A 72,089-nucleotide genomic window follows, 5' to 3' on the forward strand; every position below is an offset into this window, starting at 1 on the left:
TACATTCTGGTCCTACTAGAAACTCATAGGACTTAGGAGTATGTTGCTGATTGCACAAGCAATGGCCGATTTCTCAGAATGCTGACAAAGTAAAGCCTTCTTTGACTGGGTGGGGGGGGGGGGGGGGGGGGGGGGGGGGGGGGGCATGTTTTGTGAAACCCAATGCACATTTGAGGAGTACCCTTGTAGAGACAATTTTAGTTCAGGATCTTGTACTTTTACATAGATTTGTCTGCTCTCCAGATTCTTGATATCCCCGACAACAAACTCATGAACTTTCCCACTTGCATCAGCTCACCAGCTTCGTCCTGGCTGCTTCCTAGCACCATTCCTGACTCTCATGTATTCAATGTCTTGTGCCGCCTCCTGCATGCCAGCAGCTGCATAAATGTTGCTCATTAAGACATAAGCTGCAGCATCACATTTATCTAATTTCACTGCACGCTCAAAGGCCATCCTTCCAAGCTCCACGTTTCCCGTCTAAGAGAGCAGACCAAATTGAAGGATCATCAGAGATTGGCATCGCCTTGATTACTCTCAGAGCTTTGTCAAAATGCCTTGCACGCCCGAAAAGGTCAACCATGCAAGTGTAGTGCTCTGTGTCCGGTACAATGCCATATCTTTCCCTCATGCTATCAAACAACATTTGGCCCTCATCCACCAGACCTGAGTGACTACATGCATTAAGCACACAAAGAAACGTCACTGCGTCTGGAGGGGTCCCCTCTTGTTGCATCCGGTGAAAACAGACCAGAGCTTCCTTGCTACAGCCACTTTGGGCATATCCTGCTATCATTGCGGTCCAAGAGACGACATCCCGGGCTGGGAGCTCATCCAAAACCTTTTGTGCTTTCGGGAGGGCCCCAAATTTGGCGTACATATCGACCAATGCGTTTCCAAGCACAACATATTTCTCCAACAGCCTCTGACTAGCAACCTCATCGTGAATTCTCTCGCCCATGGCAACGTCTTGCACAATGCCACACGCCTTCAAGACGCATGCGTAGGTGACTGAATTTGGAAAGAGACCATTTTCGCTTCGCAACTGGTGAAAACAGTCCAGAGCTTCCTTGCCACAGCCACTTTGGGCATAACCAGCTATCAATGCGGTCCAAGAGATGACATCCCGGGCCGGAAGATCATCCATAACTTTTCGAGCTTTCGTGAGGGCCCCACATTTGGCATACATATCAACCAAAGCGTTTCCAAGCACGACATCTTTCTCCAACAGCCCCTGAGTAACACCCATGGCAACATCTTGAACAATGCCACACGCCTTCAGGGTGCTGCGTAGGTGACTGAATTTGGAGAGAGACCCTTTTCACTTCGCAACTGGTGAAAACAGTTCAGAGCTTCCTTGCCACCGCCACTTTGGGCATAGCCTGCTATCAACGCCGTCCAAGAGACAACATTCCGGGCCGGGAGCTCATCCATAACTTTTCGAGCTTTTGTGACGGCCCCACACTTGACATACATATCGAGCAAGGCACCTCCAAGCACGACATCTTTCTCCAACAGCCTCTGCCTAGCAACCTCTGTGAATTCTCTCACCCATGGCGACATCTTGCACAATGCCACAGGCCTTCAAGGTGCATGCATAGGTGACTGAATTCGGAGAGAGGCCCTTTTCACTTTGCATCCGGTGAAAACAGTCCAGAGCTTCCTTGCCACAGCCACTTTGAGCATATCCTGCTATCAACGTGGTCCAAGAGACGACATTCCGAGCAGGGAGCTCGTCCAGAACTTTTCGAGCTTTCGCGAGGGCCCCACATTTGGCATACATATCGACCAAAGCACCTCCAAGCTCGACATGTTTCTCCAACAGGCCCTGACTAGCAACCTCTTCGTGAATTCTCTCACCCATGGCAATGTCTTGCACAATGCCACAGGCCTTCAAGGTGCATGCATAGGTAAATTCATTTGGAGAGAGGCCCTTTTCGCTACGCATCTGATTAAAACAGTCCAGAGCTTCCTTGCCACGGCCATGATGGGCATAACCTGAAATCAATGCATTCCAAGAGACGACATCCTGGCCAGGGAGCTCATCCAGAACTTTTTGAGCTTTCGTGAGGGCACCACATTTGGCATACACGCTGATCAATGTGTTTCCTAAGCATGCGACTTTGCCAAGTAACCCACTATTGTGAATCGCAGCGTGTAACCTAAAGAGTTGGTACAAGTCCTTCTTCTGAGCACAGGATTTCAGTGCGGTCATAAAAGAAAAACTCGTTGCTTTTGAGTCGTGTTTTTCCTGTCCATGCTTGCCTTGTGTAGCGGATATTGCTGCTTCCACAGATGTGTAAGTGGCATTGCAGCTGTGCTGTGGCCACAAAACCAGCGAAGCTTACAGGATATCCATGTGTGTGTGTGTGTGTGTGTGTGTGTGAGAGAGAGAGAGAGAGACTCTCTTACCTTAGATGCGACCCGCATGGCCCTCGACTTGACAAAGCTTGCTTGGCACCATGCGATTGGAGGAGAGAAACCTGACAGGGTAGAAGTCTCACTCGGGGGGGGGGGGGGAGGGGGGCGGGTCGGAAGATGGAATGGAGGAGGTAGAAGAAAAGATGTGCTGACATGGACTACCTTTTCCCCACTTCCTCCGCCCTATGTGAACACACTTGTCCAAATGGAGCTTTTTAACTGGAGCATGTGCCCCTAGCTTTCTTCCGCGGCCTCAATGTGAACCCAGCCTAAGTAAGATCATCCAAAACTAAAGCTGGACTGTTGGGTTGGGAGGCGGGGAGAGGCAACCGGAGATTGTTAAAAATAAACCTAGACAACTAGATATGGGGGGTGGCGGGGGGCAGTACAGTGCCATGTCACCAAAAATGTTTGGGAGGGTTGCTAGTTTTGAATTTGGAGTTTTTGGAGCGCATTTTGTAGGGCAACAAGGGGAGGCGAAAGCTGAGGGGGAGCAACCACAAGGGATATGGAGAGCTAAGAGATGTTGGACCTCAATGTACCTTGGTAGGAGGATATGCATGCCATAGACCTCAATTTAAGGCACGAAGGATTTATGCAGGGTAGCGGGAGGATCAACTTAAATGTAGCTTGGGAGGGGGAAGGAGAGGGAGTGATGTGGGGCGGAATGGAGTCTTTCAAAGTAGGAAAGCAATATCTTGTACCTGATTTGAACGAGGTGCTGGCAGAAGCACCTTTTCGTCAACCAACTCAAGTATCAATGACTTTGTAGCAGCATTTGATTTTAATCATGCATGGCCAATTGAAGAACAAGAATCAAGATTTCATTCTAGTGGTGATAACCACGCTATTGCATATGTTTGCAAAGGAAAGTTAGAGGCAAAGGAGGGACGGATTGACAAGAAAACATGGTTGGAAAACCAGGGAAGAAGGGCAATGATAACAAGTGTCGCACACGGGGTGCACCATAGGTGGCATAGGATGACATGGTCAAGAGGGTCAAAATAGAAAATCAAACTCAATTTATTTATAGAAAAGCGGTCAATCGGGAAGGTAACCAGGTCATCGTGTTGTAATGGCTTACATCAAAATGAATATTCGAAGTAGTGGGCCTCGAGCTCAATTCCAAGTGATTTTGGTTAAGGTTGTAAACGTGGAGCAAAGCATGGGAGGGAATCTATAGAGATTTCTCCTAATGACATTGATGGAAGTAGTTAACTTTGATGCCAAGATGTTTATTTCACTTATTTCAGAATCTATGGGATGAAATCCTCAATGCTCCCTCTAGATCCAGCCTTGCATGCTTCTCACCATTTCTTTAGTTTGTCTCAGGAGAGCTATGACCTAATGTTGTTAGATATTGAGAGATTTGTAAGCCAACTTCGGCTATGCTTCGCAATGTGGGCATGCCTACTGCTGTGAAAAGATGGAACACAATGAAGGACAATGTGGTCATCCAAGGATCCCCATGTCATGGATCAACTAGTCTTTTTTTGAGGGGTATACCTCCCAAAGACAATGCATCAAATGGAAGAATGTCACATCCACCCACAAGGGGCACGCTTGGGCATGTCGGAGACTATGAATCGCATGAAATTTGCATGGTGCACAGACATCAAAAGGCATGGAATACCTACTTCATTCATTAGAGATGTGATTAGAAATGCCAAGTTTGCAAGAAGGATCTTGTCCTCCTATCTCAATTGACATCATTGCGGAAAGTTGGAGGAAAGGCCAACGTCGATGAGAAAATCTCAAGCGAAAAAATTATAACAGATAGACTCCATGTGAATGGTGATCACTTGGGAATATTATTATCAAACATAGAGCAAGACTTGTTAAGATAAGATCATCCAAGGTACAGTAGAAGAGATTCATGTTTGTCATCATGGTGGTTCAAGAATCCATCGTGGAGAAAACAAGCGTAGAGAAAGAAAAACAAAGAAGTGTGGTTGCCCTTTCAAGGTACAATTGCAATTCACCGAAGGAGTTGATAAAGTCACAATTGCGCTCTATGTTATGAATGAGGGTCATGTTTCTGGATCTCGAGCTGACTTATATCATCTATGTGTTCATCCACGGTGCTTCAGTGTTGCATGGAGGATTATTTTGATGTTGGTACATGTCGCCATGTTGCCAAAATTGCAATTTCAAAAGAAATCTTTCACATCAAGCAAGCATCACTTTTGGGCCGTACAACTTGTCGATTCTTCATTATCTCAAAGGAGGCCCACAAGTGGCATATAGCATGCGACATGAAGGAAGTAAGATAAATCGCTTTTCCTATCGACCCTTAAATTCATTAACCGTTCTATTTTCCTACGGGACAAGCATCTGATAATGATTGTTCTCAAATGTATATGGAGGCTTTGATGTTACAATCCAAAGGGAAGGTGGGGGGTCTTACCATCATTTATAAAAAAATTGTTTTTCTTTTATCCTTATGTAGATGCTTATTACTTTTGAAAGGTTATATATGTCGAGGCATACAATCTAAATGCACTTTTGGACATCAATAAGGCATTTTCTGTCATCATTCAAGATGCTTGGATACTTGAGATGTGTATTCGCTTCTCATGACATAATGTGTGGGTTGTGGATGGTGCATTCAAGAAAAATGTTTATGGATTTCCATTATATGCAGTTGTATTGCCAAATCAAAATGGAATCGAGCTGCCTATTAGGTTGATGATGTGCACAAGCAACCCAAGGACATGTCAAGAGATTACTGCCCTTGAATTGGCCATCCAGAAAATATTCTCCAAGATGGGCAACATTCGACCTAATGTAATTGTGATAGCAAAATTCCCTCAAGAACTTAATGCCATCCTAAGAGCCATTGAAGATGATCCTACTTGTTGGGCTCAAGACAATGAGGGCCATTGAGTCCAAGTTGCATGCCATGTCTTGCTATGTTGTTTTCATGCAAAAAAGGCATGGGTGGAGAACCTTTTGCCGCAAGTTCCAAAAGGCTTGCAAGATCATGTTTATTTTTCAATGTGTACTTGATGCACTAAAAGTCCGAGGACGACTTTGAAGTGTGCTTCCAATGCCTCTTGTTGGACTACTCCGATCATCCTAATACTCAACTTTATGTATCCAACGGATGGTGCTCAAAGTCATGTATATGGCATGCTCATTAGCCAAAGTTTTGAAATATTTTCCCCAATGGAAATGTGGACACTACAAATCTGGTCAAGAGGCTGTGGCAATATGTCAAGTTGTCAACTGTTGGGGACTTGCTAAACACCTTGTGTGTGCCACAGTGCTACAAGCACACAACCTGTGCACATAGGCAAGTTATACGACTTCACATTGGCATGTCACTCATCTCCTTTGCTACTATTGTTGACAGAATCTGTGTGCGCGTTGAGAGGAAGAAGCCTCCAGTTGCTAACCGCCCTCCTCATTGCTGCCATACTCCCGTTGATCGATCACCTATGCCCTCTCTCTCTCTCTCTCTCTCTCTCTCTCTCTCTCACACACACACACACACACACACACACACACACACACACACACACACACACAGAGAAGAAGAAGAAGATAAGGCAAGTGAGCCATAGGGCTACAAGCACACAAACTTTTGCATACATGAAAGCTCTACATGCAAGTGAGCCATAGGGCTACAAGCACACAAACTTGTGCATACATGCAAGCTCTACGACTGCACATTGGCATGTCACTCACCTCTTGCGCTGCTATCATTGAGGGAATCCGTGTGTGCGCCGAGAGAGGAAGAAGCAGTTGTGCTGCTGACTGGCCGCCTCGTTGCCTCTGTACTCCTGTTGCTCAATTGCCTACGCCCCACCCGTCCTCTCTCTCTCTCTCTCTCTCTCTCTCTCTCTCTCTCTCTCTCTCTCTCTCTCTCTCTCACACACACACACACACACACACACACACACACACACACACACACACACACATGTAGACACAAGAAAAAGATAAGGCAAGAGCTAGCTTCATACGTTCCAAATGAATCAAAAGACTAGTTGTATAACCTTATCTATGGTTGGGTCCGTTCCTTTCACATACGGGCACCCACATTCAACCAATTGGCACTAAACGTGTTTGGTGTGTAGTCTAGTGCACCTCTCATCGGTGATCATCAGCCCTAGACGTAGCAGGTCAAGGTAGCTGAGGCGTGGACAGGTGGCTGACAACAAATAGCAGGACATGGAATAAGTCGATAAGAATTTAGTTATTTCAATAAAATCTTTATCCCCAAAGTGGAATGTAAATAGCCTCATTTTATGAGTTGTTCCTTTTTGGAGATAATATAAATACATGCCTAGAGGAAGCCAGCTCACTCTAGGCATAGGGGGATGATTGCACCCAATAATCTCTCTCTCTCTCTCTCTCTCTCTCTCTCTCTCTCTCTCTCTCTCTCTCTCTCTCTCTCTCTCTCTCTCTCTACGTGTGTGTGTGTGCGCGCGCGCGCGCGTGCATGGCATCCTCGATTTAGAGGGGCATGCATGCAAGTATGAAGTGTGTCTCTGTTACCATATACATGTGGTAGTGATGTGTGTGAACACACTAGGACCGCCGGGGCATTTTTTCCCTCTTTAGGAGGTTTTTTCAGGCGAGCATTGTATATATGCCCATCACTCTAGGGCTATCTATCTTTCCATTGCACACTAAGTAACACACTCGCTATTGTGTGCCTTGATCTTCCTTCATCTTCTCCAAGCTGTGTGCGTTTCTCTACAACCCTAATTCCAACAATTGGTATCAGAGCAGGTTACGTCCTCCCGGGCTTAGTCGCCAGCTACTCCAGCATACGCCTGCTCATTTTCTCCGATTACAATGAGGTTTGGCAAGCGTTTGCATGTCGACAAATATTTCGGCTAAGCTTGTAGAGCTTAGTCTGCTCAGATTTCTGATTCGGACTCATTCCGGCCTTCGTTTCCACTACAGGTAGGTCTGCACAGGCAATTTTGTCATTTTGTGCAGAATTTCTGTCAGTGCCGTTTTCTGCATAACAGGTGCCTTACAGTCTTCTATGGTTTGTGCTATATAGCACGTGTTGTTCTCGCTCCGTTTCTCCTATTTCTGGACAGTTTTCACATCAGGTGCAGCATTTACCATGGCTGACAACAACACATATGTCTTCAAGATGTTTGCTGTTGAGGACAGGTTGGATGGGGACAATTACCCTATGTGGGCTTATATGATGCAACACTTTCTTGTGTCAAAGGGCATCTAGAATATTGTGCAGGGCATTGATGTACGACCCGGTTCTGAGGATGTAGGCGATGTTGAGGATGTTGCAGGTCTTGCTGCTATTAGAGTTGTTTTGCCTACGGCAGAACAAGCTTGTTGGGGTGTAAAGGATGCGCAAGCTCATGCATTGATTGCGTTGTCTGTGAAGCGCACCATTGTTCCTCACATCCGTTCAGCAAAATATACAAAACAGGCTTGGGATATTTTGGCTGGTCTTTATGCAAGTCGCATTGAGGCTAAAATTGCTTTGCTGCGTAAAGAGTTGGAGTCAAAGATTGTGCATGAGGAAGATGATATGAACACTTTCCTTGCTAGTGATAAGGATATCAATGAGAAACTTATTTCTGCAGGTGAAGTCATTTTAGACAGTCCATTATGCAGACTGTTCTTGATGCCTTACCAGATTCTTACCAGAGTTTTGCTAATACTTGGAGACTTATGACACAAGGAAATCTTCAAGTTGTCAAGTTTGATGCATTATGCACATTGCTGTTGCAAGAGTCACTTTCTAGAAAAAACAGGACTAGGCAGCGTGCAGTTGAACAGGCTTTTATTGCTTCTCAGAGAAAGGGTGGTAACAACAATACAGCCACTTCTTATGGTTCTGCTACGAGTGGAAAAAATTATGTTCCTAATGCTTCTGCTGGCAGTAATTTGTCTGGAAATTCTGATGATAAGGGCAAAAAGAAAATGTGTTGCCATTATTGTAAAGCCAATGATCACTTGATCAAGTCGTGTCCTAAGTTGAAGGCCAAAGAGGCTAAGAAGAAAGAGGGTGGTTCCACTGCAAATGCTGGTTCCACTATAAATGCAGCCATTGTTGAGTCTTCTGTGATGAAAGGAGACTGTGTTGCTGATGTTGATGCAGAATAGGCTTTTAGCGTAGAGTGCACTTACAATCTTGCTGTCCATGATGCATGCTTGTCAGTTGCTGTATATTCACATGTGTGGTATTTCAACAGTGGTGCTACAAAGCACATTACCTCACATCATGAATTGTTCCCTCTCTCGAGTCCTCATGGGAATTCAATCACTTGTGCCAACAATGCCTCTTATCCGATTTAGGGAGTTGGAAAAATTGTGCTTACTACTGCAAATGGAAGTTCCTTCACACTTGTTGATGCACTTTATGTACCTGGGATTAAGAAGAATCTCTTGTCTGTATCCGCACTTGCTAGACTTGGACTTGTAGTCAAATTTGTGGATGACAGATGTACAATTCATGATCTTAGTTTTGGTGATGAAATTGTTGCATCTGGCCTTTTGTGCTGTGGGCTGTATAAGCTCACTTTGTATGACAAGTATGGACAAAATTTTGCAAATGCAGTTGCAGATTCAAGGGCTATTTCAGATGCAAAACTTTAGCATGCACGTTTTGGTCATCTGAATTTTGCCAGTTTACTGCGTTTGCAGAAATATGATATGGTTGCTTCTTTGCCGCCTCTTGAAGCACCTATCAAACATGTTTGTGAATGCTGTATTTTGGGTAAGATGCAGCGTTCTAAGTTTCCAAAGGATGGTTCAGTTCGGGCCACATGCAGGTTGCAGCTTGTGCATAGTGATGTTTGTGGGCCCATGCAAACTCCGTCCTTGGGCAATTACCTTTACTTTGTGACTTTCATTGATGATTACTCCAGGCATGCATGTGTATTTCCACTTAAAGCGAAGTTCAAAGTTTTTATGTGCTTCAAACAATTTATGGCTATGGCTGAAAATGTCTTGAAATGTACTATGGGCACCCTACGTTCCGATCGAGGGGGGGAGTATATGTCTCATGAATTCAATGCATTTCTGGCTAGTCGTGGGATAAAGAATCAATGTACAGTGCCTTATACACCTCAGCAAAACGGTGTTGCTGAGAGGAAAAACAGGTCACTTTCAGAAATGGCATGGTGTATGGTCAAAAGTCAAGCTTTGCTGCTTTCTATTTGGCTTGAGGCCATCATGTGTGCCACTTATGTACTAAACAGGTATCCTATGAAAGCTTTGTAGCCTATTACTCCATATGAAGCATGGCATGATAGAAAGCCTTCTAGTGAGCACATGCGTGTTTTTGGCTGTTTGGCATATGCTTTGTTGCCACAAACACATTGCAGAAAATTGGATGATAAGGCTATCAAATGTATTTTTGTTGGTTATAGTGCTGAAAGCAAAGGTTACATGTTGTATCATCCGCAAACAAAACGTATTCAGGTTTCACGGAATGTAGTGTTTGTGGAAGATTTTGTTCAGCCCTTGCTGTCATGTACTAGAGCCCTTGCTGTCATGTACTAGAGACAGTAATGTAAGCTCACAAGACATCTATAACACTTTGTTGCCTCTTTTCAGTGGTGGAAATACGAATGTAAGTTCCAATGAGGCAAATGTATAGCCTATTGGGGTTTCTGAAAATGTTATAGATCAGCCTATTACAGATGCAGATGTACATGATGTACTTGATGAGGAAAGGGCTGAAAATGAGCAGGCTAGAGGTATGCCAAAATGGTTGGTGCACACTTTGCGTGACAGTAAATTGGATTCACCTTTGTCTAGTCCTACTTGTTCAGGCTCTTGCCATGCATCTTATGCATCAGATTGTTATGCTTTGGCTGTGTCTAGCTTACATGATGTTGAAGAGCCTCTGTCTTTTGATGAAGCACAGAATTCAAAAAATTGGATGGTTGCCATGCAATCAGAATATGATGCACTTATAGAAAATGGCACATGGACTTTATGTAATTTGCCTCCTGGAAAAAAGGCCGTTGGTACAAAGTGGGTTTACAAGTTGAAACGTAAGCCGAATGGTGAGATCGATCGCCATAAGGCTCGACTTGTTGCAAAGGGTTATGCACAGCAAAAAGACATAGATTATGAAGAGACTTTTGCTCCCACTTGTCGTATGAATATTGTGCGTTTTCTATGTGCATTGGCAGCTCATTTTGGTTGGGATGTACATCAATCAGACATTGTTACTGCTTTATTGAATGGTGACATATTTGAGGAAGTTTATGTAACGCAACCTCGCGGTTTTGTCATAAAAGGACAAGAGGACAAAGTGTGCAGATGTAAGAAGGCTTTGTATGGGTTGAAGCAATCTCCTCCTGCTTGGTATGAGAAAGCTGACACTCATTTGGTCAAACGGGGCTTTCAACACAAAGCACATTGTATGTAAAGCGTGAGGGTGATGTACTTCTCATTGTGGTTCTTTATGTCGATGATTTGTTGATCACTGGACCAAATGAGAGACATATTGCTGAATTTAAGGCTGATTTGAATGCTACTTTCAAGATGAAATATTTGGGGCTATTGCATCATTACTTGGGTATACAGTTTAATCGGTGTGATGGTGGTATTGCCTTGTGTCAGAAAAGTTACATAGAGACATTGCTATGTAAGTTTGGACTTGAGGATTGCAAACCTATTGCCACTCCCATGGAAACAGGTTTGAAGTTGAGTCTACATGATGCTGACAATCCTACTGATGTCACTCTTTATCAAACTACTGTTGGTTGCCTCATTTATGTATGCAACACGAGGCCAAATATTTAGTTTGCAGTCTCACAAGTCAGCAAATTTATGCATAGCCTAGGGTCTAAGCATTGGCAGGCTGTCAAAAGGATTTTCTACTAACTTAGTGGCACTTTATATCTTGTCTTGTTTTATCCCAAGGGGGGATCATTGCCGCCAGACTTACATGCTTTTTCGGACTCAGATTGGGCTGGTTGTTTTGACACACGAGTGTCCACAATTGGTTTTTGTTTCATGCTTGGTAGTGAGGGCGAGCTTTTTGAAATGGGGCCTCTAAACCCAAACCAATGGGCCTACCCTCACAAAATGTTCGTAAAGAGGTACGCACACTACTTGGGGCACCACCTTCTTTTGGGAGTGGAGAAGGAAACCAATCAAAATAACACTTGCACTTACCCACTCAAGCAACACACTTTGAAAACCCCCTTACTCTACATACACTTTGGACACTTGAACACCATCAACGATTATGCAACCCAATGCCGTGCATCAAAATGAAATATGCAATTTGTGGAATAGCATTCACCTTCTCCCCATAAGAAAACCCATAATACATCCAAACTTTTCCTCTCTCAAGCACTCATCAAAAAATCATGCGCACAAGACTTGCCTCTCAAACACACAAGAGAATCACTTACATAAAACTAACACACTTTGCATAGAGAGCTCATCTCCATCTATGCAATGCCGTGACACAAATAAAATCACCATGAGAGGTAGCCACATGCATATGTAATGAAGCAAAAGAGAGTTGGAGTGAGAAATTTCTTTAGAACAATTGAATAAGTGTGGAGAAACAAACCAATGGTAAATTGAGAATAGAACACTTGATTTCTCGCACACCTTTTAAGGGGAGGACAAACGCTGGCTAACCATCACGAATTGCGACACTTGAAAGTTTTGAAGATGATTTCATGATCATTAACATAACCATGAGAGAGATCATGATGTATTTACAAGTTATTGAGGTGCTACAAATGATTTATTGGGTTGATGGAGTAAGAGATTGTAGAATGGAAAGAGTGGAGAATAGAGTTGCACTTCCTCCAAAGAGGAGGGTTAGGAGGGAGGATGTGAAAGAGGGAGAGTTGGGGTTTTCTCTACTATTGATCAAGAAACAACATGAAGTTGAAAATATAGGTGTGTGTCCTTGAGTCTCTCCAAGGGGGACTATTTTTAGTTGTGTAGGAGTGGGATTATGCTACACTTAATTAGAGTAAGTGATTAGACCTAATTAAATGTCCTTTGACCACTCATTGAATATTGGACATAAAAGGGACTATTTATTCACCAAAAATATCATTTTAGACTGTGAAGGCTCCATAGGGGTGCATAATGTAGGTGGGCCCCACCATGAGGCCCTACGGGTGGCTCCTGCGGGGTATCTCAACTTGTTTGTCTTGGCATTTAGAAAGCATCTTTAGGTTGGTCCCATCGCATGCAAGTGACCTTGAACACTCCTTGCTCTTCTAGAAGATGAGTAGGGGAAAAATAAGATCTCACCCTCTTGATTTACTTGATTTACAGTTCCCTTTTGCTGCGAATCTGACAGATTTACACTATTTTGACCATAACTTTTTACCTGTAGCTCGGAATGACATGCTTCAAAAGGAAAAATTGACCTTCTCAACATGTTTGATATGAATTTGGACTATTCTTCACGCCCATGCACCAAGAAATTCGGTTTGGAAGGTCCACACTAGGCTAGGGAACCTTTTGCTTCCAAGTCTTCTTGTATGGGCCCTTTGCTTGTATGCATCCAAGGGGAATCATGCTTTTTCAAAAGGCTATGATGCTTAAACAAATAGAGGAGGGCCCAATATTATTTGCTTGTGAAAAGAATATACAATTGGAGTCTTTTTGAAAGGAGAGAAACTATATGTATATTCTTAAGAGATATTGGGCCACCTATGTAGGGGGCATAGAAGACTTGTAGAGAGGGACCATAATCTTTGGTAAAGACAAGTGGAGAGTTGATTTCCATGGGAATTTATCTATATGCGGTGGAAGATGGATATATTATTTTTCTACTACTAATTCACAAGAGGTAAGAAAGTTTGGGGGTATATAGTTGAATATTGTATGCTTATTCTATTTACAAAGCAACAAAGAAAAGGGTGGTAATATAAATATATGACTAAGGTGACATTTTTGGGAAGAGTATAATGTACGTGTCGCCACAAAGGTTAAACGAAGAGGGGGAATTTACTCTAGATAACTTAATAGCGTAGAAAAATATATACACATATGAGGAAGAGGACGTTGAGTAGGCTGACAAATGTTGCAAAAAGATGGTTACCATTTTATGCCACTCATATTAGCCCTCCCCCAAGCCTAGAGATATTCATATCTTTAGGAGGACGGTGTTGCTTCTTTTTCTTCTTCTTTTTTCTCTTTTTTTTGTCATTTTTTCTTTTCCACTTTTTTTTTTTCAATAGGAGGAGTGTCATGCACTCTTTTACTCCATTAGACCTGCTTTTCATTACCTCAATCCCATAAATCGGAGATGGGAGGGTTGCCTTGGGTATGTTCAGATTCCAAGGCTGGTTCTTCATTGCACATCAAAGCTTTAAAAATAGGTGGAGCATTTGCCAAGCCGAAGGGAGCCATGTCAATTTGGAGCTTAGACGATGTAGGTAGATGACTGCCTATCAACGGACTGATACGTTGAAAGTAGGGTTTTAATCTCCATCCATTGACTCTGGTCTTGTGGAGTTTTCCTGATAAATCTGCTAATCTGTAACTACCATTCCCAAACTTTGTTTTTATCATGAAAGGTCCCTCCCATCTTTGCAAAAACTTTTTGTCGAGTCGAGTATCAAGTCGGTTATCATAGCGAAGAACCAACATACCTTCCTTCAATCCTTTCCCCTTGAGCTTCTTGTTGATTTTATACCTTTGGCTTGTCGCTTTGGTGATGTAGTGATCAATGGACTCTTCTCTATCTAGCTCAAGTCGTTGGAGATCTAAGATCCTTTCATGTAGAACCTCTTTTGGTTTTTTTGCCACTCTTGCAAGAACGCGCAAGCTTGAGAGCTCTACCTCAATGGGGAGAAGTGCCTCCTGTCCATAAACTAGATGAAAAGGGGTGAATTGGGTAGATACCTTGAAAGATGTCCTATACGCCCAAAGAGCAGCCGTCAAATGGCGATCCCAATCATTAGGCTGGTCCACAACCTGCTTAGAAATGATCTTACATATCATTCCATTCACTTTTTCCACCAATCCATTGCATTGAGGATAGTAGGGTGTGGAATGCAGGTGTTTCACTTTTAACCTCCTCAAGAGATCATTCAGAAGGTCGGCCCTAAAACCCGGGCCTCGATCTGATAAGATTTCTAGGGGTGTTCCAAACCTACTACAAATATGATCAAAAATAAACTTTGATACCTCTTCAGCTGTGATTCGGGTTGTGCTTGTTGCTTCCGCCCATCGTGTCATGTAGTCAACACCCATGATGATGAAAACCTTCCCTATAGAAGTACGAGGTAGGGGACCTATTGCATCCACACCCCACTTTTCAAAAGGGCCATAAGATATTATTGGGACTCGAGGCTCATATGTTAGTCGTCTATCCCCAGCAATTTGGCATGGCTTACATGCCTTACACCAATATTGGACATCACGATGTAAGCTCGGCCAAATAAACACTGCTTGTAAAATCTTCCTACTTGTAATATCTTGAGAAAAGTGACCACCACAGACATCATCATGACATGAAAGAAGAATTTTCTCTATCTCTTGCACACCTGGTACTCTCCTCAAGACCAAATATTTCCCTTTGTGATATAAATCATCCCCGATCATTGGTAAGGTGTGGCCTTCTTAACTAGTCTATGTCTTTACACCTTGTCTAAGTGTTTGGGACACTCACCTGCTTGTAGAAAGAAGATAATGTCTTTTAGCTCCTCTTGACCTTGATATTTGGGTTCATATAGTTTCACACCTCCTACCGCCATTTGAAGCTTTTCATTTGCGAGTAAGTCTGCTTCCTTGTTATGAGTTCTCACAATGTGTTGTACCTGTGTTGCTTTAAAACCCTTCATCAAAGCTCTTACACTACTAAGCCACTCAAACAATGTACGATTCTTGCACCTCCAAGTCCCTTGGATTTGCCTGACCACTAGCAAAGAATCACCTTTTATAATAAGTCTTTGTATGTCTAATTCTTTGCATTCTTCTAACCCAAGGGTTAGAGCAGCATACTCAGCCTCATTGTTAGAGTGAACACTGGGTAGAGTGATACCTTTTCTACCCATTACATCCTTTTGTGGGTTCAAAATGATGATTCCCCCTGCTGCTTTGTCTTGTTGGCGTTGATAAGCTCCGTCAAAGCATGAAGTATGGGCATTATCAATCTCCTTTACTTTGAACTGTTTTGATCCTTCCTCTCTTTGTAGTCGTGATCCTTCCCTTTCTCTCACTTTGTAGGTGAGAATGTCTGCAAGCCCTGCTCTTGTGCTATCTTCTACAAGGAAAGTGTATTCAAATTCTTGGAGTTCAAGCACCCACTTTTCTATTCTAGATGAGAGGCTCATGTGTTGTACTACATATGGTAGATTGTGCTCTAAGGTGAGAAAAACAAATGGCATAGGGAGAAGATACGGTCGAAACTTCCTTACCGCAAACAAGATTGCAAAGACCACTTTCTCCATTTTAGTGTATCCCTTCTCGGCCAGAGTCATCACCTTGCTTGCAAAATAGATCGACCTCATGTATGATGTTTTAGGATCTTTTTGCATCAAAACAACACCAATTGCTTCAAAACCTACACTTGGAGTGACATAGTAGGTCTCCTTTGGATCTAGTGGCATTAGGATTAGGAGAGAGCTAAGAATGCCCTTCACTTCCTGAAAACATTTTGCATGTTCCCTCCCCCATTCAAATGTAGATTGGCTTGCCAACCTATGCAAAGGGGCGATGGCTTCTGCTAGGAGATGGATGAAGCGAGACATGTACCTCACTTTGTGGTTGAAGGTCATTAACTCCTTAGTTGTTGTTGGTGGAGATAATGACAAAAGGATCTCTACTTTAGAGGGATCCACTTGAATTCCTTGTGAAGAAACCACATGGCCTAGCAAAACCACCTGAAATTCACCGATATGACACTTCTCTGGGTTGAGTTGTCCCCCAAATTGATGGAGCCTCTTAAGCCCCTCTTCAACCTTTTGGCAATGAAGTGATCTACAACTATAAATAAAGAAATCATCCATAAAGACTCTTATGGATTTTCCAAAGAATGGCTGAAATACAAATATTGTGAATCTCATGAAGGTGCTAGGAGCATTGGTGAGCCCAAAAGGCATTACTCTGAATGCAAAACATCCCCAAGGTGTGATGAAGGTGGTTTTTGGTTGGTCCTCTTCTGCTATTCTAATTTGAAAATATCATGAATACCCATCACACACAGTGTAGCATTCGTGACCTGCTACTTCATTCAAAATTTCATCTTGGAAAGGGAGAGGGAAGTGGTCCCTCTTTGTCACAGCGTTGAGGGGTTTGTAATCCATGCAGACCCTCCACTTACCATTCTTCTTGGGAGTGACTACAATAGGTGATACCCATTCGGAGTTGGATACTGGATAGATGAAGCCAGCCTTCAAGAGTCGATTCACTTCTTGTAGGAGAGCCTTTTGTTGCACAGATCCTAGTCGCCTTAACTTTTGAGCCACGGGTTTGGTCCCTGGTTTCAATTCAATTCGATGCTCTATTACATCTACACCTCTTATTTGTGAGTAGTCAGTGATAAACAAATTGGGATACCTCCTTAACATATTGATGTAGGACCTCTTCTCCTCACAAGTAAGATCTTTTGCAAGCATCTTCTTAAATCCTTCTTCAAGGTGGCGGCATCTTTCATCCCCTCATGTGTGATTGTCTGTTGGCTTTTCTTCTACTGGAACATCTTGAGTGTTGGCGTTGAATACAATTCCCATTACCTCCAAAGAAGACTCCTCTTCACTGGTTGATGCACTGGTTGATGCTTCCTCATCACTTGAGTAAGGACTCTCCTCCTCGCTCTCTTCATCTACCGTGGTTTCATAGTTGATATCTAGTTGCTTTCCTTCTCGCCAATCATACACCACCGGTTGACCCTTCTTAAGAATCAAACGACCACTTCCCCATTTTTGATCTGCATTCACAGCAATGAGCCAAGGCCTCCCTAGGATGATGGGATAGCCCTCCCCCTTAGCTGGCATGGCATACATATCCACTCGTGCATCTATGTTACATACAGAGACTTTTACATTTTCAATGATCCCCAAACACTTCACACTTGAGTTGTTGGCTAGCCTAGCTTGACAATTAGAGGACTTTGTAATTTCAAGCCCTAACCTGTTCATTGATTTTTTCGTGATCACACACATTTGAGCTCCACCATCAACATATACATTAGACACCTTTTTACCCCTTATGTAAGCATCCACAATGGGTTCCACATCTTTTTGTAGCTTTGAGGCCACAACCTTAATGGAAAGATTTGCTTTCTTTTTTGGAATTCTTGTACTTACCAACTTTGGCCATTGCCTTTTGGCTGATAGGTGTAGAAGTTGAGGCCATGAAATGTTTGGCTTTTGGGTTTGTAAATCCTCCAGGATGTTGTAGAGCTCTAGCTCCTTTCCCAATGGGAAGTCGTTGATAACAATTTCCCTTCGCCTTGATCTTTTCTTCCTGCTACTTTCAGCTTCTTCCATCTTTGACTTCTTCTTCTTGTCCCTTCTGGCTGAATTTGTTCCTTCACTTCTCATGCCTTCATCCTTATCATGTGCTCTTGTGCGTTTTTCTGCCGGCATAACATCAAAGTTTAGAGTATGCTAATCTATTACCTCTTCTAGCTTGATGATGTTGACTCCTCTTTCTTCCTCCTCATGTTGGACGGGAGGTATATTTGCTGGTGGTGGTGGTCGACGAAGGATTTGTGGGCCTTGAGCTTGTTCTTGCTGCACAGTGAGAGGAGGCGGTCTGGGGGGATATATGTCTCCCGGAAGTCGCCTTGGATGTGGACAATTGTACATGCCATGGCCCATTTCATTGCAATTCCAACATCGCAACTCTTGAGCTTGTCTTCGTTGATTGCGATTCCCTTCTCTTGGTTGTCGTTGTTGAGGTAGGCCTTGTACTAGATTCAGAGTGAGGTTCTCAAGCTGTTGAGTTAGCCTTTGTAAAACCTCTTGTTGAGAGTTATCTCCTATTTGTGAAGATTGTGCAAGAGGGGCCCTAATTGGTGCTTCCATGGTTTGTGAAGACTCCCTCTCACTCACTTCATTAAAACCCCTTGCTCTATGTGCTTGGAAGTGTAGTTTTCTAAACTTGATGATGGCTACCTCACGTGCTTCTTCGAAGGTGGATGGGAATTTTAGCTCTACTTTAGCCTTTAAAAGTGGATACAAGCCAACCATGAATCTCTCTTTTTTTAGAAAGTTAGGTGCACCACCATGATTTTCTAATGTAGCCTCCCACCTACCCCATAGATTGACAAAGGTTGCTTCATAAGAGGGATAGTCTTCAAGTGATACCTGCTTATGTCCAATAAGACATTTCCATAGTCCTTCAGAAGTATTACCTTGCCCAAACTTGGAGAGGAAGCTTGCTCGCAGTCTCTCCCAATTGGACTTGATTTGGGGTTGCAAGGTCTCATACCATGCTTTAGCTTCTGCTTTTAGAACCAACGGGAAGGCTCGTAGCTTTACTTCCTCTTCATCTCTCCCGGATATGAGATGTGCCATCTCCAAGTTGTCAAGAAACTCTTGCGCATCTTTCCCACTTCTTGCATAGAACGGGGGAAAAGAACTTGACATTTTGTTTAGACTTTTTGAAATTTCTTTTTCTTAAAGAAACTTTTCTCTTACGGGCCGCACAAGATTGTTGACACTATAAATCTGATTACATTAAAATGAAGATGTACACATCCATTGTTAATTCGTACTTTATCATAGGTAGAATAAATGGATTAATTGAAGCATTGATTTCATTGAGGCGAGTGGATCCAAATATCCTCCTTATGATAGATTGAAACCTAAACTTAGTTGCAATGATTATATGAATGGATTGCCGAGCAATAGGCCTAAAAGGTTCATTGTTTTGATCGTGATTCATGTGCTACTCCTTGTTGTTGGTTTGAAGACTTCGTTCCTTCATATGGCCCTTTAGCACCCCTTCACCACTCCTTGTTCCTGCCTTTAAAACAAAATGAAAACGTAAACATCAAAAGAAGTTTCATAATTGATGATTGGAAGTATAATTGGATTGGGTGATGCCAGTATTTCTCTAAGTCTTTCTGCACCAAACATAAAAACAATGCGGTGCTGGAAAAAGACTTTTCTATCTATGTGAACATTTACTCTAATGTGTTGTGCAAAATGAAATGGATAGATGGGAACTCCATTGTTCATCACTAAAAAATTTGAAGGTAACTTGGAAATATGTTCCTCAGTGGGGGCACCACTTTATGAGGGCGAGCTTTTTGAAATGGGGTCTCTAAACTCAAACCAATGGTCCTACCCTCACAAAATGTTCGTAAAGAGGTACGCACACTACTTGGGGCACCACCTTCTTTTGGGAGTGGAGAAGAAAACCAATCAAAATAACACTTGCACTTACCCACTCAAGCAACACACTTTGAAAACCCCCTTACTCTATATACACTTTGGACACTTGAACACCATCAACGATTATGCAACCCAATGCCGTGCATCAAAATGAAATATGCAATTTGTGGAATAGCATTCACCTTCTCCCCATAAGAAAACCCATAATACATCCAAACTTTTCCTCTCTCAAGCACTCATCAAAAAATCATGCGCACAATACTTGCCTCTCAAACACACAAGAGAATCACTGACATAAAACTAACACACTTTGCATAGAGAGCTCATCTCCATCTATGCAACGCCATGACACAAATAAAATCACCATGAGAGGTAGCCACATGCATATGTAATGAAGCAAAAGAGAGTTGGAGTGAGAAATTTCTTTAGAACAATTGAATAAGTGTGGAGAAACAAATCAATGGTAAATTGAGAATAGAACACTTACTTGATTTCTCGCACACCTTTTAAGGGGAGGACAGACGCTGGCTAACCATCACGAATTGCGACACTTGAAAGTTTTGAAGATGATTTCATGATCATTAACATAACCATGAGAGAGATCATGATGTATTTACAAGTTATTGAGGTGCTACAAATGATTTATTGGGTTGATGGAGTAAGAGATTGTAGAATGGAAAGAGTGGAGAATAGAGTTGCACTTCCTCCAAAGAGGAGGGTTAGGAGGGAGGATGTGAAAGAGGGAGAGTTGGGGTTTTCTCTACTATTGATCAAGAAACAACATGAAGTTGAAAATATAGGTGTGTGAGCCTACTTGGGTGAGGAATGTAATGGATGCATACCATGTAATGATGCCTGTTATGTTCACGATTCGCAACCTTGATCAAAAGGCACCAAATCTAGGCAAAGTGTGAATGACATTGTGGTCGGTCCAACAAAGTCTTGAAAATCCTTAGGAGTTAAAAGAGTTTGTAGTAGAGAAAGAGTGACGACGACTACCATTCTCTGCAAAACAAAAAAGAATTTTGGCCAAGTATTCTCATGCAAGATGGAAGAGCGCTCTTAGTCCATTCCATAGTGCGGCTTACATGCTCGATACACAGTATTGGAATTTAGATCTAATGTCCAATACAGAGGTGGTCAACGATTTTTATCACGTAGTCAATACGTTCTACTCCAATGTTCATGACTAAATTGATTGTATCAAAGAAATGAGTGTATTTAGACTAAAATAAGATCATTTTGCAAATGATTTTGTAGAGTCAATGGAAAAAGAGCAACCCGTACGGAAGTGGTGGATGATGAATGGTGGGGAGGATTACTCATCCTTACACCCTCTTGCAATGAAAGTATTAGCTCAATGCGCACCAAAATCAAGCTCAGAGAGAAACTGGAGTATGTACAAGTATCTTCATAGCACTATTTGGAACAGATTATTGGCAAACAAAGAAAAAGTATTAGTGTATCTATTTTGCAACAAAAAGATATTGCATCACATTGAAAGTACTGGCTACGAGGAAGAAATGCTTGTTTGAGTTTATGATTGTGAAAACAAAGACAAAGAAGAATTCAATGTCAGTGTATCTCAATGCACTATTTCATTAGGAAAAATTTGGACTCTCAAAGGGGTCCTATAAGGAGGTTTGACTTTGCCTCTCTTGTCTAAAGTGGGCAACCCGGTGAAGTACATAAACGCTTTTGTCAAAACCCTATCAACCAACATATCATTGGAAAGGTCTTAGAAAGAAGGTTCTAAATCCCCAAACTCTGACAAATTTGGAGTTGATTTGTAGGATTTATGGCCTCCCCGCTGAAGTTGAAATGTGGGGAGAGATTGCATTTATGGAGTTGTTACATCAAAAAATGGAATCTTTTAGAATGTAAGGAATCTCATGGCATGCTATATATCAATGTATAGATCTCAATGAGCACATTCTAAATCCCAAAGGTTCAATAAGTTTTGACTTTATTTGTAAAAGAAATTATAGTGCGCCCGTTTTGGACAAGAGGGAGAAAGTCAAAGTCCTTATAGGGCCCATTTGAGAGTCCAAAATTTCCCTAATGGATTTTTTGGTGAAGGCACTTCGATACTTTCCACCATCCTTTCTTTATCTTTGCGTCCTCACATGGCCATATTGTTTCAATTATATCCTTCATCACTTCTTTGTTGATGTATTTCCATTGCACATGGTTTGGATTTGCCCTTTTTGACAGTGGATGAGCTATGCGTGTTGCTTGTTGTACCGACATACCGTGCACTAGAGATTTCATGCGCTGAAATGCGTTAACAACCATTTGTTGCTGATCATTTGATACTATTCATATACAACATGCCTGCCTTCATCAGCCATAGTATCTTAGAACTTCAATGGACAAACAGACAAATATTAAGTATCTTTGACAAACATTTGTTCTCTCCCTCAAAGATACCACAATTGTTGCAAAAAAAAAAAATCACAATTGATCCAATTGTACCACAAGACAATTGACTAAAGACAACCCATTCAAATATAATTCAAGTGAGATGAACAACCCAGAATATAAACTTCAATGCAAATATAATATCCAGAAAACAAGTCAAGAGCAAAGTACAAATGGTTCAAGCCGGGTAAAAAAATGGAGCAAGTTCAATAAGCAGTTGGCTGGACAGGATTAGTGTATGTCTTTAAATGCTCTATGAAGAATAAAAAAATATATGATGCGTTTCTTCTAGCTTTGCGCTCCCTAGTAACTTCATCCAACTATCTACTTTTATTTGAGTAGCCCTCATGGAATCTTGATCGGGGTAGTAAAATACCTTTTCCAAAAAATAGACTTTCCTAGATGCACTCCAAAAGTCTATTAATATGTCAAATAGAAAACTTAATGCATAAATATCACTTTCTTTTGAGTATGGATCTATGCATTGTGGATCATATATTTATGGAGCAATCTAGAGCTGCTTTGTGAGCTCTCATTCCCCTGCTTCCTTTGCCTCCAAAACTGCAAAGTTCAATTGAGCTGCAGGATGCAAAAAATTATATTTGGTATGCGTTCTAAGCATCATGCCCCAATCAATGATGCCAACACGGGGTTTATATGCGCGAGTAAAATCTATCATTATGTTGAAAGGATGTAAGTCTATGCACTATAGCCGCTGAGTGAGCAGCCACAACGCCATCAATAAGAGCGTGTAAGATTGTGTTGAATCATTGCTTTGAGCCTTGGGGTCTCTATCTCTAGTAAGTGTTGATTTGTTGGTGGAAAAATCCTCTAGCCACATTGTAGCCTATGCATGCAACGTCTGAACGCTCTTTGGGCAAATGACAGGTGGCACATCATGTCTCCCAAGGTGCCCCCATTGTAGTATGGAAAGATTGTGATCCAAGGGGCCTCAGTGGTAAACTCAATACATCTTACAATGGAGGGGTGAAGTGTTCGCATTCCTTGCTCAATCTGGAAGCTATCAAAATTTTCCTCATTCTCTTCCTTGTAGCATTTTTCTACATAGGTAATGTGTATTGGAAAGAAATAAATGCGTTTAATGGTGTATAATGTGTATACACCAAAAGAGCATGCTACAGTCCTTACATCTTCCACTAGCGCCTGCGTATCTTGGACCATCTTCAATCGATTGGGTAAGGAGGCTTGGTCTTGAGCTTTCACCTGCTTCATCTTTGAAGTGCGCGAGCGAGAGCATGTGTGTGTGTGTGCAACGATGGAGAAGAGAGGAGAAGAGGAGACCTTGTGTTTGTAGGGGCCGAAACTCACTCTCTACATGTGAGCCCCCTTATTCTATTATGTACATAATGAATAAGTATAGTGGGCGGGCACGTGGCCTAACCGGCCACATGGGGATTTACCCCAACAACCTCCCACGTAAAGGCCAATGTGGTCGTGAGAGAGAAAAGAAAACCGTACAAAACCCTGTACAAGGCCATCACAAGTATGACCTCAGCCAACGCCCACTGGCTCACTAAATCTGTGTGTATCCAGCTCTAATTGTAGAGGACGTATAGAGCGATTGACACCATACTCCTCACCAAAGCCGCACTCATCCTGCAGGTATCTCACCATATGCTGCAAAGTACCCCTATGCTCAAGGCCAACGTCAGTTCACTGCACGACTAACTGCTCCCACTGCAAATGCACCTACTGCAAATGCAATCTTGGGTCTCGAGATGAGTATCTCGTACATGAGACTCTCGAATGCTGATGCAATCCTAGAAATATCTGCCAATCTGACCATCTCAGTCAAATCTAGCTCAGAACTCCACTCATGGAAATCACCCTGACACTCGAACTCCAATCCCTAGAATCCATCCTCGTGTCCATCGCATGTCACATGCGTACCAAGAGCATCTATCTGTCCTGAAGCCTGTGTGGTAAGAGCAATGTCTAGCTCTTACTCACATACATCAGCCTCTGGCCTAAGCATATCCATGAATGACTGAATCACGGTTGAATCCTCAACACTCAAGACATCCATATCCGTCATCGTATCCACAAATGACATGCCCTGTTGCACAACTATCTGCAAAACTGGCTCAACATGCTCACAAACTAGAGCATCATGTAACCTATCCACAAAGGAGACATGCCTCATCTGTCTGCATGGCTGCGTGCTCACGAAAACTATGCCGTCTCGCACATGACGTACTCGCATCGCATGAATCGTGCCAACACTAGCACCTCTAGCTATGACTAGCTGTCCACGATGCAATCGGAAACTGTGCTCATCCAACACTATCTGGCATCCACTGTCTCGTAAGTGACTCACAGAGATCAAGCTCTGTGTCAAACCTGGCACATGGCGTCCATCTCGCAACATATATGATGCACCACTCGGCAACGATACTCTGACATCTCGTGCACCAACTATGTCATGCACTGAAGCATCAGCTAGACACACATGTCCAAGCATACCACTAGCATATGTGTTAAACCACTCACGACTCAGCATGACGTGAAACCTAGCACGCACATCTAGTATTCAATGTGAAGGTAATGTGTTGTCAAAAATTGACATAAGAAAGTCAAGAGTAAACATGGAAGCAAAGTCGACATCTCCGTCATACGTAGCCACATATGCTACATCTGCTCCCACATCATCCAAAGTGATAGCATCCCTCCTATGATGTCTCTTACGCTATCTCATCCACCGAAAACAACGCCTACGTACATGCCCTGTATGACCACAATGACACAACACATCTCTATGTCTGTAAGATCGTCCTTTGACTGTAGGCATCTCTCTAGACTCATTTGTGCCAAAAGCATTGCACAATCTTTGCCATAACTCTCTAGTTGTACATACATCCAAACCAATGTGATAGACAAACTCACCAAGGTGTAACATGATCGTCAAACGTGCAAGCTCATCCAAGTCCTCCCACTCATCGTCAATCATTGACTCTGTCCTAGCATCCATGCCCTGTAATGGCAACACTTGGCCCAACTGAGTCAATGCATCATGCATACCTGCTTTCCAATGCTCAAAGTTTGAACCATCAAACTTTGTATGGAAAAGCACAAACCATGACAACGATGTACATGCCAAATCCATGGCGATAACCTGTGACAAGACCAAGCACAAGTCGATCAATTGAGAATAGCCAAAGCCTAGCTAACTCATACACCAAGTACTGTCAAAATACAACATAAGATGTCTAAGAGAATTATCATCAAATATGGCGATCAATGTAACGAAACAAAGTGAGCAAAACCGTTCAAATGATGCCAAAACACCCGCTCTGATCTAAGAGCACTATGTGGTAATCGATGAAACTACCATCAACAATCTCCCTCCTGAAGAGATTACCACATGTATGTCAAATCCGGTGACCAACCATTCTCACAATGCGATGCCAAAACACTATGGCAAAGCAACCACTGAGTGCCAAATGCAATCAAAACATGATTGCAAACCATGCGCATAAACAAATAAACTCGCAAGAAAAATCCTCAGAGTTTCGGCAGTATTTGGCTATCTAACCATAATAACTATACATGCCATAAACATGCTCAAAACCATGAGAAAATCATGCGCAAAATCCGCACTCAAGTATACATGAGCTGCCCCAAAGTCTCAACTCCTTAAACTTGGAAAACAATCCTGTAATCCGAAACACAAAGTGCATCAACCGCACTCTACAAGCGAAGCATATACTAGCATAAACTTGGATGCAAACCAACCAAAATATGACACAAATTGATGCTCAAAATAGTTGAAAATCAGCCCACATATGCCATTGCAAGGCGAAGAACATCATCCGCCAAAAAGCGCACATCATGCGCATCCACATGGCAATATAAATGAGCATCAAGCATGTACCAAATGTGTATCAAAGAGCATCCAAATGAGCTGAAAATTCAGCTCACAAACATGCTATAAATGCTTGCAAAAATCTCTCTACAAATCCGTGCACCACACTTTTTGAAATATGCTCAATCGCATATGTCAATGCACATAACCTGTGATGAAGCCACTCTCGAACCTGAGAGTCCACAAGAATGCATACATCCACAAAGTGTTCTCAATTTGTGCGCATAAATGTGTTGAAAATATCAACCCACACTCTCTTCACTGAGAGGAAAACATCAATGCAAAAAACAAGAGAATGACAAAAGATCAATCCGAGCTCTTTGAATGTAGCCAATCACCACAATATGCATACATAATCTTCAACTTTTCGAATACCCTGCAGCCTGTCAACTCATATCTTCCAAACCGCTTCGAATTTACAAAAACTTTCTTCTGCAAAGTTGTAGACCACGCGAAAACGGTTGGGCTCAGTGAGAATGGACCTGAAATGTGCTTTTTTTACAGATCAAAACAGATCTGCAAAAATCTATACCTGTGTACCCTAGACGTGCAGGCAGTCTGAGTGACGTATCTCAAAATTGGTGAAGATTTTGAGAAAACTTTCTTCTGCAAAGTTAAAGAGGAAAAAAAATCGTTCAAGAATCACAAGAATTGACTTGAATGAAAATGTTTTGGTAGGCCAAAACAGGTATGCGAAAACGTGCTGCAGTTTTTGCTGCTTCTCTGCCTGATTCCCCGCCCTGAGCTCTGACACCAGTTGAAGTGCGCGAGCGAGAGCGTGTGTGTGTGTGTGCAGCGATGGAGAAGAGAGGAGAAGAGGAGACCTTGTGTTTGAAGGGCCTGAAACTCACTCTCTACATGTGAGCCCCCTTATTCTATTATGTACATAATGAATGAGTATAGTGAGCGGGCACCTGGCCTAACCGGCCACATGGGGCTTTACCCCAACAATCTTTACCTTTTTCTCCTCCCATTGTTTATCCCACAACTCTATTTCTACTATATTGCAAGTGGGAGGGAGATCTTCTTTTAAGTCTCTCCAGCACACTTTCATATTTCCCAGCATTGTCCTAATCTTGTGGTGTGGGGTCAAAGTATCTTATCCCTGTAGGAATCAATAACTCATGTTGGCCTCCGGATCACTACATGTGCTCTGTGTTCTCCCAGATAGCGCTAGTGATATCTTTAATGAAGACGCCACTTTCATTAATTTTTTGTATGCGACCATCTGCACATGAAGATATTGCCAAAAGACATTCTTTTTGAATGGCACGCATAATAATTTTCAAAACATTTCAAAATATTATGATAGACCATAATATTTTGCATGTTTCACTTCAAAAAACATTGTTACAATAAAAGACAAGTGCATCATAATGTACATACTGCCAATCTCATTTTAAAACATTAATAGTGTATAATTTCATGAAAAAATATTGAAAATTTGGTGCGATTTTAAGAAACCACTCACAAATTGGATAGAACGTCTTGCTCTAAAAAAAAGTTCAAATATAACGTTTTACATGCAAAATGTGTGCATATACCTTTTTAAATTGAACATATATTAGCTATTTGTAGACATATAGAAATAGCATGGTGTGAATTTTAGTGAAACTGTAACATTTGGTTTTGCAAGGATGTTATTTCATTAGTGTAGAGACTGTTGAGGTTGTATGAAAGTGATATCATATATGTTATAATATTTATGAATTCTCTAAATGTAGCAACTAAAATAGCAACGATGATTGATGAATAAAAATTTCTTTTGAATATGATTAGATAGCATAAATTTTCACAAGAACACTTAAAAACAACAATTTTAGACAATTCAAACATTTGTATATGAAATACTCTTCATGACCGTGTTACTGACTAAGTATTTCATATACTTAATACTTCAAAAAAATAAATTGCACATGCACATACAAATTATATGGTGTTCATATGGTCGGGTTAATGACTTGAACGCCATATTTATGCAAACACAAATGCTTCTAGACGATCGATGTCCATATGTTTTTTTGGCAAGGGAAAAGGAAGTTGACTCACAATAAGGATACTAATATCATCACGTTACTGACATAGTACCCAAACAGTGAGCCAATACTTATCACAACGACACTATATTCCCCACGTGACCGAGGTGATGCCCCCGTGGTAAGCATTGTTTTGTAGAACAACTCACACACACACTCACATTGTGTGGTATCTTATGATTTCCATGCAATACGACAAAAGACATGCTATCACATTATGCATACACACACACAACACACACACAACACACACACTTGGGTTGTGTGGTCAAGTACTCCGCTGCTTGCATTGCGATGCAGAGCATGCTCCCACATGAACCCCCCCCCCCCCCCCCCCCCCCCCTCTCTCTCTCTCTCACACACACACACACACACACACACAATGGCTCAACAAATAACACCCAGTAGGACCAATCGAGGCTATCTATATATTTAATTGCAAGCCCGCCGAGGTTTCGGGTTTCCTCTGTGGGCTCGTAGGGAAAACTATATAGCCCAGCAAGCTCACATGGAAAACTTAAAAGCTTGGCGGGCTTTTTTGTGGGTTTTCAGGCTTGTCTCAACCGGCTTGGTTGTGATCATGTTGAGTGTGATTATGTGTGATCACACATAATTCTAGGTAATTACGTAAATATTAAATCCCTGGATGCTTGAAAATTATATTTTAGTAAACATGACAAACTAGGTGGTCTTAAGTCTCATGATTGACAAATATTTTCATAATTTATCTTACCAATTGCCATCAAAGATTGCATAACAAATGACATAAGAAACTCAATTTACAATAGCTCACTTAAATTCTATAGAGACAATGTGTATGGTGGAGAGGTATTTTCCAACCAACATTCTTACTATCCAAATGAATTTACTTGTGCATGTGGTTGATGAAGTTGCAGTAGTTGGAGTGGTCCATTACAAGTGGATGGTCCTCTTGCAGAGATTTATGAAGACTTTAAAAGGGTTCGTTTATCAAAGGGCTCACCTTGAGGGTAGCATAGCCGAGGGATGTCTTGTGTAAGAGTCTGTGGTTTTTATCAGTGATTTCTTGGGTGAATTGACCCAAGGATGCCCAATTGTTGACTTCAACAATAAACGCCAAGGTAACTGGGGATGAGCCACAGGGACGGGGCATCATGAGAAAGATGGATGTCAAAATGCGTGAAAAGGTTATGAAAATTTTTCTTCTCAAATTAGAAGTCATGCAAAAGTGGAATGAGATATGAAGTGGAAAAGCAACAACAATTTCCTAATCAAATGTAGTTCAAGTGCAATTGTGCCACTAGAAATAATCCTATTGGATGCTGGCTAGATGCAACAATTTTGAAGAAAAAGCGAAATGGAGTATTCATCGCTGAAGAAGAAAAGGAGATGTCGAGGGGATGCGATTGGGCATGTATGAATTGTACCTACTTTTTATTCTTAACCACATGAAAATATTTATATAGTGAGTCTGAAATTGTTTTATGTGCCACTAGTATCACAAGTACGGTGCTTTGTGGTCACATAGACGACACTTTAGAGTGCAACGATGATGGAGCAAAAGATGTTGTGCGCACACTCACACACCCTAACACCTTAACAAAAAAAGTTGCATTTGATTAAATTCCCCACCTCATACACCACCACTCAAGAGCTCAATGAAAATCCCCCCCAAGCTCAATTAAAACTCCAAACATCTCGACTTACAACCCCTTGCCCGCCCGTAGACATTACAAGGTGATGAGTTGAGTTTATCAAGGCTTGAAATTACAATCGATGGCAACTAGAAGATACAAGAAAAAAAATCTAAAATTCAACAAATATAGCCAGAAATTAAGACCTCTTTCAAAACATTGCAAAATATTCACCAAACTCCACTCTATTGGACTGTTTAGAGTAGCCTTAATGGCACCGATACAGGGCTGCATAGTCTTGCAGAAAGCTGCACCTTATTCCCTCAATTCCTTGCACATACAAATCCATGGAAACCTTAGAGATTTCATAGAATCTCCCATGTGAAAAATTGATGATAATAAAATCTCATTCACTCCCAAAAACAAGACGCAAACAAGACGGGACTGTATATGACCACCTATACAAACCCTGCTTCCTCCCACACATAGAGAGGTGAAAGTGCTGATTCATGGCTTCAAAAAGTATCCCTCAACTTGAACACCCACAGAACCATCATTGATGTGGCAAAATTTTTCCTTTCCACAACATTTTTTGACTTTTTTGGGCCCAATTTTAGCCAATTTTTACCCTCCATGGGCATTTCTCGCGGAAAAAATACCAAACAGACTCCAAAATTCATCAAATTTTATAGACTTGGTCCTTGACACCCAAAATTAATTTCCACATATCCACATTTCACTTTTGATCACTTCTAAGGCAATTTGCACATCACTGCATATCAGGCATCGCAAATAGATAGTTATTGCGTGTGTCAAATTACCTCGTTCCAACCACACCGACCGGTGGTGTCACAACTTCAACAAGCATCCTAGATACACCAATTTGTGGAGCTACACCGGAGACTGCGTTCGCTCATTCTTCTTCAAGATGATGCAGGTCTTGTCGCTCAAGTGGTGACGATGGTTGTTGTGGTAGTGGCAATATCGGTGAGTCCACATCTTTAAGAGAGCATCCACCTCTCTCTTTAGTAGATAGTACACCGCTTAGCACACCACGTACACCTTGGGGATCACATGAGTTTGATCCTAGCAAGGTGTACAAGACCAAGGATGGGGCGCCAGTTATGGATAGGGCCGGAAAGGCCATGCGGCGACAGAGGGTTCATCAGCTTTGTACAGTGCAGTTTGGGTACTCTATGATGGAGCATTGATATGCTCAAGATAAGGAGAGAAAGAATTACATCATTGATGCCATTCACAGAGAGAACATACCAACAGATGGATATTATCCAATCTCCAATGTGACTGAATCTTGGCGTGGATATTGCGACAATGTCACATTGTCAATCAGAGGTACGAGACAATTCAAGAAGAATGAGCGAAAGCTGGCATGTTTGGACATAGAGAAGTGGGCAGGGATCGATCAAGAGGCGCAGGAGCATCCAAACAAGTTTCAGTAGTAGCGAGATGCAGCTAGAGCACACCTGGAGTCTTTAGGATCTTCTCATCTTGGGAGTGGAGGCTACGAGACTCTTTAACATGACTTTGTAACTGTCATACACTATTTAAATAGTGTATGTACATATGTTTTTCTAATGTTTATTTTATGCTTAAGTTTTTATATTACAAGAGCTTTCCATGAAGCATCCTACGACATATAGAGGAGAGAAATATGGATTCAAGCATGGTGATTATCTCTTCTCTGTCAGCTTCAAGATGAGGGAGAGACCGTTGATTGGGAGGCCTTACCTTGATGAGTATGTTCTATGTATATGTCTACATCGAGATATGTTGATGTCTAGCCAGCGATGATTATGCTTTTGGTTCATGTATACTTTTAGACGTCGGCCATGGTTCTAGATACATAATCATGTATGTTCAATTTTGGTTTTGGTTATGATTATGAACATTGTTATTGTTATGGTTATGATTTTAATCATGTTATGGCTTTGGTTAAGGTTCTGAATTTGGTTATGATTATGGTTTAAGAATTTGGTTATTGTTATGGATTTGGATTTTGCTTAAGGCTATGGGTATGATTTGAGAATTTGGTTATAGTTATGGTTTTGAAAATCGCTTAAGGTTATAGGTATGATTTGAGAATTTGGTTATGGTTATGGTTTTGGAATTCGCTTAATGTTATGGTTATGGTTTGAAGATTTGGTTATGATAATGGTTTTGGAATCCGCTTAAGGTTATGTTTATGTTTGGAAAATTTGGTTATGATTATGGTTTTGAAATTTGCTTAAGGCTATGGTTATGATTTGAGAATTTGATTTTCGTTATGGTTTTGGAATCCACTTAAGGTTATGGTTATGGTTTGAGAATTTGAGTCTCGTTATGGTTTTGGAATCCGCTGAAGGTTATGGTTATGGTTTGAGAGTTTGGTTATCGTTATGGTTTTGGAATTCGCTTAAGGTTATGGTTATGGTTTTGGAATCCCCGTAAGGTTATGGTTATAGTTTGGAATCCGCTTAAGATTGTGGTTATGGTTTTGGAATCCCCTTGAGGTTGCGATTATGGTTTGAAATCCAAGTAAGGCTATGATTAATGTTTGGGAGTCTTGTTATGGTTGTGGTATGATGGTTATGGTTTGCGAGTCTTGCTACGGTTATGCTTATGGTTTGCAATTTTTTGGATGGTTTTGTTTTATGAATCTTGTCATTGTTATAGTTCCAAAATCTTGTTATGGTAATGGTTACATTGTCGATATGTACTCACACATTTGCTCAATTTTCACAAAAAATGAAGGTGGAGTGCGGTTGCTTTTGCACTCTTTCCTTTGAACAGAGAGGACTGGTTTTGGTACTGCAGTACGTACAACACCAGTTGCAAGCTCTCTCTCCTCAATTTTCTTTTTCAGCTTCTGACATAAGTATATGCATCCATATAGATGTCGGTATACACATCTGTATAAGCGTCGATATGCGCACTGAATTTTTTCAACGCATATATCGAAGTCACTAGCTTGCCTCCACTTGTTCACTAGCACATGACAATCCTACTTAGCACCTGAGATTGACACCATTCAACAATTTTAACAATTTTTTTGGGCTTCGTTGTCTCTATGTTGGCTCCTCTGCCGGGCTATCCTAATGGCTACTCACACTTGAAGCCTTGAAGGACAACTTCATCTAAGTTAGATCTCTTCAACTTCATCTAAGTTAGATCTCTTCAAGTGCATGTTCTTCACAAGTCAACCCAGGCTGATAGCCGTTTGAAACCTTCTATGGCGTTCTTTATCTCTCTCCTGAAATGTGCGCTCCACCCGCGCATACACGGCGCGAGAGCCTCTCTCTCTCTCTCTCTCTCTCTCTCTCTCTCTCTCTCGGAATGCATTGGGTGCAGGATATGCCCATCGTGGCCGCGGTAGGGAAGCTCTGGACTCTTTTAATGAGATGCAAAGCGAAAAGGGACTCTGTCCAAATGAATTTACCTATGCATGCACCTTGAAGGCCTGTGGCATTGTGCAAGACGTTGCCATTGGTGAGAGAATTCACAATGAGGTTGCTAGTCAGGGGCTGTTGGAGAAACATGTTGTGCTTGGAAATGTATTGGTCGATATGTATGCCAAATGTGGCTCTCTCACGAAAGCTCGAAAAGTTCTGTATGAGCTCCCTAGTCGGGATGTCGTCTCTTGGAATGCATTGATTGCAGGTTATGCTCATCATGGCCGTGGCAAGGAAGCTCTAGACTGTTTTAATCAGAAGCAAAGCGAAAAGGGCCTCTTTCCAAATGATTTTACCTATGCATGCACCTTGAAGGCATGTGGAATTGTGCTGGATGTTGCCATGGGTGAGAGAATTCACGATGAGGTTGCTAGTCAGGGGCTGTTGGAGAAACATGTAGTGCTTGGAGGTGCTTTGCTCGATATGTATGCCAAATGTGGCGTTCTCATAAAAGCTCGGAAAGTTCTGGATGAGCTCCCTGCTCGGAATGTCGTCTCTTGGACCATGTTGATTGCAGGATATGCGCAAAGTGGCTGTGGCAAGGAAGCTCTGGACTGTTTTCACCAGATGCGACGTGAAAAGGGCCTCTCTCCAAATTCAGTCACTTATGCATGCACCTTGAAGGCCTGTGGCATTGTGCAAGACGTTGCAATGGGCAAGAGAATTCACGAAGAGGTTGCTAGTCACGGGCTGCTGGAGAAAGATGTCGTGCTTGGAGGTGCTTTGGTCGATATGTATGCCAAATGTGGGGCCCTCACGAAAGCTCGAAACGTTCTGGATGAGCTCTCTGCTCCGAATGTCGTCTCTTGGACCACGTTGATTGCAGGGTATGCCCAAAGTGGCTGTGGCAAGGAAGCTCTGGACTGTAATCACCAGATGCAAAGAGAAAAGGGCCTCTCTCCAAATTCAGTCACCTATGCATGCACACCTTGAAGGCATTCTGCAAGACACTGCCATGGGTGAGAGAATTCACGAAGAGGTTGCTAGTCAAGGGCTTTTGGAGAAAGTTGTTGTGCTTGAAGGTGCGTTTGGTCGAGATGTACGCAAAATGTGGCACCCTCATGAAAGCCCAAAAGGTTATGGATGACCTCCCTGCTCGGGATTGGACTGTGTTGGTAGCTGGATATGCCCAAAGTGGCCATGGCAAGGAAGCTCTGGACTGTTTTCACTGGATGCAACAAGAGAGGGCTCTCAAAATGAATTTACCTATGCATGCACCTTGAAGGCCTGTGGCATTGTGCAAGACGTTTCCATGGGCGAGAGAATTCACAATGAGGTTGCTAGTCAGGGGAACATGTCGTGCTTGGAAACGCATTGGTTGATATGTATACCAAATGTGGCACTCTCACGAAAGCTCGAAAAGTTCTGGATGAGCTCCCGGCCCGGAACGTCGTCTCTTAGACCACGTTATAGCAGGTTATGCGCAAAGTGGCTGTGGCAAGGAAGCTCTGGACTGTTTTCACCAGATGCGAAGCGAAAAGGACCTCTCTCCAAATTCAGTCACCTATACATGCACCTTGAAGGCCTGTGGCATTGTGCAAGACATTGGCATGGGTGAGAATTCATGATGAGGTTGCTAGTCAGGGGCTGTTGGAGAAACATGTCATGCTTGGAGGTGGTTTGATCGATATGTACGCCAAATGTGGCACCCTCACGAAAGCCCAAAAGGTTTTGGACAAGCTCCCTGCCCAGGATGTCGTCCCTTGGAACGCGTTGATAGCAGGATATGCCCAAAGTGGCTGTAGCAAGGAAGCTCTGGACTGTTTTCGCCGGATGCAACAAGAGGGAACCTCTCCAGACGCGGTGACGTTTCTTTGTGTGCTTAATGCATGTAGTCACTCAGGTCTGGTGGATGAGGGCCAAATGTTTTTTGATAGCATGAGGGAAAGATATGGCATTATACCAAACGTAGAGCACTACACTTGCTTGGTTGACCTTTTCGGGCGTGCAAGGCATTTTGACAAAGCACCGAGAGTAATCAAGGCGATGCCATTATCTGATCATCCTTCAATTTGGTCTGCTCTCCTAAACGCTTGCCGAAAATGGGGAAACGTGGAGCTTGGAAGGATGGCCTTTGAGCGCGCAGATAAATGTAATTCTGCAGCTTATGTCTCCTGCAGCTTATGTCTCGATGAGCAACATTTATGCAGCTCATAGGCCGGTTCTTCAAAGCAAACATAATCACCTATACTTTTGACATATCAAGACAGGATGTTACTATTCACTTCAACTGAGCCTAAAAAAATCATGGGTTATAAGCCGCAATGCACTCTTAAAGAACTCTTCCAATTCGATGCAATAGCCTAGCTTATGGAGAATGCATTATGAGTACTAAACCAATGAACAATTCAAAACACACAAAAGAACATTGGCAAATATATTTTATGCATGTTTTTGTTGATGCGATCATATTCAAGTTGAAGGGTATAGAGGGTGCGAACAACTCCTACCTGAAGGCATAGATGGGCGGCTAGGCTAGTAACTCCCAAGGAAATATTGCTGTGGTGATTGGCATAGTGGACAGTTAGTCAGAGGTCTAGTCTGGCGGCTATGTATAGGGCTCACTACTTCATTTTGAGGAATCTCTATCTATTCTCGACTAGTGCTTTGTATCTTAGAGCTCTCTATGCTTTTGTATCTTTGTAATCCAATTGAGCTCTGAGCAGACTTGGCTCACATTGTTGTATTGGTTTATAATAATATGAATACATTCCAGTTCTATTCTCTAGTTTCAATGTCCGGTATCATTTACCAATTCAGTCTATATGTTAGTTCCAATCTTTACATTTCATTCCAGTCTTGGTTAATCTGATATGAACTAACACTAGCTACCAATCAAAGTCGCAATCTGATATGAACTAACACTAGCTACCAACCTGGAATAGCTGTCATAAGTGTTCAACTCATTTCATTTTGGCCATCACGGTGGTTAGAGCTAAGTTTCTCCTGATAGACTACCTATCTTTTAGTTGGTATTAAAGCTATCACAAATCAACCATGACACCTAGAAGAGTTGCACGAGACAAAAGACTAGCTATCAAATTCATGGATGATACGAACCGCGTTAGCTTAGTATAGGAAGAGTCAGACGAGGTCTTGATACTAACAGAAAACCTAGGAATAAGATAAATGTTCATGGAAGGAGCTGGTCATTCTTAATTAGCTATTCCAGGTTGGAAGTTAAAGTTAGTTTAGATCAAATAGTAGACTTTATACTAGATCAGACATAGACCAACTGAAAATGAAAACAAGACCAAAGCTGGAAAAGACAATGAAACCGAGATTGGAAACTGAACTTAGAGACTGGAACTGGAATTGTATATTAAGAACAGTAAACCAGTACAATGAGAGTAAACTCAGTGAGAGTTGGATTAAGAAAGTATTGCAGCTATGAGTACAAGAGTTTGGGCTCTAGAATGATACAATGTAAATGGAATAGAATTCGACAAACTCGACATACCCTCAAAATGAAGTAATGGGTCCTATTTATAGTCTTTTTGATTGGGTTCTGACTCGTTGCACAATGTATCAGTTATCGTGGTAACTATCTATGGTTACCGCTTTTGAAAGCCTTCAGTCCAACCATCCGCCAAAGCCGCTTGCTAGGGGTTGTTCCCGCCGTTTGCATTTTTCTTCCCCTTTCTTGAATTTTGGTATGTGACCACTCCAGAAGGTAGCTGAGTTCATTCAATGTCCATTTGATCTTCTTGCTATCTGGTGCCTTCTTCTTAGGAGGTTTTTGCAGTACCTTGAACGGCTGTGGAGTACTGGAACCAACATTATCCTTTTGATTTAACTTGTATATGGCTTCTTGATCCAGCTGGTCTTTCCTGGCCATCTTCATATCGACTTTGTATAGTGTTAGTGAATTCCAAGTCTTGGTATCGAGGTCAAACAATGTGTCTTTGTCCCGGGTAAGCCTGGCCTTAACCAGCTTATGGAAATAAGATGCAGTATGCATTCACCCTTGAGGTAATGGATGATTGCACTTAATGAGGGCTTCGAAGAATATTTCAACCATCTCTCTGAACTGAGGTTCAGAGGAGGTTTTGTTTGCCAGGTCTTTTCAACTATCTTTGATGCTTCTATTGTCAGCTGAAGGAGTTGATTCCTTCTTTTGATGAGGTTCCTAAGTTGTACCTTCCAATGACCTATCCTTAGTTGAAAATTCTGAAGGTCTTCAATAAGCTCATTGGTATGATTCCCTTTTAGAGTCTCTTGCAAAACTTGGTTATATGCCATCCATTCAGTAGTGGCTTCCTCATAACGTTCTCTGAGCCCATTCACTATCTGGATGTAGCATTGTTGATCTGTTGTCTCAATGTGTGAGGGATAAATCAATGGGAAGAAGCGAGGCAACTCCACTTCTTTTGCAAGAATGGCATACAACAGTGCTCGGATTTTGGGACAAATTCTAGAAAAATCATAATCATTTAGTTCTCTTGCTCCATCATCTTCCTTGTAAGCCAAACCAGATAAAACATCCGCTTGAGATTGAGCTCTTGCTCCCTGAAAGTCATCCAAGTCTTTGGTTCTCGACTACTATTCGCATTATTTCCAGTAATGCTTTGACTCTCTGGTCCTAGATTCCTCTGTCACTCTTACACGTGAGAATGTAATAGATTTTCAATAGGTGCTTCCCTCCTCTCTTCGCAAAGCATGTCCTCAGGGTGAGGAGAGTAATCTTGGATGTGCTAAGTATCCAACTTTTCTACATCTATCATCCCCTTCCATTTTGGGGCTATTCAAAATCAGTGTTCGCAAAAAATCGAGGTTTATTATGTTTTTAACCAGCTTAAATTGTAAAATCTCAGATAGATTCCAAGCTTACCTTGAAGAAAACTAGCAAAGTTTTACAAGTTTTAATATAAATACCATCAATTCTTTAAATTTTGATCTCAAAATTGAAAGAGTTTTTAGTGTGCTCCTTATTTGCTTTAGAACTATTTTGATTAAAAAAGATTCGGTGCCCTCTTTCCGACCCTCTCTCTCTCTCTCTCTCTCTCTCTCTCACTCACTCACACACACACACACACACACACACACACACACACACGTGTCCTTTTATTTTGGGCCTATTTGAGACTGGTGTTCGATCAAAAGTGTGTTAAGTATGGAGTCTGATTTACCCTTGTAATTTTCTGTGGTAAAAGCGCACATTTGTAAGGCCCCCATTATGAGGAGAAGCCATCGTGCATGAAGGAAAATCACTCACCGGAAACCAAAATTTTCACGGACAAGAATCAGGGGCAACTTTAGAAGCACTTTTTTTTTCGTCGGAATATTATGGCCGGACGGCGGCCGAAAAGTGGTCGGAAAACAACCAGTCGGTTGGCCGGTGGCCGGTAGTCAATGGCCGATGGCCGGTGGTCAGAAGTCAATGGCCGGTAGCCGGTAGCCGAATTCAATGGCCGGTGGCCGAATTCAAAAGCGGACTTGTCTTCTCAAGGGCAGCCACACATAGGCGGATTGGAGGGTTCGATTTGGACTTATTCATACAAGGGCGGCTACACATGGTTGTCTCTCATAAGAGAGGGCAGCCCTTTTGGCCTATAAAAGGAGGCCATTTCTACACACATTTCATAGTGTGAAGTTGATGCAACAAGGTGAGTGTGAGGTGGTGAGAGTGAAGCAAGGTGGGAGCTCTATCAAGGATTTAATCCCTTTGTAAACTACTTCTTCTTTTGAAGTGCTAAAGGCATTGAGTGGCTGCTTTCCCGTGGTCGTAGCCCACATTGGGTGAACCACGTATATCGTGTGTACTCTCTCTCTCTCTCTCTCTACTCTATAATCTCTTGTGTGTGAAATCTATCTCTCTCCATTAAGTAATCTACTCAAAAATCTATTTAGCTACGTCTTATTTTCTAACAAAGTGGGGTTTAGTATACTTTTTATGGTATAAAATTATAAAATCGTAGCTAGATTTTCAAGTTTGCCATGAAATAAATTGCTAAAATTTTGCTAGTGTACATATGAACAATCCCTTAATTTTTAAATTTTTATGGTCATTGGTCTTTGAAAAGCAAAGTTGAGTCACCCTCAATTGGTTTTCATAAGGAAAAGTAAAGTCTGTCTCAAAAGAGAAAGTAAAGTCAACCCCTTTTTTTAAAATTGTAGGTTTGAAAGCTGAAATGGTTCAAAGGTTCCAAGGTTCACAAAAATGAAACATTTTGTAAAGTATTCTTTGAAGTGAACCTAAGAGTGACACTTAGAAATCCTCTCTTTTCTCAAAAATTTTAAGCTCCATTACATATAGTACTAGTACGGTCGGTCGCCTTCGACGACCTCTCTCTCTTTCTCTCTCCCTCGTTATCGCATGCACAAGAGCTTCTCTCAATTTTGGAGTTTAATTTTCACGTCGCAAATTTTGACACGTGTAAAGGACTAACCCTTCCGCCATATTAATTTAGATAGAAGTATAGAAATCTTCTTAGTAGGGTCAATACCTTATCACAATAGGAACCACCAATTTCCGTGTGTCGACCCTTTGATGATGCAGATGCACAGGTAACCAACCGATCTAGTGTAGCTGAACCAACCGATGAGAGGTGCGCCAAGGCGATCTAAGTGGTGCAAAAAAGCCCTTGAGGTGGGTTCTTGACAAAGCTGAGTAGAACGAGCTGTTGACGGGACCTTTAGCGATGCAGTTATAATGTGGTATCCCATGAGGAGAGGGTTTTTGGAGGGCTGATAAGAGATTCCAATGATGATTCTCAATTCTACAATGGAATCCCGGCTTAGCGGCCCTCTCAATGTTTCTTTGGTGGTGCTTAGCGGGCCTCACAACTGCTGCACTCGCAATAGCCCTCTCAAGGTTGATCTGGTGGTGCTTATCGAGCCTCAGAGCTGCTGCACCTCCTGCAAAATGGCCAAGGAGGTTGCTGTTGTACTTTACTGTAGGCAAAAATGGACCAATTGAATCGAGGCTCGAGCCGCCGTGTTGTTGGCAATACGCTTTGGTGATACTAATGCCGGCCTTTATAATCTCGTTGGTGGACGAACCTTGAAGGAAAATGGCACGTACACAAAGGGTGATGTAAGATTGAAGTGAGTAGATGCAATTAAAGGACCTTGTGTTGCATGCTGGTGGTGGTAGATTTGGGCAGATTCGATTTTTGGAGCCTCTCTCTCTCTCTCTCTCTCTCTCTCTCTTTCATCCCGTATTTTCTCTCCTATCTAATCTATGGAGGGTGTAGCATCAAGATTGACATGGTGCTATCATAAGTGTAGTTAGGGTTAGGTATAAGGAATTAACACGAATAGAGTAGCATGTAGACACATCGAAGCAAGATATCTCAAAGTGCAAAGTGAAAATAATTCATTAAAGAGAAGCCTCTTAATAGGGCTTGTGCTTTACATCCATTGGTTAATGCCACTGCATCCTCTTGCTATTCGTCCAACTCATCTTCTGGCCAATCTAGTAGGCTAGGGCCTTTTCCCATATGCTCATACTTGACAAGTTGTGCTTAACCCCAGCAGTTCTAATACCATCAGCATGATCACTAAATGGATTACTTAATTCTAAAGAGCCATTTTAAATCTCTAGTTCTTCAGTTGTTGGGTTCCCTTCATTATATTTTTAGAATTGGTTTTCCCCTTTGATCTAAATTTGAACTGGTTTTCTCCTCTTTCTCGTCCTAGTTGTTTTGTTGGTTGTCCATGCGATTCAATTGTCCTCTCCCCAGGGTTCATCTCAGTGAACTGCTCTAGGTATTGTTTCTTTTGTATTTTGTCATGATCCTTATCCATGATCACAACACTAAGATCAATTTTTGTCAAAGGAAAAATATTCATAGAAGCAAGCATCCTTTCAATTTTTTTTGTCCCATACTTCTTGCATAACTCCTTAGGCCTTAGAGCCTATTTCCAGCTTCTAGTATTATCTATCTTGATTTGAATTCTTCTGTTGGAGGGCTAGAATGGTCAAGGTCAGGTCTGCATAATCATGGATTACACTAGTAGTTCATGGTTTTAAACTTATCCTTTCCTACCCTGATTTGCATATTCTCAATGAGTCCTTCAACTTGGAATATTCTGTGGTCAGCCATTTTGACTTTGAAAGGGTTTGGTTTCATCAATTATCCCCAGCTTCTACCTCAAATGCTCCCCAAGGATATTTACTCGAGCTCCCCCAATCAAAATTTCTCCAGACAATAGTTCCCATTGAGATTCCTGATCTTGTAGTCTGTCTGGATTACTGGAACCTTGTCATCTTGAATGGCTTCCAAGTTCATTGCTCTGGCTTCATCTTCAACATTTCTCTTTTGTCTAATAAACTTCATAGCTACTGGTAATTTTTGTCTCATATTGTCTAGTTCAACTGTTAACTTCTGTATCCTTTCACAAACTTTGATATAAATCTCATCTTGCTCATTACCAAAACTGTTATCGGAATTGAAAGGTTTTTTCTTGGTATCTTCACAATTCCATTGTGCTTCTTGGATGGCTGTTGGATGACCCTAAGATTGGCCCTCCATCAGTTCAATTGACCCAGCTTCAGTCAATTCTACTCTGACTTGTTGCACCTTATTCGCGAGGCTTTGTACTGCATCTATCATGGACTTGCTCAGTCCACATGGTGCCTTCTTGTTTTGGACTTTTGAAAGCTAGGGCGGTAGTTTCCAAATTGTCCAAGCTTCAAAATATTCTGGCTATTCTGGCAGCTTCCTAGACAAATTCTAAGTCATTTATGTTGCAAGATCCCTTTGCTCCTACCATTCATCCACTACCTTTTCCTTTCCCTTAGCCTTCTAGACTGCCCATTGTTGCTCCCATTTTTTGGTTTCCACAGTCTGCTTTCCCTCATTCTTATCTCACATCTCTTCTATGATGACTGAAAAGAATGAGGATGCAAGAGAGCTACACAAGACAAGCACACACCACACAGAGATGGAAAGCTTCTTCTTCTTCTCACAGAAAAGAGATTACAAAATGACTAAGTTCTAAAACTGAAAAGTAGCACATATGTACATGCGGTCACTAAGTGTGAACTCACTAGAAGCGTACTCGGCTGGCACTATAAGTGTAGTCCAGCTGTAGAATCACTGGCAAATATCTTCCGTGTCGGTCACCTAACGCGCCAGTGAGTAAATGCCGTAAGCGGCCAAGACCCGTAGTGGATGCCAGCTCAAGATGTAGAGCTCGACATCTCAACACTCCCCCTCGAGCTTTGCATGTCGCATAGTCCGAAAACGTCGAAGCTTCTCAGCTTCGAGGGCCTTGGTAAAGATATCCGCTATCTGCTCCTCTGTGATGACGTAGACCAAGTCGATGTCGCCCGCCAACACTCGCTCTCGAACGTAGTGGTAATGGACCTCTATGTGCTTGGTCCTGGCATGAAACACTGGGTTCCTAGCCAACTGCATGCTGTTGAGGTTGTCACAATGGATGACAATCTGCTGGTCCACCTACACTCCCAAGTCCTCAAGTAATGTGTGTAGCCAAGCTACCTCGCACGCCGCAACTACTGCACCTCTGTACTCGGCCTCTGTGCTCGATAAAGCAACCGTAGGCTGCTTTTTGTTGCTCCAAGTAACAGCAACACTCCCAAAAGAGAACATGAAGCCACTCGTAGATCTCCTATCAACAATGCTACCTGCCCAATCTGCATCTGTATACCCATACAATGCTAATGGCGCATCTGCTGCATAGAACAATGCGTAGTCAAGAGTCCCTTGCACATACCGAAGTGTGCGTCGTACTCCATCCAAATGTGGCTTCCTTGGAAGCTGCATGAACTGACTCTCCAAGCCTACTGTGTAGCTCAAGTCTGGCCTCGTGATAGTCAAGTAGATTAGGGGTGAAAGCATGTTAACTTGTCATGCTTTTTCATGTCCCGGACAATGCTAACTAGCACAATTTTGACATATGCTAACTAGTACAATAACTTGAGCTACATCTCCAAGATCTATGACATATGATATATCAATAGAAAGCACTTGAAACAAGGAATCCAAATGTACAACCTCTGACAAATTTTGATATTATTTGTAAAAAATTTACCGGACGCCCAACTTTTCGAAGGTGTGTTAACTTGAAACTGCTAACTAGCACAAAAAGCGCGACAGGTTAACATGCTTTCACCCTTAGACTACCCACAATCTTCCTGTACATCCTCAACAATGTCACCCTTCTCTGCACTCAGCTTTGCATTCACATCCAAGGGAATAGAAATTGGCTTACAATCAGCCATACCATACTTTGACAACATGTCCAAAGCATACTGTCTCTGTGACAGCCATACACCCTCCGGAGTCTTGATCACCTCAATGCCAAGAAAGTAGCGCAACTCGCCCAAATCTTTCATTTCAAACTCCTGTTTGAGAAGACCCTTCACATGGTCAATCTCCATCGCATTGTCACCCACAATAATAAGGTCATCTACATATATGTTAATGATCACAATCCCCACATCACTCTCACATACATAGAGTGAATGATCAGCATGAGCTCTCCTAAACCCAATACTGACATAATACTTGGAAATCCTGTCATACCATGCTCTAGAGCCCTGCTTCAAACCATACAAAGCTTTGAGAGGTGTGCATACATAATCTGGGTAACCTGGATCGACATAACCAGGTGGCTGATCCATATACACTTCCTCTTGCAACTCACCATTCAAGAAGGCATTCTTTACATCCATTTGATGCATAATCCATCCTCTAGATGCAGCCACTGCTATGACAACTCCCACTGGAGCAAAGGTCTCCTCATAGTCTATGCCATACGTCTGTGCATAGCCCTTTGTGACCAGCCTTGCCTTGTGATGCTCAATGTTACCATCAGCCTTATGCTTGGTTTTATACACCCATTTACAGCCAATAGCTTTCTTGCTACTTGGCAATGGCACCAACTCCCATGTGTCGTTTGCTTTCAATGCAGCAATCTCTTCATTCATTGCATCATCCCAATGCACATTTCCAACTGCATCCTCAAAACATGTGGGCTCCACATCCTGTATCACCTTAGCCATGTAGGCTTGGTGATGCGCTAGATACCCATCATAAGTCAATTTCTGAACTGGATTTCTGAATCTGCTAGATCTGCGTGGTCCTGGGTCACTCATTTGCCCTCTAGCATCTTCTTGTACTTTCCTTACACCAGGTGTCCTGACAGCCGGAATTCCAAATTCCTCATCAAGACTTTGTTCAGAACCATCTGAATCCATGTCTACATGTGAAAAAGCCGATGATGCATCAGCCATAAGGGAAGGTTCATCAACCTTTTCCTTTCGTTTTCGTGATACGTTCCCTGTACCTGCTGGTGGAGTAACCTACGTACGTAGTCTACCATTCCATGGCTTCTCAACAGAGCCACGAGAAGAGGACTCTTGTGGTCCACTCAAAACCTGTGACTGTGGCCTCACATTTTGTACAACCACATCGTCTTTTACATCAGCCCCAATAGTGCCATGTGCATTTCTGTACCAGCTGCTCATCTCATCAAAGACTACATCTCTGCTCACTCGTAATTCTCGTGTAGTAGGATTGTAGCACCTGTACCCCTTTTGTTCAAGGGAATATCCCACAAGAATACATTTCTTTGCTTTAGGATCCAATTTCCTACGCAACTAATCTGGTACATGCACGTAAGCTATGCAGCCAAACACTTTCAAGTGTGCCAAATCAGGCTTTGTACCTGTAAACTTTTTCTTAGGCGTTACATCATGCACTGTAGCTGTAGGTGTCCTGTTCATAATGTACACAGCTCTATTTACAGCTTCAGCCCAGAAATGATGAGGCATGTTCTTCTCATTCATCAATGCACGTGCAACCTCTGCAATGTGCCTGTTTTTCCTTTCTGCGACCCCATTCTGTTGTGGAGTATATCTGCATGTAAACTGCCTGCGTATACCATGCATTCGCAGAAAATCTGAAAAATCGTTGGAGAAGTACTCTCCCCCTCCATTTGACCTCAATGTCTTGATTTGCATATCTGTCTCCTTCTCAATCATGACTTTGAAGTCTTGAAAGTGACCAAACAATTCACTTTTGTTACGCATGAAGTAGACCTATACTTTCCTTGTATGGTCATCAATGAAAGAGACATAATACCTGCAACCATGTATACTTGCAGTATCGGTTGGACCCCAAACATCTGTGTGCACCACCTCAAGTGGCTTTTTACATACATTGCGCTCATGTGGAAATGAGTCCTTTGACTGTTTTCCAAACTGGCATGCTGCACACACTTTATTCATACCATCGACCTTAAATTTGGGCAAACCTTTTACAAGCTGTTTTGATTGCATGCTACACAATCTCTTCTCATTGACATGGCCAATGCGTTTGTGCCAAATGTCAACATCAGCCACAACACCTGTGCCCTGTGCAAATAATGCAGCTTTTACCTCAGGAATGTCTACATTCAGCGTAAACATTCTGCCCACACATTTGCCCTCTATGATCAGCTTATAGCCATTCTGGAAATCTTCTACATAACAGCCATTTGGATTGAAGCGAACCTGCAAACCCTGCTCAACCATTTGTCCAACATAAACAAGATTCTCTGTAATGTTTGGGACATGAAGTACATCTGCTAAGTACTTTGATTTTACACTCTTCGTATTTAGAGGTATGTCCCCTACATGAGCAATGGGGTGAGCTGTGTCATCTCCTGTCTGCACATAGCCTGACACATCTGGTTTGCGCATATCTCTAAACCACTCTCCACGAGACGTCATGTGACTAGAGGCACCTGAATCCACATACCAAACATCATCTTGGGTGGAATTCTCTGCAGTCATTGTATTCATTACATGCTGCATAACAAACATGCGCTCGTTTTTGTTGTCATCTGCATCTCTGCTAGTAGATGCATAGTTGCCCTGTTCTCTCTTTCCACTTGCTTTTCCCTTTGGACAGTCACGTGACATGTGACCTCTTTCACCACAAGTCCAACATTCTCTGCTATCTGCAGTATGTTGCTGCCTGCTTGATCCTGCACCACGACCTCTTTGACTCCCCCGGCCTTGAGACTGGTTTCCCCTGCCACCTGTATTGTTTTGATTTGATTGAACTTCTTGAAATTGGCCCCTGCAAACACTTGGGCCTCGACCACGGCCTCTACCTCTACCTCTGTTGGAGTTAGAATAGAAGGCCTGTTCAGACCTAGTTCTTCCACGAGAAGAAGATTTGTCAAGACCAAGGTTCTTCTCCTCAAGAATAAGCATAGAAATCAAATCTTGGAACACGGGGATGTCGTCTCTTGTATTCATGGAAGACCTAAAATGTACATACTCATCTCGTAGACCATCCAAGCATGCACGGACAATGTTATCGTCTTCCACTGAGACTTTAATAGATCCAAGAGCCTCAATGATACTCTTGATCTCAAAGCATAATCATTGATGGAGAGGTTGTTCTTCTTAACCTGATTTAGCTCCGACTTTAGTTGAAGCTTCCTGGCCTTGGTGTTCACCTCGAACACTCTGCCTAAGTTTTTCCATGCAATGGCGGGGGTTTCAGCATCCTGTAGATAGCCCATCATGCTATCTATGATGCTCATAGAAAGCCAATACATCACTTTGCTCTGGCCTTGTTGCTAGTCCCTCAAAGCTTTCCTTTGTTCTGTTGTAGCATTTGCCTTGGGAATCTCTGGTTCCTTTTCATTGTCTCCTTCTACATAGTCCCAATAACCTATTCCTTTTAAGAAATTTGTTATTCTGAACTTCCATGCAGGGTAGTTATATTTCTCAAGCTTCTCAGTAAAAATCTGATTGAAACCGTCAGACATCTTGAAGCACTAAGACAAAATAGCTGCAATCTGCAAAAACCTGCAAATCTGTTGAACCTCCTATCATGGTACCTGTAACGCTTTCTACACTCAACGAGTATCCACAATCAAGCGTACATACAACCACTGTACTTGTACAGTAAATCTCTGTGTACTGCACTTTGGAGACCTATTCAGAAACTTGTACAAAAAACCCTTGGTCGTGGATTGCGAACGAAGGGATTGTGATGCTCTTGCTCTCTTAGCCTCTCTTGCCTGCACCAGGCTCCGATACCATGAAAAGAATGAGGATGCAAGAGAGCTACACAAGACAAGCACACACCACACAGAGATGGAAAGCTTCTTCTTCTTCTCACAGAAAAGAGAGTACAAAATGACTAAGTGCTAAAACTGAAAAGTAGCACATATGTACATGCGGTCACTAAGTGTGAACTCGCTAGAAGCGTACTAGGCTGGCACTATAAGTGTAGTCCAGCTGTAGAATCACTGGCAGAGATCCTCCATGTCGGTCACCTAACGCGCCAGTGAGTAAATGCCGTAAGCGGCCAAGACCCGTAGTGGATGCCAGCTCAAGATGTAGAGCTCGACATCTCAACAATGACCCTGCTTCTGGTTACCATCCTGACCGACACTAGTTCTGGTCCATTCTGGTCACAGTAGCCTTTGATTTTGAACCTTCTAGGAACAGAGGTGTAAAATGTCCATATTTTCCGTATGTATAGTAGTTGAGGCTTTGCTTTTCAAAATTTCCTCATCCTCTGCCCTACCAGTGCCCTTTGGTATCTATCTTTGCCAATACCAGTACCTCCATTACTTTTGTTGGCTTCATTTTGTATGGACCCATGGGCCTCATCTGCCTTGACTACTTCTTGATTTTTCAGTGCTATCATTGATAGATCCTTCCCTTTCTCGAAATGATGGATTTCGATTCCACAATTATTCCACTTATGACCATAAGCTTTAGATTGTGAAGATTCATCGGACCTATGATCTTTGGATATATACTTGGAGCACCACATTTCCATTTTCTTGATCAAAGGTCTTGTTTTAGCAATCTCAGCTATCTGTTTTGACATCTCCTCTAGTTTTTTGGTCCACGACCCTTTCTTCTTCCCTGTGCTTTTGTCATCTGATTCACATTTAGATGAACTAGAGCTAGAACTGGAATTGGAGTTGGAACTAGAGTTCTCTTTAGTAGAAGACTCAGTCATGCTCATCCATCTGAGACTCTTGGTAGGCATGATACCAAGTAATGGCATCACCCAAATAATACATGGCACCACCTGTCAAAACTTTACTATTATTGGTTTTCTTGCTAGTATCAAAGTAAGCACTAAATTGATGCAACCAAGAATAAATCACATCGACATCCATCTTACCATCATACTTATTGAGATTCAACTTCTTAGTGATTGGATTGTTTGAGTCATCATTTCTTAATCTACGTGATCATTCTGTGGTTGTCTTTGGTGGTTTTCCCCTCGAAGAGAAGAGCTAGTACACTAACTAGTCTCTTTGTTCCTCACGTTTTAGATCCATAGCCACCATCTTTCCTTTAGAGCTACAAATATAGCTTCACATTCCTTATCTAGAGTCAAACTCTTCCTTTGAAATGCGGCCTGCTAAGCATCCTCTGGACCTACTGTAATTTGGATATGCAACAGAGTTTAAAGTTGATCCTTTGATTGTGACAATTTTGAGAAATCAAGGTTTTTACTAGTAAATTAAGGTTTTGGTAGCATGTGTTAAATTATGTTTTGGGTGCTTTTTGTAGACAATAGGTAGTAGGATGAAGGAACATGGATTTACAAGCATGAGAGATGGAAAGACAACGAGAAGAATCACTTGTTTGAAATTTTATTGAGATTCTAAATCCTATTTGAGGAAAGTTTGGTAAGGCAACCAGATCGGTGGGTCTCAGTTGGCATTGTCCCATTCATTTGTTTGTGCATGCATTCCGGTATCTGCCAATTGTAGAAACACCAACAATGTTTTTTTGCAAAGAATTTGACATAGATGCAATGGACACCATTCTAGGTGTCAATTGGGGCTATGTTGACGGTTTGCATGATGGTGACCGTTATAAGTGCAATGTGTCCCCCACACAGCTTTGCCTTCGGTATTTGAAAGCAAGGTGCACCTTGTATGCACGGTTTAGCTACGAGAGGTGGATGCACAAACATGGCAAATGGATACCCTTGCAGTTGACAGCCGAAGAGGTTCAAGCCTTTGAAATTCGTGTCCGCATGCCAAATAATGAGGTGGAGGTGGTTGCAGTGAATCCGCATTGGACTCTTGCCAATCTTTGGGAACACTTTGTCAAAATCATCTTGTCTAAGTGAATTGTCTTGTAACTTTAATCGTTTATATATTGCATATTTTATTAAAGATTTTGAAAATTTTTAAGGTGTTGTACTTGAGTTTTAAGGTGGTGTAAATTTATTTTTGAAATGCATATTTTTTATTTTTTTCGAGATGGAATATGTATATGTAAGGGGGACCACCTCCTCATTTCACCATTTTCATCCGAGCATTGCAGAGAGACCTAGCATACCCAATCACGCAAAGAGAAGACATGGCTGCTACTAGTGCTTTAGATGCATTCCTTACTGAGGTTGGTCATGACAATCGCCCTGAGCTTCAAGCATTTTTCACAACCCAACCCGATTTGGAAACCACCTTGACCCTCCACTCTCAATCTCTTGAGCACATTACTTAATACATTTCCACGTGCATGGGGAGATTCATTGTTGAGTTACCAAACCGGCCAAGGCAATGGGTCCTTGAACGCCTTCTCCACCACATCTACCAAGGGGACAGGCCATTTCATCAGCGGCTTGCACGCTTTGCCACCATAGCACAACCCGCCGGACAATATTTGCGGCTTGAAGCTGATGATGTGCGAGCAATGCGTAAGGGAAGGATCGGAAACACTTTTTTCTTTGTTCAGGCCATAATGATCTTCCTCCTTCACGAGTGCCCAGCAGGCCCTGACGTAGTGCTACCACACTTGCAGATCGGAGGAGTACTGTTTGACGTGAAGGACCCCAAGCCCGCGGCCATTGACTCATCCGCAGAGTAGAGGACGCTTGCCTTGACCTACCCTGTAGGGATTCAAGGCCTCTTGGAGGCCTCTCTATCTGTCAGTTCATCCTCGGGACCGCCAGAAGGAACCACCACTCGGGATGCCATCCCTGAGGTAGAGATTACCCGCTTCTCCTCCATTGTGGTGGGTGGGAAGGAGTTTGTGTTTATGCACGATCTGGATAAATCCTTTGAGCTTCGCATGGATGAGTGTTTTGCCATCCTCGATGCCCATGGAAAGTTTGAGGTTGATACCACCACCTCCCATGACGATGATCTCCTACTGCCCATGGGGAATAATTTGGTGGACACAGTGGCGATCGCACAAGCCGAGGTGGCAGCAGCCGATCAGGCCAAGGTCTCTGAGGAGGAGTTTGTGGCCGTGCAAGCCATGTGTTTGGCTAAACGCGCAAGAGTGGATTCACCACCACCTACTGCAACACCTGTTTTTCTTGATCCAAAGGGGAAGTCAAGTGTGGATCTTTACTCGCACCCGGATGCCGATGAGGAGAATCGTAGATAAGAGGTATAGATGCTCACTTACATTTGATTGTTACAAATGATTTTGTTAATTTTATATCATAATTATGTGCCATATCTCACAAAACCTATGTTTTGCAGGATGTTCTGGAGGTAGACGCCTGGGCGCAACGGTCAGGGGGGAGGAGGACGCCGTTCAGACCTCAAGCGGCACTTGCTCACTACCTCGGCACACTTCCGACTGCTGTCGTGGTGTTTGTCCATGCCAACTACTCTCCTAATGGTCTCTACAACATTTTTGCTCTCCGTTCACTCTCCAAGGCGTTGTGTTTAACAACACTTGCCCAATCGTCCAACCTTGTAGTGCTTGTAAATAAAGATTTTGCAATATCCACTTTCGGTGTTAACTTTCACGGGCGCCTTATTGCCCATGTCGGCATGAACCAAGCTGTAGGGGTTAATGAAACCCAAGAAATCACAACCAATTTACTTAATAGGGAGCCACCCCAAAAGGCCAAGCGCCATAAAATTGTAATTCGAAAGATCCTAAAGCAAAAGCCGGATATCATGTAAAGCATTGATTTATTTAATGAAACTACTTTTTGGTGTCTACGACTCTCTTACTTGCAAGGTTTTGAATTTCCAATATGTTTGGCTTCCATTGTGTATGAGAAGCACCATAATTTCTGATATGACTACTAAAGGGTTTGGCAGGCATTAAAATTATTAAAATGCATACTTTGTTATATCTAGGCTTCCAAAGTTATTGATGGGCCTTCCATGAGCAAATGAAAGGGGCAAATGTGCGCCCTTGTGATAGCTAATTTTGGACCCATTTAGGAGCATACCCAGGTGCAAAACAAAAAGACAAGACATTAATATGTTTTAGTTGCTCATTTGGGGTAATCTTATGCCCATCTTGGCCCAGATACTTAAAGTTGTAATAACAAATCACAAGAGGAAACTATGTGGAAATCTCTAGCCCATTTTGGAGTATAGGACTGACTTCACAGATGTAATAACCATCCTTCTAAATTTCTCTGCTACATGGACTAAGGGGGGATGATTTCCAGATGCATCTATGCTAATTGAAGCATTGAATCAAACAAAACATCCTTATTGCTTGTTAAAATTATCTAGAAACCGTTGGAAAGGGTTTGGAATGCACTAGAAAAGGCTGCCACAAGGGCGCGCATTTTGTCAATCCATATGCCTCTGGAAGCCCCAAATGTGCGCCCTTGTGGCAGCCAGTTTGGGGGCATTCCAAGCCATTTTCAGGAATTTGTAGATGCTTTTGCCATGTAATAGTGAGTCTTCCTTTGCTTCAATGCTTCACATAGCATGGATGCATCAGGAAGTGCATGCCCCACTTAGACAAGGTGCTTAACGTAGGCAAGTTTTCACAATAACAAGCTAATGGCTACATACATACAATAGAAGGTAGACAAAACTTGGACCAGTGCTACATCGCATGGTACAGAATTAAAACAATACAATGAGTAGAGGGGTATATAGTAAAAGACGCTTATATTCAAATTCTTCCCAATACAATGCACAGAGTGGGGTATACAATCAAAAGACGCTTGCATTCAAATTCTTCCCAATCTTGGAAGTTCCGTAAATACAAAACGTTTTGATGCCTAATTACAAGCTATTCCTCATGGCGCAAACGGATAGCAAGCTACATATCCTTGGGCATAATGGTTACACGCTTTGCATTGATGGCACATAGGTTCGAATCCTCGAATATGCTAGTTAGATATTGCTCTGCTGCCTCTTGGACTGCTTCTATGGCCACGGAGCCCATCCGAAACTGAGTGTTGTACAATTGCAAAACCTCCCTGCATAGCCTTGCAAAAGGGGCCCTCCGAATCAAGAGCTCGGTGCTCTTTTGATAGTGGTGAATCTCCGCAAAAGCACGGCTGCGCTTTCGTACCTTCTGAGGTCGACGTGGAGGTGCATTTGTGGCATGAGTTGGGGCAGCTTGCTTCCTCTTCTTGTAGACAATGCTCTTTCTCTTTTTTTTCTGCACAAGCACTTCCAACACCTCATAATTTGATTCCACCCACTCTCCATCTGATTCGTGCCCTTCACTATTGAGCGGATGTGATGGTGTAGGTCCACTCCCTTTAGGAAGTGTCTTACCCCCAATAGACATGTGAGCCTCATAAGTTTGTATTTTGACGCCAACCCATGGGACATCTTCATCCGTTTACATCTCTTCGGAGCCTTCTGACGGCTGCTTTTGGCTGTTTGTTTCTTTGCCTTGGTCGCTCTCATCCTCCCTGTTGCCATCAGAATCGTTGGAGTCCGACGAATAGGCAACAAGGCGATGCTTCCTTCTCTCTTTTGCTGTTGTAAAGGACTGGCCATGCTGATTTGCAGCTCCAGCTTCTTCTGTGTGGACCACCTTGAGCTTGTGAAGTTCCAGCTTTTGTTGCTGTACCTTTGAGTCGTTGGCCATCCGGCCTCGCTGGATATGCAATCCTTGCCGTTTGTTTTGTTCTTGCCATGGTAGCACCTAGTAGGGAAAATGACAAAATGAGCGTCTTCAACCTTTAAATAGGTTTTTTTGAGATTTGGGCCCTTTCACACTATGCAGCCAATTGAATCAAACTCAAATAAACCAATTGAATTTAACAAGTAAACCTGGATCATACGGACGGCTGACATGACGCCCAAACGCTGCCTTTTCGATACTTAGTTGCGGCCAAGCTTTCACACTATGCGGCCAATTGAATGAAACTCAAATAAACCAATTGAATTTAACGAGTAAAACTGCATCATGCGGACAACTGACGCGACGCCTAAACGCTGCCTTTTCGATACTTAGTTGCACGCCAAGCTTCATGGCCCAGGGATGCTCACGAGTGTTTCCACTTCTCGGATGCTGCAGTACGGGAGGCGTTGTGTAACTGCTTTGCTAACATCAACTCTCTTGCTTTCTCAATAGAACGATTTCTCCCAAAGGTGTGCCTAAAAAACCAGTTAAACATCCCTTGGAGGTAGTTGGAGTGTGAACCACCACCACCATGCCGAGTATTCTTGAAGTAGACTCCTTTTGCTCTATAGTGGGACTTCTCCATGCCTTGTGTACTCCATATATCAAGCGAACCATAGCGGTCCATGAAGTATGCACCATGCGCATAGAGAATGTGCTAAAACAACCAAAAAGGAGATAAGCCAATAGAAAAGTTGCATTTTCAAACATGGCATATGTATTAAGTCAGTTAAAACAAACCATGTAGTGTGTAATCTTGCTTTCATACCATCCGTCCTTAGCAGCCTTTGTGAATCCATAAAGCACCTTCTTGAACTCCTCTCGCTGCTCAGCGGTGGTGATTGAAAAATTCATCAATTGCACAACCTTTTGAAAGGATGACCATACTAGCTTGCGTTGGTTAGAAACATCCACATTGGGATCTTTGTCCGTCGTGCATGAACACAAATTTTTCCACAACTCCCACCACTTCTCACTTGCTAGATCGACACTTGCCTTGGATACCTGCATTGGAGACTTTGACATCTTCTTGAAAAATTGACGTGCCTTGGCTCCATTCATGGAAACCTTCTGTGCCACCTCATATGTCTTCTCCCTACAAGTCTCTGCTACAATGTTCACCCTTGATCGGTGACATCCAATCTCATTAAGGAGCGTCTCCACCCCCTGCCAGGAGTCTTTTGATCATTGAAGGGGCTTCATTGTGAAAGCATAATCAATGTGATGCTTTAGGATCCTATCAAATATTCACATAAACGGATGCAATGTACAAAAGTGAACATTGTTGAGGGAGAAGGGAATTATGGGGTTCCACCCAGGATCTTTGCTATCCCTATTGGGCACCTATAGCATATCACATGAAAGAACCAAAGTTTTCCACTCCCTATTTATATGGTCATCATTATCTTCGTCCTGACCTTCCACTTGAGTTGCTCGACTTGTCTTGTGCCCTTTCACACAGAATGGGCAGGGAAGTAAAGAATTTGCACCTTGTTTGCATCCAAGCATGCACTTTATGGTCTTTAGATCACCACCTAAATGCCATTCAACATCAAACTCCCCATGTCCTGGAACCATGAGCTTCTCACCGTTTATTTGAGCTTTAATGACCTCTGTGACCCATGGGATTCTACTGAAAATCCATGCAAGGACTTCATGTGTCTCTTTCAGAACTTCAATTGCACCAAGCCACCATATATCCTTGTCTGATTGCACACTAAAAGAGGGCTTTGTCGCTTCACTCGAACTGCAAGATTACTTGGCATAAGCTAGGGCTTCATTCATAAGCGTGATGCTCATTCTCTCCAACTTTCTCCCTTTAACAATTACAAACTCATCCAACTTCAGCACGAACATAAGCTTGCCTTCAAGAGATTCCAACAATATAAAGCCTCAGAATGCATGTCATGACACATCATAGACCATGTAGGCAACCCTAAACTAACCTGCATCACTCAAATTATAGAAAACAGCCATGGACTGTTGCAATCGTATCAAGTCCACAAAGATATTGTTGAATTTGGTGTAAACAAACCCTTCGGTCCGCAACACACTGTTAGAAACAACACCGCTTCCCTTCCCGCGGCCCTTCCTTCCTTGTGATTTTCTACGGAGCGGCTGAAGAGGCATCGTGTCTTCAATATACAAGTAGTCCCCTAATCGGTGAACAACATCTTCATTTGACACCCTCTTGGAAATCGCCACTCTGTAAGGAAGTGGGAATAGGTTTTCCGTGACTCCTCGACTTCTTAATGCATCTTTTAACACTTGATGTATTGCTTAATAGCCCTTCGTACTAATCCCAACAGCATCACAAATATCCTGAACATCTAGATCAGTGACAATATTAGAAAAATCACTAAGAACCCTCTTAGTGATTGCGTCTTTCAAGTGTTTTGCCTCTGGAGCATCAAGCATCCCAATAAAGTACTCTTTGTTGAAACAAGAACGAAGTAAAGAAGCCCTAGATGACGCATTCTCGCTGCCGCACGTTTCTTGGACGAAGTTCCTATTACCCAAAACAACAATGATGAGTGGTATTAGACTTAAACAACATGAGGGGCAAAACATCTTACCTCATAGCTGTCACCCTTCGTTTTCTTGCACCACCACGTGGTGCAAGAGTCTGAATTTCGGACAACTCTCATTTCCTCACCCTTCCTCCCATGGCAGTGCTCTTCATGTGTGAGAGTATCCTCAAGCTTTCTAATTACATTTTCCTTGGTTGTGATGGTGCTCTATGCCTCCTCAAGCGCACTAGTAGTTGTTTGCATCTGATCTTGAAGATTGTGGAAACTCCCATTCAGCAAACTTCCAATGACGCAAGTAGATCTCGGAACGCGTAATCTCGTGTCTGTTGAGTCTCTTGCAGTAGCCCAACAAACCTTGCTCTCCATTTCCAACGTATTGCAACAATGATGGAATGTTTGTAAAAGGCAGATGGACATTGAGAGAAGGATCCTTTGGGGACAAGCATCCGTCTGTCCAGAGATCCACATTCTTCTCCCCTTGAGCGCGGCGTTCATTGGCTGAAGGTAATGTACCCAAGCATGTTTTCTTGTCGGAACATACTCTTGAGGTAGGCATAGGAAAAGCCATGGAGACCTACCGCGTGAACAGCTTGCTGGGACATTGGTCACGTCATCAAGAGGCATTGTAGGATGGAGAGATGGAGCTTGAAGGATGGAGAGATAGAGCTTGTAGGATGGAGAGATGGAGCTTGAAGGATGGAGAGATGGGTGTGTAGGTGCAGGTGCAAGGGGGATGGGTGTAGGAGAGGAGCTTAGATTAGGAGGGAAAGTTTTCAATTTTGGGGGAAATTTCCTAAAAGTTTTGGAGGGAGTCAAAAAATACTGAATTATGAGTAATTTAACTTAAAAATCTTTTTTTAATATGTATATATGTTGGGGGTACTTTTTAGGGAAAAATAGATTTTTTTAAAAAGTTTTTGAAAAAAGTCATTTTTTAAACCTCTTTGACCCACGGATTTGATTAGGTGGCATGGGAGAGTTAAGAGGCCACTTACAAGTTGGCCAAAAAGCTAGAGAGAGAAGACCCCCTACCCCCCCTACTTTTCAAATGGTTTACCGCCCCCTTCCCTACTTTTTAAATGGTTACCCCCCCCCCCCCCCCCCCCCCCTTCCCCCTACCTTTTTAGGGGTCAAAGGTGGAGGAGACCCTACCAAAATAGCCCCATTCAAAGCCTTTGTCCCCCTTAATCTTGGCAGGCTTCCTTGAAATTAGGGATTCTTACAAGGCCCATGGAGAGTCCATTTTTTTCCTAATGGCCATAGTGAAAGCACATATTCACGATGATCCAAATGAAAAGAAATCACATAATACTCACATGCCTGCTAATACACATGGTAATGCATGCACACAATATGGGCACAATAAAAGGAAATTTATAGTAGCCAATTCAGAAGCATCTAAAAAACCCAAGGGGTCCAGTGGTCCTCTCTCCTGAGGACTTTGATAAAGCTAAGAAAGAGAAATTATGTTTTCAATGTTTAGGAAGCAGTCATGGCAAAAAGGATTGCCCCAAGGAGAAATCTGCTGCTCATGGCAAGGAGAAAGCAGTGCAAACAGTGCAACTGCTGCCTCTTGAGTCTTCATCACAATTCTCTACAATGGAAGTAACACACACCGAGGTGGTGCATGAATGCTGTCTCACAGCTTCCATGTGGCAACAGACCTTCGGACCACATGAGTTTGTACTTATGCACGGATCTCTGAAAGGGCACAAGGTGCGTATCTTGGTAGATGGTGGTGCTACTCACAATTTTACCAATTACGGATTGGTGAAAAAACTCAAATTGCCTCAAACTCCGAGTACCCACCGCTACAAGGTAGCAATGATGAATGGACATGATACCGAAATTTGAGATACTCAAGTTAGAGCTGTTCCGTTGGAAGTACAAGGTTACTCCACATCTTTGGATTTTCAGGTTATGAACATGGAGAGGGCAGACGTGGTCCTTGGTAGGGAATGGTTCCATAGCCTAGGACCATCACTGAAGCATAGCTATGAGTACAACAGCTTGATGTTCGAATCCCATGGCGCACATGTGTTGTTGTTAGGAGAGAAGGATGTACCTTCTTCACCATTGATATGTACAGATGAGGTTATGCAGCTCGTTTTTTATAATGAAATAGATCAAGTTTTCTTGTGTTACTCATTGTCTCATTTTCTCTCTAACATTGAATCTGTTGAAAATTCCTCAACGCCGCATGCTTCTCTCTCATCTCTTCCACCAATAGCTACTTCCAAACAAGCAAACGTTGCTAGTGAGTTACAAAAATTATTAAAGGAATTTCAAGATGTTTTTCCTAATGATTTGCCACCAGGATTACCACCGATACCATCTGTGCAACATAGCATCAATGTGGTTGCAAGCAGTAAACATGTCAGTAAACCGCCCTACCGTATGAGTTACTCTGAAGCTGCTGAGGTGGAACGGCATCTTGCTAACTAACTTAGCGGAGGGTTTATCCAACCCAGTTCTTCACCATGGGCTTCTCTTATCCTATTAGTGAAGAAAAAAGACGGCAGTATGCGTCTGTGCGTAGACTACTGTGGCTTAAATGCGGTTACGATTAAGAACAAGTACCCATTGCCACGAGTGGATGAGTTGTTCGAAAAACTCACTCATGCTCGCATTTTTACGAAAATAGACTTGCGGTCAGGTTATCACCAAATCTGTATTCGACTTGCTGATATACCCAAAACTACTTTCCGAACAAGGTTTGGACACTACGAGTTTTTGGTGATGCCCTTTGTTAAGTATGGAGCCTGATTTACCCTTGTAATTTTCTGTGGTAAAAGCGCACATTTGTAAGGCCCCCATTATGAGGAGAAGCCATCGTGCGTGAAGGAAAATCACTCACCGGAAACCAAAATTTTCACGGACAAGAATCAGGGGCAACTTTAGAGGCCTCGGGGGCGGAGGCTCTCGAGATTTTTTTTTCGCCGGAATATTATGGCCGGACGGCGGCCGGAAAGTGGTCGGAAAACAACTGGTCGGTTGGCCGGCGGTCGGAAGTCAATGGCCGATGGCTGGTGGTCGGAAGTCAATGGCCGGTGGCCTGTGGCCGAATTCAATGGCGGACTTGTCTTCTCAAGGGCGGCCACACATGGGCGGATTGGAGGGTCCAATTTGGACTTATTCGCACAAGGGCAGCTACACATGGCTGTCTCTCATAAGAGAGGGCAGCCCTTTTGGCCTATAAAAGGAGGCCATTTCTACACACATTTCATAGTGTGAAGTTGATGCAACAAGGTGAGTGTGAGGTGGTGAGAGTGAAGCAAGGCGGGAGCTCTATCAAGGGTTTAATCCCTTTGTAAACTACTTCTTCTTTTGAAGTGCTAAAGCCATTGAGTGGCTGCTTTCCCGTGGACGTAGCCCACATTGGATGAACCACGTATATCGTGTGTACTCTCTCTCTCTCTCTACTCTATAATCTCTTGTGTGTGAAATCTATCTCTCTCCATTAAGTAATCTACTCAAAAATCTATTTAGCTACGTCTTATTTTCTAACACCCTTTGGGTTAACCAATGCGCCCACAACATTCATGACACTTATTGATAGTGTCTTGAATCCGTATTTGGGCAAATTTGTCATCGTCTTTCTCGATGACATTCTAGTCTACAGTGCTTCTGAAGAAGAACACTTACAACATCTGAGGGAGGTGTTCGAATTGTTACAAACAAATAAATTATATGCCAAGGAATCTAAGTGTGATTTTCTGAAAGAAGAAATTCACTATCTGGGACATGTTATTTCAGCTAATGGGCTATATATGGATCAATCCAAAGTGGATACAATCTGGCAATGGCCTTCTCCTAAAAATCTAGAAGAGTTACAGATTTTTTAAGGATTTGCAGGTTTTTACCAAAGGTTCGTTAAAAACTATGCTAATATTGTTGTTCCCATGACGGATCAACTGAAAGGCAAAGGAAAAGATTTTCAATGAGGACCCACTCAATAGCACAGTTTTGATACGGACAAGGATGCATTAGCTATAGCTCCCATACTAGCTATTGTAGATCCTTTGAAACCATTCGTTTTGGAAATGGATGCCAGTGACCGTGCTATTGGAGCAGTCCTGTTACAAGACGGACGGCTAATTGAATTTGAAAGCAAGAAGCTTGATGCAGCTCAGTAGAACTACTCTGCTTATGAGCGCGAACTCCATGCAGTAGTGTCTGCCTTAAAAACATGGTGGCATAATTTGTATGGTGCTCAGTTTGAGATTGTGTTTCAAGACCATGAAAGCATCAAATGGTTTACACAACAAACAGATTTGAAGGGTCAGAAGGCCAGGTGGCCCGAGATTCTTCAGGAAAATGATGCCAAGCTCCGGTATCGTAAAGGTCAATACAATGTGGTGGTTGACGCTCTCAGTCATATGCCAGAGATCAATTCTCTCTTGTTCACCGAACTTTGTAGTGAAGTTTTGGATTCTCTCAAAGGAAAATATGAGCATGACGAAGCATATTAAGTGTGGAGCTATGTACAAATGAGTGATCCTTCTCACTCCAATGATAGTTGTGTAATGTTAACCTCCACATATAATTCTCCTCTATCGAGTGATGAACTACAGTGATGGAAGCATTTCACCATCGACAATGGGTACCTACTCCATAAGGGGAGAGTTTGTGTACCGACGGACACAGACATTCGACGCCAAATTCTTTATGAATATCATGATAGTCCAAGTGCAGGGCACCTGGGTATCAAAAAGACTTATGCCCTTGTACGACGACAGTTTTACTGCCTGGCGAGGTTTACATGGCTTTGTTCAAGCTTATGTCTTGCATTGCCAAAAATGTCAAGTTAACAAAGCAAAGCACCTGAAGGCAGGAGGACTCTTACATCCTTTGGAGATTACCAATGGAAAATGGGAGAGTATCTCTATGGACTTTATTGTGGGTTTACCAACCACTGTACGAGGTCATGACTCGGTATGGGTGGTCGTAGACCGGTTGACTAAACTATGTAAGTTTATTCCAACCAAATCAACGATTAAGACTCCAGAACTAGCCAAGTTATTTGTGTGGACAATCTATACAAGTTGTATGGTTTTCCAAGTAACATTGTCAGTGATCGTGATCCCAAGTTTAACAGTCATTTTTGGAGGGCTGTGTTCAAACGATTGGGTACACAACTAAACCTCAGTATAGCCGATCATCCAGAAACAGATGGTCAGACTGAACGAGTTAATCAAGTGCTAGAGGATATGCTAAGAGCATACGTCAGCAAAAAATAGTCATACTGGGAAGAATACTTACCTATTCTTGAGTTTGCCTACAATAGTGCTAAGCATGTCACAATTGGATTTATTCCTTTTATGATTATGTATGGGTTTCAACCGAGGTCACCTGTTACGATGGGGTTGGTAATCGAAAAGCTCCAACAGGTTAAGGATTCTCTCCAAGACCACATGGATATGCTAAAACTCGCTTGTCAGAATGTTCAACAAGCATAGGATCGGTATAAGAAGTATGTTGATGCAAAACGTCGGCAAGTTACCTTTGAGGAAGGGGAGGAATTATTTTTACGTGTGCCAGAACATTCAGAAAGTCTAAAAACTGGGTCAACACCTAAATTGTCTCCCTGATACTGTGGGCCTTTCAAAATACTCAAGTGAGTAGGTAATTGTGCCTACAGATTATTGCCACCTACACATTCTCGTATTCATCCGGTGTTTCATGTAAGCCGTTTACGTAAGTGGTTACATGGGGACGACAATGTCATTGACCAGCAGATTTTGGTTGATTTCATTGAACCGCCTACCTTACTGGATGAACCTGAACATATTCTCGACCATCATGAGTTACATACGCGTCATCATGTACGTCAACAAGCCTTAATCAAGTGGAATGATCGACCTGAGGAAGGTGCCACTTGGGAAAACATTAGTGTTCTTAAGAAGAAGTTCCCCACTTTTGTTTTCGAGGACGAAAACTCTTCTTTAAGGGGGGAGTAATGTCAGGACAAGGGCAAGGCCGGACTAAACAAGAGCAAGGCCAAGCTCGGCAGTGTGGAAAGAGAGTCCAACTAGGGCAAAGGGCTAGGAGCCATGCTATATAGTGGGTGGCTGTGAGGTGGACTCTTAGGTTCTAGCTCCCCTTGTCTAATAGAATGACCCACTAATTTTATGCCTCGGGGAGATAATAGCCGTTCTTGACTTGTTGTAAATGCATTTGTCAATCTTTATAGTCAATATTTACCTCTCATCTCTTGGGTTTGATCGGATGGTCTTGATCTGCTATCTGTGATTGTGTTGTACTCTTTTCCCCGACCAAGTTTTGCTTGTGTTTCTAATCGTGTATGTCTGTGTCTTCTTGCATCACTAGTGTATGGAATTTGGCTTTGTCTTCCCATTTGAATGACAAGAACCATGTGATTGAGAGTGTCTTTCAACGCTTTCTGAACGTTGTATGTGGGAATGTGCTAAGTGTTCAAAGGTTTGATGTTCCTCACCTCCTCTAATACCTGGATTTCCTTCGGTTTCTTTGCCTTGAGAGCATGGATGCTCATCACTGTAGCCCTGTTGTGATTCCTTTGTCACTATACTTATGCCCGGGGGATTCACTATTGGTAATGGGGGGATGTCACCTGTGTGCATCAAAATTAGAGAAACCCCCCTATGTACGGTATCTTACATGCTAACCTACCCCCTACATACAAGATACGGACGTTCTCGCAATGAGCCATCCCCCCTCATATGGATTTCGTGTGGAATGTAATGACCCACTATTTTATGTATACTAGTAACATAGCAATTTTAGAAGCACATGCTTTTGCAAAAATACATGTTAAACTGCAAATGAACAGAAGTGTATATTGTAGTGTGTTTTCATTTGCAATAGATGTTAAGAAAAAAAACCATGAAAAGCAATAAATATAATGAATACTAAATTAAAATAAACCAATTGTTTCAATGTAATTTGTCAAAAAAGGAATAACATTTGCCTTGTAAACTGATACAAATCTCAATCTCAAAACATATGATACTAGCCACCTACTTAGTAAGCTTCCCACATGGGATTTAAGACACACATATGAAATGGATTGTTCTCTAAATAACAAATAATGCATACTATTAAACAACCATGAAAAAACTTCACTCATCAAATCAAAACACATTACAAAACAACTCATTAAAAGATTAATCTTTTTTGAACAAAAACAATCATATGTGATATGAATGCACGTCTATGCTTAAGCAAAATGCACTTTAAAAAAGCACCATCTGTATTTAATTTTGAGTTTGTACATAAAATATAAATTTAAAATTTTCACCAGAGCCTCCTTTGTACGGAGATCTCTTTCTAAAAAAAAATCAGTATACCCTTTTCTTGGGCTCCCACATGGGATTTTCATCACATAATTTCTTTTTCCAAAAAAAATTGTCCACCTCATCTTGGGCTCCCACGTGGGATTTAAGGATTATCTTACACATTAAAATCAAACACTTTCCACCTCATCTTGGGCTCCCACGTGGGATTTAAGGATTATCTTACAGATTAAAATGGATAGCTCAAGAGACCCGGTCAAGCCATATGCATAGGTAGAAGAACTGAAGGTAAAAATTGATAGCTCAAGATGGCACACCCGGTCAAGTCATATGACCATGTGACAAATTGAGACTATAGAATTTGTAACTACATGGAACATTAGGCAAAATTTGGACTCACAAAGGGGCCCTTTAAGGAGTTTGACTTTACCTCTCTCTATCAAAATGGGCGCATGGATAAATTTTTGCAAATTAACTCCAAAGTTGGTGGAGGTTTTACAGTTAGAATGTCCCCTTCAAGCTCTATCTACTGATATATAGCACGCCATGAGATTCCTCATATTTTAGAAGATTCTTTTTTTGATTCACCTATGATGTGACAACTCTGTCGGAATCTAAGTGAATCAAAAAAAGAATCTTCTAAAATATGAGAAATCTCATAGCGTGCTGTATATCAGTAGATAGAGCTTGAAGAGGACATTCTAACTGTCAAACCTCCGCCAACTTTGGAGTTTATTTGCAAAAAATTATCCATACGCCCATTTTGGTAGAGAGAGGTAAAGTCAAACTCCTTAAAGGGCCCCTTTGTGAGTCCAAATTTTGCCTAATGAAAAACTAATAGTCTTAAAAACTTTAACGCATTTTATCGTAAAAAGAGGCACAGCTACACATTTGGTAAGAATGGATAGCTCAAGAGACCCAGTCAAGCCATATGCATAGGTAGAAGAACTGAAGGTAAAAATCGATAGCTTAAGATGGCACACCCGGTCAAGCCATATGACCATGTGACAAATTGAGACTATAGAATTTGTAACCACATGGAAAAAAAACTAACAGTCTTTTTATCATAAAAAGATGCACAACTACACATTTGGTAAGAATGGATAGCTCAAGAGACCCGGTCAAGCCATATGCATAGGTAGAAGAATTGAAGGTAAAAATTGATAGCTCAAGATGGCACACCCGGTCAATCCATATGACCATGTGACAAATTGAGACTATAGAATTTGTAACCTGAGGAGAGCTAAACATGCTCATATGATTATCTTAACCATTATATTGTACCTGTCCCCTTTCCTAAAACCAGTTATATAATAGTTCTTTGCCTCACCTTTGCAATGCACCTTCCAAGAAAAACTAGCATGCGAATCGAACTCTGGAATTCTCATAAACAAAGCATATTGGCTAACCACTGCATCGAAGCACCTAGACTGTGAAGGTGCTTTGTTTGTTATAAAAAAAAAACGTCCGTCCTGCGCCATCCCTACTCGGCTCTCTGAGCCTGCCGCGCCTAGCCTCAGTGCTCGCCCTATGCTCCATGGTGACGTATTCTCCTCACCGACACCTACGGTCGGTCTCCACCTTTGCTTTCATTCTCTTCTGTTTAGCACCACCAGGGCATCTCCAAGGACCTACGTACTCACCTGGGAGAGCATTGTCGAAGATTCTGGATATTTTTTGTTTATCTTGTAGCTAGTACCACCTAATTGATATGTATTCCTAATGGCTTCAAAAAAATTAAAAACCATTGATTTGTTTAGAGATTCCAATTTCAGATAAGGGGTGGCAAGCGCATGCATCATGCCGCCATCCTCATCTGTTTCGAGTGTCGGCCCGTCCTCATCCTAATGAGCTTACTCCGGCATTTTTATGTGGTGCAAATAGAAGTCATGCATCTTGGCCAATCCCTATATTGATATGGCCACCACAAGCATGACCACAAGTCATGCATCGCTTCGCTTGCAAGGTGTTGGCCTCCCATTGTGAGCGTCAGCACAAAATCCTCCTCACATCGTCATCATCCTTGCCGAAGAAGTCTGAAAAGAGGAAGCTTTGCCACTAGAGAAGCTTGCATCATAGTGTATAGACAAACATCTCAAGCATAGAAACAATATACAGTTTACAGATCAACATTAATTGAAGAAAGAGTTTGTGGCAAAGCCTTGCTAACTTGAAACAAATCTGGAATCCAGCATTGGCTGACAGTGGTGAGCGTAGATCTAAAGCAAATGTCTACCAAGTGAGGGGGGATACTAGGAAGCTAGAGAAGTTAGAGTAGAATTGGTGAAAATTTCACTTAAAGAAACCTGACAACCTTCACTGAGGACAGATCTGAACATTCTTTTCAAACCTTCACTGAGGACAGATCTGAACATTGTTTTCAAACAAGACGATTCCAACTACTTAGTCGACCTTCCTTCAGTGCTCCATAGCGGCTCCCCCTTATCACCCCTTCATGTGGCTCTGAATTTGGCCCTTCTGCTCTTCTCATCTAACTGGCGGCCCCTGCAGCCTGCGAGCTCACCCCTTCTTTGTGGCCCATTTCTGCATGCTTCGGGGCTTGTGCTTGATTACATAAGAAGATGTCTATGAATACGCTGGAAATGCCTCCTCTTCGGTTATTATTGTTGACGTAGAAACCCACCATGGACACCATCCTCGCATACTAAGGCCTATCAAAATAATGACAACCTTGTTCTAAATAGTAAGCAGGATGATATCCAACCAAAAATGAGTCTCTCAGTTGTCCTTCCCAAAATCATTACTAAGCCCAACTTGTTGAACCCAAATCACTGGCTAAAGCGTGATGCTTTAGACAATGGGCTAAAGGGCGAGGGGCGATGCTTCAGACATTGTGGATAGTAGGAAATGAGAAGCAAAAGCATGAAAAAGGACTCTCTTTGAGCAGTAAAGTTTCTCAAGAGGCACTCAAAGAACCCAAATAGCAGGCAATCCAAGACCTTGAACTGTCCTTCACAAAAGCAATGGACAAATCGCTCTTACCTTGCTGAAGTCTGGAGGCTTCCGAACATGAAGGCAAGAATGGCAAGCTTTGACACGAGCGCTTGAAAGCAGATCTTCACAAAGTAAAATCGGCCTCTCATCCTCCTGTAGTTGCCCGTCGCCGCTCAATGGCCTACATCAACTACAAACGTCGTCGCTCATGGTCCATCAACCAATGAAGATTGGGCTTCCAAGGAGTGCAAACATCTTCACACTATAAACCATGTGATCTTCACCCCTGTCACAAGTGCCCTTCACGGCCCCGCCTGCCTCCACTTGGCCCCCATATCGACTCTGCTCATGACTACTACCTTCATTGCATGCACAGTTGCTCCAGGCCGTCGTGAACTTCCTGGCAAAAGAGCAAGGGATTTCCCCTATTAATGGCGACTAGATATGGCAACCAAATTTCCTGCTTGATTAAAAGGGATGTGTGCAAGTAGGGGTCTGCCACATGTAGGCTGGGAGTGTTCGGGAAAAGGGTGCCTCAGCTTAGCCTTGAGCCGATTGCAAAATCAAAATAGCTAGTTGAGGGGAGGGCAAGAAGGAGAAAATTTCGCTTGAAATACATGAAAGATAGTGCAATTTTGCAAAAATAATGGCTAGTACTGTAAAATTTCCGATTCAGATTTGTCTTGGAGGGATTTTTGTATGTTTGTGAAAATGGTTTTTTTTTAACACTGATGTAGGGCACAGGGCTAGAAAAGTGCATTTTTCCTCACCAAAGAAAATAAGGACAAACTTGAAATTCTTCCGGTTTTTGGGTCAAAATTTGAAGCTTTTTCCGGTAATTACACTAAAACTTGTGAAAATTTCCAAGTTTTCTTCAAGGCAAACTCAAAATCTAACCGGGATTTAAGGATTTCAGCAAGTTAAAATACACTGGTAGGGTAGGTCGCCTGTCACCCTTTTGGCACATGAAAGGTTGGTTGGTGCCTTTCTTCAATCGATGTAAAGCACACTTTTGAGCAAGGTAGAGGTCTCCAAAGATGAAGACAAATTTGAGCGAGAGAGAGAGAGAGAGAGAGAGAGAGAGAGAGAGAGAGAGAGAGAGAGAGAGAGAGAGAGAGAGAGAGAGAGAGAGAGAGAGAGAGAGAGAGAGAGAGAGAGAGGAAGATTTAGTAGAGTAAGAGAGAGAGAGATTGAGGCAACCTTGATGTGCATAGTTTGCCAAGAGAGGCAAGGTCAAACATGAGCCTATAATATTGTTGTTATTTGCTGGGTTGATGAGAAATTTGAAGGCTTGGACAATATTTTGAGCTTTTCTTATATGGAAATGGGATCTTATCACAAAAGGAACCACTACTAGACTATCTATTGTTTCATGGAATGGTGTCATCAAACTGAAGGTAATAATTTGTTCCAACCGGTAGAGAAGGTAATTTAAGCATTACCTATAGAAGAGCTAAATAGCTAAAGTTGCATCGGACACCCTTTGAGCAATATAGTATCGTCCAAGCATTTGGTGTAGTTCATACATAAGGGTACATTGTTTCCATCATGTTGCCATGAAAGGTGGTGAAACAAATATAGAATGAAAATCTATGTTCTCACGATGTGTCATTTCTACATTTGAACTAGCATAATAAATACCAGCTTTAACATTCTCTCTCTCTCTCTCTCTCTCTCTCTCTCTCTCTCTCTCTCTCTCTCTCTCTCTCTCTCTCTCTCTCTCATAACAGGTCTTGAGTTCAACCCTCCTCGTCGGCTAGGTATCTTAGGACAGTTTCCTATGACTTTAAAACTCTTCTTCTTCTTCTTCTCTCTCTCTCTCTCTCTACATATATATATATATATATATATATATATATATATATATATATATATATATATATATATATATATATATATATATATGTGTGTGTGTGTGTGTGTGTGTGTGTGTGTGTGTGTGTGTATAGATAGATAGATATATATCTATCTATATATATATATATACACATATCTATCTATCTATCTATATATATATATATATTTATTTATATATCCAATGTGTGGCAGGACAGAGAGGAATTAGGATGTATTCTTGTTCTTCAATGATTGACATTTTGTTGATGAGTACACTTATGTGTTATCTTTGTGGACATAATCGCCTATTTTGTGAGGTAATATGTGACAAATTACATGCTAACCACTCACAAATGCATCTCAATTGTCAAAAAGGAATGAAAATTAGAAAAATTTGATCAATCCGACCAAAATACATACATGGGTACTTTGAAAATTTTAAAAAAATTTGAAGGGTATTTTGGGAATCTCAACAAATTAGAGGGGTTTGAGCTTGGCTTTAAGAAAATAAGGAAATTCACATAAGTTTTAATGTAATTACCGACAAAAGCTTCTAATTTTGACAAAAAAAACGAGAGAATTTCAAGTTTTCCGTTACTTTCACCACGCCGTGAAAGTATTCATCGATGCACACACACACACACGCAGAGAGAGAGAGAGAGAGAGAGAGAGAGAGAGAGAGAGAGAGAGAGAGAGAGAGAGAGAGAGAGAGAGAGAGAGAGAGAGTCTTACTAATGTATTTAAGGTGGCTCAGGTAGTTGAATGTAGCCCCAATGTAGCTCCTCTCCCCTCCCCCCCTTTATGTGTACGTTATGAGTATGAAATAATGAGGGGCTACCCCTATTGTATATGCTTATGTATAAAATCTAAAACCGCCCCTATTGTACACTCATGTGGTATCGTACGAAAAAACACAGTGAATCCCCCGAGTACTTATTTGATATTGATGTTGAACAACATAAAAGGCATTCTTAATTGTTATCTGCCTCTGAGTTCTAATTAGAGATTACTTTTTGTCAAGAGCTTCAACTCACCACCATGATCGCCAAAATGGAATGAGCTGGATCGCTTGACACCACCTATTCCAGAGTTAGACTCAAGGTAACTGAATAAGTTTAGATGACTAGATGGAAATTTCAAATTTCAGATGAACAAATGAACTGCAATGAAGTAGACTTTAGATTGCAAGACAACTAGAAATGTATATTCAGATTTAGCAGGAGATTCAAATTACAACTCATTTAGATTCAACACTCTAACATGATTGACTAAAAGATACAAATGACACAATGACTAGCCTTGAGTGCTCCTAAAATTTCCTAACGTAAAGCAATGGTGGATAGACCAACGATGCATTCATGGTTGCACCATAGCCAATAGATAATTGGAAATAAAGTAGAGAATGATGTCAATACACAATAGAATGGAAATAGCTTGCTTGCTTGATTGGAATTGACGAGAGATTTACAAACTTTGGATATGGCCATTAGTAGGCCCAATGTTTAGAAGTGCAATCAATGATTGGACGGATTTGTACCACAAGTGGAAATGGCAAGGGTCATGTGAGATACAACAAGTGGCATGTGGCCATCCCGGTGGATTCACTATGTTTTGTGTACGGTACCACGTGAGTGCACAATAGGGGAGTTTTTGAATTTTGTACATAAGAGTATACAATAAGGGTAGCCCCTCATTATCTCAGTCATATTGTATACATAAGGGGGGAGGGGGGGGGGAGGGTTTACATTGGGGCTACATTCAACTACCAGAGCCACCTTAAATACATTAGTAAGCCTCTCTCTCTCTCTCTCTCTCTCTCTCTCTCTCTCTCTCTATCTATCTATCTATTGATAAGTACTTTCATGGCGTGGTGAAAATAAGGGCAAACTTGAAATTCTCTCGTTTTTTTTGTCAAAACTAAAAGCTTTTGTCGCGGTTATTGCACTAAAACTTATGTAAATTTCCTCGTTTTCTTAAAGCCAAGCTCAAACCCCTCTAATTTGTCAAAATTCCCAAAATAGCCTTCAAAATTTTAAAATTCCCAAAGTACCCATGTATCTATTTTGGTTAGATTGATCAAGCTTTTCTAATTTTTATTTCTTTTTGACAATTGAGATGCATTTTTGAGTGGTTAGCATGTAATTTGTAACATATTACCTCACAAAACAGGAGATTATGTCAAAAAATAATGAAGCAAGTAGGCATGCCCAATTTTGCATTCATTAGTTTTGGTAGAATCCAGGGAGATGCCTTTGTTTCAAGGGATGTAAAAGTAAAGGTGAGTGTTTTAGTTTGAAGAGGAAAGCATGCATCCTTCCACGTGCATGTACATGAGTAGGGGAGGATCCATTGGTTGGATTGGTTGGATCCTTAAATCCCACGTGGGAGCCCAAGATGAGGTGGATTGTTTTTTTGGAAAAGGAAATTATGTTATGAAAATCCCATGTGGGAGCCCAAAAAAAGGGTGTACTGGTTTTTTTGAGAAAGAGGTCTCCGTACAAAGGAGACTCTCATGAAATTTTTAAGATTTATATTTTATGTACAAACTCAAAATTAAATACAGATAGTGCGTTTTTAAAAGTTGCATTTTGCTTAAGCATAGACGTGCATTCATATCACATATAATTGTTTTTGTTCAAAAAGACTAATCTTGTAATGGGTTGTTTTGTAATGTGTTTTGATTTGATGAGTGAAGTTTTTCATGGTTGTTTAAGAGTATGCATTATTTGTTATTTAGAGAACAATCCATTTCATATGGGTGCCTTAAATCCCATGTGGGAAGCTTACTAAGTAGGTGGCTAGTATCATATGCTTTGAGATTGAGATTTGTATCAGTTTACAAGGCAAATGCTTTTTTTTTTTACAATTGGTTTATTTTAATTTAGTACTCATTATATTTTTTTAATTTCTTTTCATGGTTTATTCTCTTAACATCTATTGCAAACGAAAACACACTACAATGTACACTTCTGTTCATTTGCAGTTCAACATGTATTTTTGCAAAAGCATGTGCTTCTAAAATTATTTTGTTACTAGTATACATAAAACAGTGGGTCATTACATTCCATACGAAATCCGTATGAGGGGGGATGGCTCATTGCAAGAACTTATGTATTTTGTTCGTACGTAGGGGGGTAGGTTAGCAAGTAAGATACCGTACATAGGGGGGTTTCTCTAATTTTGATACTCGCAGGTGACATCCCCGCATTACTTAAAGTAAATCCCCCAATAAATATGTGTTTCTCTACTCTTTCATTTTTCCTTTAGCGTTTTCTTCTAAGTTCTCTTTAGCGTTCCTCTCTCTCTCTCTCTCTCTAAGTTCTATTCATCTTTTTTAGGTGATATTTGTTGCAAATCTATGTGCTTCATCATTGCCTGTCGTTACATGCTATAGATTAAACGCATCATTTTTCTTGTTTTTGAGTGGAATCTTTGAACTAGGAGCACCTTTTAATTTTTTTGAAGCTAGATAGTGAAATACATCATTGGTTTGGAAAAAAAGTTTTCAATGCTACTTTAATGACGTAATGAAGCTCAATAATCACTTACTACCTACATAAAGTTTCCAAAGAAATCTAAGATAAAAAAATATTTATTTTAATCATGGTCTTGTGCGACTCCCAATGAATTCAATTAACATGTATTATTGCCTCAATGTAAAATCTTTAGATAACCTGGATTTGGTTTGTCGACACCATCCCAAAAGGATGAATTTCTCTCTGTAGGATATGTTCTCCATGTGCAAAGCAACACGACACATGTAATTCTCAATATGATTGCAAGTAGACCAACACATACAAATAGGCTACCCGACTCATCCCCCATGCTTGTGTCGGTGTGTGTGTATTATAAGGGCTTATGGTGTGTCTAACTAGAAGTGTAGCACAGTAGGTGACACTCTCAGTGCTTTGTAAGGTTTCAATTGTCTATAGGATAAGTTCTCTATTTAAAATCATGCTTGGTGGTCTCTAGATTTTTTACACCATTTACTTGGTAGAGGGATGTGTGTGTGTGTATGTGTTCGCTCGCACGCATGCAAGGGTGCAAGAGATTAAACATAGATAACACGTGTGTGCGTCTTAACGAGAAAAAGTACATATATAAGTACTAAAAGAAGAAAGAGTATGAAAAAGAGAATGCACTAACTATTGTGAATTAATCCATGAAACGAGTTCAAGCCATCCATTTGTGTGTTTGTGTTTGTGTGTGTGTGTGTGTGTGTGTGTGTGTGAGAGAGAGAGAGAGAGAGAGAGAGAGAGAGAGAGAGAGAGAGAGAGAGAGAGAGAGAGAGAGAGAGAGAGAGACCTAGTTGTTTTAGACCGTGGACATAGTCGATATGAGTGCCTACTTTCCTCTCAAGGTTGAGTCCCTATCCCCCTACGTAGAGGATGTACCTTTTTTGCTATTGACCCCCTACACAGAAGGTGCTAGAAATGAGTCCAATACTTCCAATACAAGTGCAATAAGCCTCGTGTTCATCTTTCTTCAAAGTATTAATGGGCAAGAGAAATGAAAACTCTCTAGATGTTTATATACTAGCGGTCTATGCCCCGTCTTTCAAGAATTAAATGCCTTTTCCATTGCTCTCTT

The 72,089-nt window shown here is 41.9% G+C and overlaps 1 protein-coding gene and 1 pseudogene across 2 annotated transcripts; one reads left to right on the forward strand and one right to left on the reverse strand.

Moving 5' to 3' along the window:
• Positions 1–113: 113 nt before the first annotated feature.
• LOC147442464 (pentatricopeptide repeat-containing protein At3g09040, mitochondrial-like) lies at positions 114–2,504 on the reverse strand (annotated as a pseudogene). Its single transcript, XR_015190193.1, has 2 exons — positions 2,413–2,504; positions 114–2,320 (listed from the first exon to the last, which is right to left on the reverse strand). The product of XR_015190193.1 is annotated as a pentatricopeptide repeat-containing protein At3g09040, mitochondrial-like (transcript).
• A 30,335-nt stretch (positions 2,505–32,839) lies between these two features.
• Positions 32,840–35,821, forward strand: LOC147442465 (pentatricopeptide repeat-containing protein At3g03580-like). The gene is made up of 4 exons (XM_086529375.1): positions 32,840–34,029; positions 34,125–34,217; positions 34,328–34,518; positions 34,626–35,821. The coding sequence occupies exons 1-4, from the start codon at positions 33,052–33,054 to the stop codon at positions 35,257–35,259; spliced, it is 1,896 nt and encodes a 631-aa protein (XP_086385501.1). The 5' UTR covers positions 32,840–33,051; the 3' UTR covers positions 35,260–35,821.
• Positions 35,822–72,089: the final 36,268 nt, after the last annotated feature.

Source organism: Adiantum capillus-veneris, chromosome 14 (genome assembly GCF_014529385.1).
Source record: "Adiantum capillus-veneris isolate H3 chromosome 14, ASM1452938v2, whole genome shotgun sequence".
Lineage (NCBI taxonomy): Eukaryota > Viridiplantae > Streptophyta > Polypodiopsida > Polypodiales > Pteridaceae > Adiantum > Adiantum capillus-veneris.

Bases quoted from the DNA above. Each gene is read 5' to 3' on its own strand.
- LOC147442465 (XM_086529375.1), top strand. From the start codon at position 33,052: ATGCAAAGCGAAAAGGGACTCTGTCCAAATGAATTTACCTATGCATGC. The intron at 34,218-34,327 runs GTAGCTGGATAT...TGCACCTTGAAG, and splicing joins CTCGGGATTGGACTGTGTTG to GCCTGTGGCATTGTGCAAGA. The intron at 34,519-34,625 runs GTTATGCGCAAA...TGCACCTTGAAG, and splicing joins CTTAGACCACGTTATAGCAG to GCCTGTGGCATTGTGCAAGA.